Here is a 72,089-nt window from a genome sequence, read left to right as displayed (position 1 = left end):
CCGTCGTCCAAAGTTCATGTTGGCACCATGCCAGTGGCCGGCATACAATGCCAGCTCCAAAAAACATCACACAGTCCATGTCGGCGCACTTGCCAGCGGCCGGCACACATGCCAGCACACAAAAAGGGGAGGGAATTCGACCACGCCATCTCGGCCGTGGTCATGCCAGCACACTTGCCCGGCATACAAAAAAGGGACGGCGGTCGGTCGCCGACATATCACTCGTCGTCAAACTTGAGCATGTCGGCCTGCATCTTCTCGAACCACGGCCTCTTCCTCGGCGACACGGTGCTGAGGTCCACCTTCATGATCTCCACCCCCGACACGCGGGGCGACTCTGGCAGCACCATCTGAGGAAACGCGGACGAGCCAGTCCTGGCCGCGGTCACGGCAGCGTTGACGAGCCCGTGCTGGCCAGGGTTTAACCCTAGGTAGACCAGGGCCTCCCTCGTTGCCGCCGTGACGCGGGCGTTGGTTTCCTCCTGCGCTGCGTGGCGGCAGTGAGGGAGGCGGCAGCCGCTGGTTCGTCCCTTGCCTCCGTCGCGTGCCTTCGGCCCTTCCTCTTCGCCGACTCCGCGGCCCGCTGCTCGGGCGTTAGCTGCTTCTTCTTCTTGGGTGCCGCGGAGGTCTTGCGGGGGCGCGGAGCTTGCATTTGCCGGAGGCGGCGGAGGAAATGTTGGACGAGATGAGGGAGGCAAGGCTGGCGGCGGCATCGATGGCGTCGTCCATGGCGAGCGACAGGGAGCGCGCGGGCGGGAGGGTTTTTGGGAAAGTGGAGGGAAATGGTGGATGCTTTGCCACCGACTGGCGGGCCAGGAGGAGTAGTTGGCGCGTGGCGTTGATTTCTACTACACAACCTTCTTCTTGTAGACGTTGTTGGGCCTCCAAGTGCAGTGGTTTGTAGGACAGTAGCAAATTTCCCTCAAGTGGATGACCTAAGGTTTATCAATTCGTGGGAGGCGTAGGTTGAAGATGGTCTCTCTCAAGCAACCCTGCAACCAAATAACAAAGAGTCTCTTGTGTCCCCAACACACCCAATACAATGATAAATTGTATAGGTGCACTAGTTCGGCGAAGAGATGGTGATACAAGTGCAATATGGATGGTAGATATAGGTTTTTGTAATCTGAAAATATAAAAACAGCAAGGTAGCAAGCGATAAAAGTGAGCGTAAATGGTATTGCAATGCTAGGAAACAAGGCCTAGGGTCCATACTTTCACTAGTGCAAGTTCTCTCAACAATAATAACATAATTGGATCATATAACTATCCCTCAACATGCAACGAAAAGTCACTCCAAACTCACTAATAGCGGAGAACAAACGAAGAGATTATGGTAGGGTACGAAACCACCTCAAAGTTATTCTTTCTGATCGATCTATTCAAGAGTCCGTAGTAAAATAACATGTAGCTATTCTTTCCGTTCGATCTATCATAGAGTTCGTACTAGAATAACACCTTAAGACACAAATCAACCAAAACCCTAATGTCACCTAGATACTCCAATGTCACCTCAAGTATCCGTGGGTATGCGATACATCACACAATCTCAGATTCATCTATTCAAACCAACACAAAGTACTTCAAAGAGTGCCCCAAAGTTTCTACCTGAGAGTCAAGACGAAAACGTGTGCCAACCCCTATGCATAGGTTCATGGGCGGGACCCGCAAGTTGATCACCAAAACATACATCAAGTGAATTAATAGAATACCCCATTGTCACCACGGGTATCCCACGCAAGACATACATCAAGTGTTCTCAAATTCTTAAAGACTCAATCCGATAAGATAACTTCAAAGGGAAAACTCAATCCATTACAAGAGAGTAGAGGGGGAGAAACATCATAAGATCCAACTATAATAGCAAAGCTCGCGATATTCCTTTTCTGCGAAACACTGAAACAAGGAGAAAAACAGAAATTGGCACTGGGCTCTGGGTTAATAGGTTAGTCCCACAAATAATATAAAAGTGCATAATAAAGCCCATTAAACATCCAAGATGGATAATATAATAGCATGAATACTTCATAAATTATAGATACGTTGGAGACGTATCAGCATCCCCAAGCTTAATTCCTGCTCGTCCTCGAGTAGGTAAATGATAAAAGAAAGAATTCATGAAGTGTGAATGCTAGCAGGTGCACAACTTTGATCAATGATAATTTCAATCACCTTTTCTAGCATCACTATATGTCATAACAGTAGCTCATATCATAAAACTTTGCATGATCAAGTAACAAACTATTCACATGTTAAAGTATAGATCATAAACTTTCTTGAAAACTAACAAACCGTGTTATTAGTCATCAAACAATTACAATTCATCTTATTTTCAGGAAGAGTCTATGTCAGAGCTTTGATTCAGCAAACTTCACATACTCAACTATCATTTAGTCTTCCATGATTGCTACCACTCAAAGCATATTTTTAGAACAAATGGTATTCATCGAACATAGAGAAAGATAGGGGCTTAATGTTTCGCCTCCCAACCTTTCACCTCAAGGGTAATGTCAACAGTAATAATTCATGCTCAAATATATTTGAATGGCCATATATGCTTAGATCTTTCCATCACATGATGCTTGCCAACTAAAGAGTAGGTTGGAATGAGAAGGAATACTACTAACTCTTGCATAAAAGTAAAAGATAGGCCCTTCACAGAGGGAAGCAGGGATTTGCAGAGGTGCGAGAGCTCGAAGCAAAAACAGAGATGAAAATAATTTTGAGAGGTATGCTTTCATTGTCAACATAACGACCAAGTGTTCCCAATATCTTCCATACTAGATACATTATAGGCGGTTCCCACGCAGAAAGGTAAAGTTTTTACTCCCCCTCCACCAACATTCACACTCCACGGCTTGTCCGAAACAACGGGTGCTGTCCAACTATCAACATTCCTGGGGGAGTTTTGTTTAAATTATTTGCGAATTTATTTTTGATCTTTTGATCATAGGACTGGGCATCCCAGTTACCAGCCATTTTCTCGTGAATGATGAGCGGAGTCCACTCATCGTGAGAATAACCCACCTAGCATGGAAGATACTGACAACCCCTAGTCACTACATGAGTGATTCGGGCATACAAAACAGATTATTATTTGAAGGTTTAGAGTTTGGCACATGCAAATTTACTTGGAACGGCAGGTAAATACCGCATATAGGTAGATATGGTGGATACCCCTGGAAGAAACTTGGTTCAAGGAATTTGGATGAACAAGCAGTATTCCCGCTTAGTACAGATATTTTGGCTAGCAAAGGATTCTAAATTGCAAGCACCACATGTTAGAGGATCCATAACAATATAACTTCTATACAAATATACCCAAGCATAACTCATTATGTTGTCTTCCTTGTCCAACTTCAACTAATTTGCTCAGGTTTGAAAATAATTAATGGGGCTCACAATCATCGAAGATGTCCAAGGTAGTATATTTATGTGAAATCTCTCTTGCTTCAATATTCTTTCATGAATTGTTCAAGTGACCAATACAATGTTTGCTAACCTTCAAAAAAAATTTACCACCTCTACTTCTTACATGTGAAGTCGTTACTCCTCATGGGAAAGGCATATGAAACATATATAATTTCAGATTTATTACATTCAAATCATTCAACCATTTACTCATAGGATATAAGTGAAGCACACGAGTAAATGACAAACTACTCCAAAGAGATATAAGTGAAGATCAATGAGTAGTTAAATAATTAAGTAGCTATGTGAAGACTCTCTAACATTTAAGAATTTCAGATCTTGGTATTTTATTCAAACAGCAAGCAAGGCTAAAGAAAATAAAATGACGCTCCAAGCAAAACACATATCATGTGGTGAATAAAAATATAGCTCCAAGTAAAGTTGCCGATGAACGAAGACGAAAGAGGGGATGCCATCCGGGGCATCCCCAAGCTTAGGCTCTTGGTTGTCCTTGAATATTACCTTGGGGTGCCTTGGGCATCCCCAATCTTAGGCTCTTGCCACTCCTTATTCCATAGTCCATCGAATCTTTACTCAAAACTTGAAAACTTCACAACACAAAACTTAACAGAAAACTCGTGAGCTCCGTTAGCGAAAGAAAACAAAACACCACTTCAAGGTACTGTAATGAACTCATTCTTTATTTGTATTGGTGTTAAATCTACTGTATTCCAACTTCTCTATGGTTTATAAACTCTTTTACTAGCCATAGATTCATTAAAATAAGCAAACAACACACAAAAACAGAATCTGTCAAAAACAGAACAGTCTGTAGTAATCTGTATCAAACGTATACTTCTGGAACTCCAAAAATTCTAAAATAAATTGGTGGACCTGAGGAATTTGTCTATTAATCATCTGAAAAAATAATCAACTAAATAGCACTCTTCAGTAAAAAGTTTTAGCTAATCTCGTGAGCGCTAAAATTTCTGTTTTTTACAGCATGATCATAAAGACTTCACCCAAGTCTTCCCAAAGGTTCTACTTGGCACAAACACTAATTAAAACACAAAACCACATCTAAACAAAAGCTAGATAGATTATTTATTCCTAAACAGAACCAAAAAGCAAGAAACTAAAATAAAATAGGGTTGCCTCCCAACAAGCGCTAACGTTTAACGCCCCTAGCTAGGCATGATGATTTCAACCATGCTCACATAAAAGATAAGAATTGAAACATAAAGAGAGCATCATAAAGAATATGGCTAGCACATTTAAGTCTAACCCACTTCCTATGCATAGGTATTTTGTGAGCAAACAACTTACGGGAACAATAATCAACTAGCATAGGAAGGCAAAACAAGAATAACTTCAAAACTTTAAGCACATAGAGAGGAAACTTGATATTATTGCAATTTCTACAAGCATATGTTCCTCCCTCATAATAATTTTCAGTAGCATCATGAATAAATTCAACAATATAACCAGCACCTAAAGCATTCTTTTCATGATCTACAAGCATAGAAAATTTACTACTCTCCACATAAGCAAAATTCTTCTCATGAATAGTAGTGGGAGCAAACTCAACAAAATAACTATCATGTGAAGCATAATCCAATTGAAAATTAAAATCATGATGACAAGTTTCATGGTTATGTTTATTCTTTATAGCATACATGTCATCACAATAATCATCATAAATAGGAGGCATGCATTCATCATAATAAATTTGCTCATCAATACTTGGGGGACAAAAAAATATCATCTTCATGAAACGTAGCATCCCCAAGCTTGTGGCTTTGCACATCATTAGCATCATGGATATTCAAGGAATTCATACTAACAACATTGCAATCATGCTCATCATTCAAATATTTAGTGCCAAACATTCTAATGCATTCTTCTTCTAGCACTTGAGAACAATTATCGGAATCCTTATTTTCACGAAAGACATTAAAAAGATGAAGCATACGAGGCACCCTTAATTCCATTTTTTTTGTAGTTTTCTTTTATAAACTAAACTAGTGCTAAAACAAGAAACAAAAAGATTCGATTGCAAGATCTAAAGATATACCTTCAAGCACTCACCTCCCCGGCAACGGCGCCAGAAAAGAGCTTGATGTCTACTACACAACCTTCTTCTTGTAGACGTTGTTGGGCCTCCAAGTGCAGAGGTTTGTAGGACAGTAGCAAATTTCCTTCAAGTGGATGACCTAAGGTTTATCAATCCGTGGGAGGCACAGGTTGAATATGGTCTCTCTCAAGCAACCCTGCAACCAAATAACAAAGAGTCTCTTGTGTCCCCAACACACCCAATACAATGATAAATTGTATAGGTGCACTAGTTCGGCGAAGAGATGGTGATACAAGTGCAATATGGATGGTAGATATAGGTTTTTGTAATCTGAAAATATAAAAACAGCAAGGTAGCAAGCGATAAAAGTGAGCGTAAACGGTATTGCAATGCTAGGAAGCAAGGCCTAGGGTCCATACTTTCACTAGTGCAAGTTCTCTCAACAATAATAACATAATTGGATCATATAACTATCCCTCAACATGCAACAAAAAGTCACTCCAAAGTCACTAATAGCGGAGAACAAACGAAGAGATTATGGTAGGGTACGAAACCACCTCAAAGTTATTCTTTCTGATCGATCTATTCAAGAGTCCGTAGTAAAATAACACGTAGCTATTCTTTCCGTTCGATCTATCATAGAGTTCGTACTAGAATAACACCTTAAGACACAAATCAACCAAAACCCTAATGTCACCTAGATACTCAAATGTCACCTCAAGTATCCGTGGGTATGCGATATGCATCACACAATCTCAGATTCATCTATTCAAACCAACACAAAGTACTTCAAAGAGTGCCCCAAAGTTTCTACCTGAGAGTCAAGACGAAAACGTGTGCCAACCCCTATGCATAGGTTCATGGGCGGAACCCGCAAGTTGATCACCAAAACATACATCAAGTGAATTAATAGAATACCCCATTGTCACCACGGGTATCCCACGCAAGACATACATCAAGTGTTCTCAAATTCTTAAAGACTCAATCCATAAGATAACTTCAAAGGGAAAACTCAATCCATTACAAGAGAGTAGAGGGGGAGAAACATCATAAGATCCAACTATAATAGCAAAGCTCGCGATACATCAAGATCGTATCACCTCAAGAACACGAGAGAGAGAGAGAGATCAAACACATAGCTACTGGTACATACCCTCAGCCCCGAGGGTGAACTACTCCCTCCTCGTCATGGAGAGCGCCGGGATGATGAATATGGCCACCGGTGAGGGATTCCCCCTCCGGCAGGGTGCCGGAACAGGGTCCCGATTGGTTTTTGGTGGCTACAGAGGCTTGCGGCGGCGGAACTCCCGATCTATTCAGTTCCCCGATGTTTTTAGGGTATATGGACATATATAGGCGAAAGAAGTCGGTAAGGGGAGCCACGAGGGGCCCATGAGGGTAGAGGGCGCGCCCCCCTGACTCGTGCCTTCCTCGTTGCTTCCCTTACGTACACTCCAAGTCTTCTGGATTGCTTCCATTCCAAAAATAACTCTCCCGAAGGTTTCATTCCGTTTGGACTCCGTTTGATATTCCTTTTCTACGAAACACTGAAATAAGGAGAAAAACAGAAACTGGCACTGGGCTCTGGGTTAATAGGTTAGTCCCAAAAATATAATAGCATGAATACTTCATAAATTATAGATACGTTGGAGACGTATCAGGCGCGCGCGTCCGTCTGGTGTCTGCGTCGACGCAAATGAAGCTCAAAATTGGGCCGCGAATGGGTCGACAGGCGGACGAAAACGGACGCACGTCCATTTGGGTCGGCGCGTTGGGCCGATTTTTCTGTCCACCGCGACCCAAACTGACGCGCGCGGACGAAATGGGTCGACGTGTTGGAGTTGCTCTGAGTTACCGGATAAGTCCGTCGCTGTCGTCGGTGATGTCTACTATGCAACCTTCTTCTTGTAGACTCGTGTTGGGCCTCCAAGCGCAGAGTTTTGTAGGACAGTAGCAAATCTCCCTCAAGTGGATGACCTAAGGTTTATCAATCCGTGGGAGGCGTAGGATGAAGATGGTCTCTCTCAAACAACCCTACAACCAAATAACAAAGAGTGTCTTGTGTCCCCAACACACCCAATACAATGGTAAATTGTATAGGTGCACTAGTTCGGTGAAGAGATGGTGATACAAGCGTAATATGGATGGTAGATATAGGTTTTTGTAATCTTAAAATATAAAAACAGCAAGGTAGCAAGCGATAAAAGTGAGCGTAAACGGTATTGCAATGCTAGGAAACAAGGCCTAGGGTTCATACTTTCACTAGTGCAAGTTCTCTCAACAATAATAACATAATTGGATCATATAACTATCCCTCAACATGCAACAAAAAGTCACTCCAAAGTCACTAATAGCGGAGAACAAACGAAGAGATTATGGTAGGGTACGAAACCACCTCAAAGTTATTCTTTCTGATCAATCCATTGAGCTATTCCTATAAGTGTCACAAACAGCCTTAGAGTTCGTAGTAAAATAACACCATGTGACACACATCAATCAACCCTAATGCCACCTAGATACTCCAATGTCACCACGGGAATCCGCAAGTTGATAACCAAAACATACATCAAGTGGATCAACAAAACATCCCATTGTCACCACGGATATCCCATCGCAAGACATACATCAAGTGCTCACATCCAAAGATTCAATCCGACATAACAAAACCTCAAAGGAAAAGACTCAAGTGATCACAAGGAGATAGAGGGGGAGAACACCATAAGATCCAACTATAGTAACAAAGCTCGCGGTACATCAAGTCGTGCCAAATCAAGAACACGAGAGAGAGAGAGAGAGAGAGAGAGAGAGAGAGATCAAACACATAGCTACTGGTACATACCCTCAGCCCCAAGGGTGAACTACTCCCTCCTTGTCATGGAGAGAGCCGGGATGATGAAGATGGCCACCGGTGATGGATTCCCCCTCCGACAGGGTGCCGAAACGGGCTCCCGATTGGTTTTTCGTGGCTACAGAGGCTTGCGACGGCGGAACTCCCGATCTAGGTTTCTTTTGGGGGGTTTTTGGATTTATAGGAATTTTTGGCGTCGGTTTCACGTCAGGGGGGTCCACGAGTCAACGACAAGACAGGGGGGCGTGCCCTCCACCCTTGTGGATGACTCGGGACTCTTCTGGCCCAACACTTTTGTTTCGGGGGCTAGCTTCTTCTGGTCCATCAAAAATCACCATAAATTTTCATCTCGTTTGGACTCCGTTTGGTATTCCTTTTCTATAAAACTCAAAAACAAGGAAAAAACAGAAACTGGCACTGGGCTCTAAGTTAATAGGTTAGTCCCAAAAATAATATAAATGCATATAAAACATCCAAGATGGATAATATAATAGCATGGAACAATAAAAAATTATAGATATGTTGGAGACGTATCAAGCATCCCCAAGCTTAATTCCTGCTCGTCCTCGAGTAGGTAAATGATAAAAACAGAATTTTTGATGTGGAATGCTAGCAAGTGCACAAGTTTGATCAATGATAATTTCAATCACTTCTTGTAGCATCATTATATATCATAACAGTAGCTCATCTCATAAAACTTCTCATGATTGATACGTCCATTTTGCATCATGTTTACCTACTGTTATTTATAATGTTTTTATGCATAATAATGTTTTTTGGAGTAATTATAATGCCTTTTCTCTCATTATATGCAAGATTCACTCAAAGAGGGAGAATTCTGGCAGCTGGAAATCTGGACCTGGAAAAGCTACGTCAGGCCACCTATTCTGCACAACTCCAAATGAGCTGAAACTTCACGGGGAATTTTTATGGAATAAATAAGAAATAGTGGAGCAAATAACTACCGGAGGGGGGCCACCTGGTGAGCACAAGACACCAGGGCACGCCAGGCCCCCCAGGCGCGCCCTGGTGGGTTGTGGTCAGCCCAGCCCACCTACGGTGCCCCTCTTCTGGTATATAAGTCATTTTGACCTAGAAAAAAATAAGGAGAGGACTTTAGGGACGAAGCGCCCCGTCTCAAGGTGGAACTTTGGCAGGAGCACTTTTGCCCTCCGGTGAAGCGACTCCGCCGGGGGAACTCCCCCCCCCCCCCCCCCGAGGGGGAAATCATCGTCATCATCATTACCAACAACCCTCTCATCTTGGGGAGGGAAATCTTCATCAACATCTTCAACGGCACCATCTCCTCCCAAACCCTAGTTCATCTCTTATGTTCAATCTTTGTACCGGAACTATAGATTGGTACTTGTGGGTGACTAGTAGTGTTGATTACATCTTGTAGTTTATTACTATATGGTTTATTTGGTGGAAGATTATATGTTCAGATCCATCATGCTATTTAATACTCCTCTGATCTTGAGCATGATTATCATTTGTGAGTAGTTACTTTTGTTCTTGAGGTCATGGGAGAAATTTTGTTGCAAGTAATCATGTGAACTTGATATGTGTTAGATATTTTGATAGTTTGTATGTTGTGATTCCCTTAGTGGTGTCATGTGAACGTCGACTACATGCCACTTCACCATATTTGGGCCTTAGGGAATGCATTTTGGAGTAGTTATTAGATGATGGGTTGCGAGAGTGATAGAAGCTTAAACCCTAGTTTATGCGCTATTCCGTAAGGGACCGATTGGATCCAAAAGTTTAATGCTATGGTTAGAATTTATTCTTAATACTTTTCTTGTAGTTGCGGATGCTTGCGAGGGGGTTAATCATAAGTAGGAGGTTTCTTCAAGTAAGAACAGCACCTAAGCACCGGTCCACCCACATATCAAATTATCAAAGTAGTGAACACGAATCAAACCAACATGATGAAAGTGACTAGATGAAATTCTCGTGTACCCTCAAGAATGCTTTGCTTATCATAAGAGACCGTTTTGGCCTGTCCTTTGCCTCAAAAGTATTGCGCTACCTTCCTACACTTTTGTTACTATTACCGTTACTTGTTCGTTACAAATTATCTTGCTATCAAACTACTCGCTACTTATAATTTCAGTGCTTGCAGAGAATACCTTGCTGAAAACCACTTGTCATTTCCTTCTGCTCCTCGTTGGGTTCGAAACTCTTACTTATCGAAAGGACTACGATTGATCCCCTATACTTGTGGGTCATCAATGATCAAGCAACAAGCTATTCACATGTTAAAGCATAGATCATAAACTTTCTTGAAAACTAACAAACTAGGTTCTCAGTCATCAAACAATTGCAATTCATCTTATTTTCTGGAAGGGTCTATGTAAGAGCTTTGATTTAGCAAATACCACATATGCAACTATCATATAGTCTTCCATGATTGCTTCCACTCAAAGCATATTTTTAGAACAAATAGCATCCATTGAACACAGAGAAAGATAGGGCTTAATGTTTCGCCTCCCAACTTATTTATCATATAGATAATTGTCAACAATAATAATTCATGATCAAATATATTTGAATGGCCATATATGCTTAGATCTTTCTCCATCACATGATGCTTGCCAACTAAAGAGTAGGTTGGAATGAGAAGGAATACTACTGACTCTTGGATAAAAGTAAAAGATAGGCCCTTCGCAGAGGGAAGCATGGATTTGCATAGGTGCCAGAGCTCGAAGCTTTTAAAACAAAGATGAAAATAATTTTGAGAGGTAAGCTTTCATTGTCAACATAACAACCAAGAGTTCCCAATATCTTCCATACTAGATACATTATAGGCGGTTCCCAGACAGAATGGTAAAGTTTTTACTCCCCCACCACTAACAAGCACATTCCACAGCTGGTCCGAAACAACGGGTACCGTCCAACTATCAGCAATCCTGGGGGAGTTTTGTTTAATTATTTGCGATTTCGTGTTTGATCTTTTGATCATAGGACTAGGCATCCCAATTACCAGCCACTCTCTCATGAATGATAAGTGAATAAACACTCATCGTGTGAATAACCCACCTAGCATGGAAGATACTGACAGCCCCTAGTCACTACATGAGCGGTTCAGGCATACAAAACATATTATTATTTGAAAGTTTAGAGTTTGGCACATGCAAATTTACTTGGAACGGCAGGTAAATACCGCATATAGGTAGATATAGTGGACACTCATGGAAGAAATTTGGTTCAAGGAGTTTGGATGTACAAGCAGTATTCCCGCTTAGTACAGAAATTTTGGCTAGCAAAAGATTCTAAATAGCAAGCACCACATGTTGGAGGATCCATAACAATATAACTTCTATACAAATATACCCAAGCATAACTCATTATGTTGTCTTCCTTGTCCAACTTCAACTAATTTGATCAAGTTTGAAAATAATTAATGGGGCTCGCAATCATAGAAGATGTCCAAGATAGTATATTTATATGTGAAATCTCTCTTCCTTCAATATTCTTTCATGAATTGTTCAAGTGACCAATACTATGTTTGCTAACTTTCAATAAATTTACCACCTATACTTCTTATATGTGAAGTCATTACTCCTCATGGGATAAGCATATGAATCATATATAATTTCAGATTTATATATTCAATTCATTCAACCATTTACTCATAGGATATAAGTGAAGCACACGAGTAAATGACAAACTACTCCAAAAAGATATAAGTGAAGATCAATGAGTAGTCAAATAATTATTTAGCTATGTAAAGACTCTCTCTCATTTAAAAATTTCAGATCTAATGTATTTTATTCAAACAGCAAGCAAAACAAAATAAAATGACATTACAAGGATAGCACATATCATGTGAAAAAGCAAAAACTTAGGCTCAACCAAAACTGACCGATAGTTGTTGAAGAAGAAATGTGGGATGCCAACCGGGGCATCCCCAAGCTTAGATGCTTGAGATTTCTTGAAATATTAATTAGGGATGCATTGGGCATCCCCAAGCTTGAGCTTTTGTGTCTCCTTAATTCCTCTCATATCATAGTTTCCCTAAATCTTAAAAACTTCATCCACACAAAACTCAACAAGAACTCGTGAGATAAGTTAGTATAAATCAATGCAAAACCGTATCATTCTCTATTGTAGCAAATCACTAAAATTATTATTTGATATTTCCTACTAAATGCCTCTGCATATTTAATACTCCTATCCTCAAATAGAATCATTAAACAGGCAAACATATGCAAACATAATAGCAATCTGTCTAAATAGAACAGCCTATAAAGAATGCAAGAGGAATCATACTTCCCTAACTCCAAAAATTCTGAAAAATTACCACACTGTATAAAATTTGTTGTACCTTACTGTGTAAAAATTTCAAGATTTTATCATGTTCTGACTATTCACCAATATTCAAAACATAACAGCAAACTTTCTGTTTTCAAACAGCAACATAAAGACTTGTAAAATAAGCATGGTAAAGGCTATACTTGACCTTTTTATATATTGAACTAAAAGATATAAAACATGTCTCTGAATAACAGCAAGCAAATATAAACAAAAGAAAATGGCGCTCCAAGCAAAACACATATCATGTGATGAATAAAAATATAGCCTCAAGTAAGGTTACCGATGAATGAAGACGAAAGAGGGGATGCCATCCAGGGCATCCCCAAGCTTAATTGCTTGGTTTTCCTTGAATATTACCTTGGGGTGCCTTGGGCATCCCCAAGCTTAGGCTCTTGCCACTCCTTGTTCCTTAGTCCATCGAAACTTTACCCAAAACTTGAAAACTTCACAACACAAAACTCAACAGAAAATCTTATGAGATCCGTTAGTATAAGAAAGCAAATCACCACTTAGGTACTGTTGTGAACTCATTCTAAATTCATATTGGTGTTATATCTACTGTATTCCAACTTCTCCATGGTTCATACCCTCCGGTACTACTCATAGATTCATCAAAATAAGCAAACAACACATAGAAAACAGAATCTGTTTAAAACAGAGCAGTCTGTAGCAATCTGGAAACTTCTTATACTTCTGTAACTCCAAAAATTCTGAAAAATTAGGACAACGTAGGAAATTTGTATATCAATCATGTGTGAAAACTTCAGATCAAAAGCACGTTCCACTGAATTTTTGGAATTCCTGGACTGAGAGCAAAAGTTTCTCTTTTTGCACAAAATCAAGTTAACTATCACCATAGACCATCCCAAAGGTCTTACTTGGCACTTTATTGAAACAAAAGCTATAAAACATGATTACTACAGTAGCTTAATCATGTGAACACACGAAAATAGTAGGTAACGGTGTTGGGTTGTCTCCCAACAAGCGCTTTTCTTTAATGCCTTTCTAGCTAGGCATGATGATTTCAATGATGCTCGCATAAAAGGAATTGAAACACAAAGAGAGCATCATGAAACATATGTGGCAAGCACATTTAAGTCTAACCCACTTCCTATGCATAGAGATTTTGTGATCAAACAACTTATGGGAACAAGAATCAACTAGCATAGGAAGGCAAAACAAGCATGACTTCAAAACTTTCAACACATAGAGAGGAAACTTGATATTAATGGAATATGTAAAAGCATATGTTCCCCTCGCATAGTAATTTTCAGTAGCATCATGAATGAATTCAACAATATAACCATCACATAAAGCATTCTTTTCATGAGCCACAAGCGTAGAAATTTTATTACTCTCCACATAAGCAAATTTCTTCTCATGAATAGTAGTGGGAGCAAACTCAACAAAATGACTATCATGTGAGGCATAATACAATTGAAAATTAAAATCATGATGACGAGTTTCATGGTTATCATTATTTTTTATAGCATACATGTAATCGCAATAATCATCATAGATAAAAACTTTATTCTCATAATCAATTGGAACATCTTCCAAAATAGTGGATTCATCACTAAATAAAGTCATGACCTCTCCAAATCCACTTTCATAATTATCACAATAAGATTCAACACCCTCCAAAATAGTGGGATCATTACTTCCTAAAGTTGACACTCCTCCAAATCCACTTTCATCAATATAATCATCATAAATAGGAGGCATGCTATCATCATAATAAATTTGCTCATCAAAACTTGGGGGACTAAAAATATCATATTCATCAAACATAGCATCCCCAAGCTTGTAGCTTTTCATATCATTAGCATCATGGATATTCAAAGAATTCATACTAACAACATTGCAATCATGCTCATCATTCAAAGATTTAGTGCCAAACATTTTATTGACTTCTTCCTCTAACACTTTGGCACAACTTTCCTTTCCATCATTCTCACGGAAGACATTAAAAAGATGAAGCATATGAGGCAACCTCAATTCCATTTTTTGTAGTTTTATTTTATAAACTAAACTATTGATAAAACAAGAAACTAAAAGATTCAATTGCAAGATCTAAAGATATACCTTCAAGCACTAACCTCCCCGGCAACGGCGCCAGAAAAGAGCTTGATGTCTACTACGCAATCTTCTTCTTGTAGACTCGTGTTGGGCCCCAAGCGTAGAGTTTTGTAGGATAGTAGCAAATTTCCCTCAAGTGGATGACCTAAGATTTATCAATCCATGGGAGGCATAGGATGAAGATGGTCTCTCTCAAACAACCCTACAACCAAATAACAAAGAGTCTCTTGTGTCCCCAACACACCCAATACCCAATACAATGGTAAATTGTATAGGTGCACTAGTTCGGCGAAGAGATGGTGATACAAGCGTAATATGGATGGTAGATATAGGTTTTTGTAATCTTAAAATATAAAAATAGCAAGGTAACTAGTAACAAAAGTGATCGAAAACAGTATTGCAATGCTTGGAAACAAGGCCTAGGGTTCATACTTTCACTAGTGCAAGTTCTCTCAACAATGATAACATAATTAGATCATATGGCAATCCCTCGACGTGCGACAAAAGTCACTCCAAAGTTCCTATCGCGGAGAACATAAGATGAAATTGCTTGTAGGGTACGAAACCACCTCAAAGTTATTCTTTCCGATCAATCCATTGAGCTGTTCCTATAAGTGTCACAAACAACCCTAAAGTTCATAGTAAAATAACACCATATGACACACATCAATCAACCCTAATGTCACCTAGATACTCCAATGTCATCACGGGAATCCGCAAGTTGATAACCAAAACATACATCAAGTGGATCAACAGAACATCCCATTGTCACCATGATACGTCTCCGTCATATCTATAATTTTTTATTGTTTGATGCCAATATTATACAACTTTAACATACTTTTGGCAACTTTTTATATGATTTATTTGGACTAACTTACTTATCCAGTGCCCAGTGCCAGTTCCTGTTTGTTGCATGTTTTTGTTTCGTAGAAAATCCATATCAAACGAAGTCCAAACGCGATAAAAATTTACGGAGAATTATTTTGGAATATATGTGATTTTTAGGAGGTGGAATCAACGCAAACGGGGGCCCACAGTGCCCACAACCCACCAGGGCGTGCCAGGCACCCCCTGGCGCGCCCAGGGGTCTTGTGCCCTCCTCGAAGGTCGGTTGGGGCCCTTCTTCTGGTACAAGAAAGATAATTTATGGAAAAAATCGTGTAAAAATTTCAGCACAATCGGACTTACGGATCTTCGGGAATTTAAGAAACCGTGAAGGGCCAGATCTTAGAACGAGAAACAGATCTTAGAACGAGAAACAGAAGAGGACATAGAGGGAGATCCAATCTCGGAGGGGCTCTCGCCCCTCCACGGCCATGGAGGCGATGGAACATAGGGGAACTCTCCTCCCATCTAGGGGGGGGGGCAAGGAAGAAGAAGAAGGAGGGGGGCTCTCTCCCCCTCGCTTCTGGTGGCGCCGGAGTGCCGCCGGGGCTAGGATCGTGACGGCGATCTACATCAACAACCTTGCTACCATCTACACCAACTTTCTCCCCCTCTATGCAGCGGTGTAACACCTCCCCCCCGCCGTAATCTCTACTTAAACATGGTGCTCAACTCCATATATTATTTCCCAATGATTTATGGTTATCCTATGATGTTTGAGTAGATCCGTTTTGTCCTGTGGGTTAATCGTGATCTTGGTTGGTATGATTGTATATTTTATTTATGGTGCTGTCCTACGGTGCCCTCCGTTCTCGCGCAAACGTGAGGGGCCCCCGCTGTAGGGTGTTGCAATATGTTCATGGTTCGCTTACGGTGGGTTGCGAGAGCGACAGAAACTTAAATTCGAGTAGGTGGGGTATGGCGTATGGGAGTAAAGAGGACTTGATACTTAATGCTATGGTTGGGTTTCACGACCTTAATGATCTTTAGTAGTTGCGAATGCTTGCTAGGGGTCCAATCATAAGTGCATATTATCCAAGTAGAGAAAGTATGTTAGCTCATGCCTCTCCCTCATATAAAATTACAAGAATGATTACCGGTACTTGTTATCGATTGCCTAGGGACAAATGACTTTCTTGTTGACAAAAGCTATCCACTTTTATTACCTTGCAATTTATTCGTAGTTTTATTCTCGCAAAGTACTCGCAGCTTTATCTTGCAAAATAGTTTCATACTTGTTTCCGGTAAAACGAACGTCAAGTGTGCGTAGAGTTGTATCGGTGGTCGATAGAACTTGAGAGAATATTTGTTCTGCCTTTAGCTCCTCGTTGGGTTTGACACTCTTATTTATCGAAGAAGGCTACACATGATCCCCTATACTTGTGGGTTATCACACCACGGATATCCCATCGCAAGACATACATCAAGTGCTCTCACATCCAAAGATTCAATCTGACATAACAAAACCTCAAAGGAAAAGACTCAATTCATCACAAGGAGATAGAGGGGGAGAACACCATAAGATCCAACTATAGTAACAAAGCTCGCGGTACATCAAGATCATGCCAAATCAAGAACACGAGAGAAAGAGAGAGAGAGAGAGAGAGAGAGAGAGAGAGAGAGAGAAAGAGAGAGAGAGAGATCAAACACATAGCTACTGGTACATACCCTCAGCCCCGAGGGTGAACTACTCCCTCCTCGTCATGGAGAGCGCCGGAATGATGAAGATGGCCACCGGTGATGGATTCCCCCTCCGGCAGGGTGCCGGAACGGGCTCCCGATTGGTTTTTCGTGGCTACAGAGGCTTGCGACGGCGGAACTCCCGATCTAGGTTTCTTTCTGGGGGTTTCTGGATTTATAGGAATTTTTGGCGTCGGTTTCACGTCAGGGGGGGTCCACGAGTCAACGACAAGACAGGGGGACACACCCTCCACCCTTGTGGGTGACTCGGGACTCTTTTGGCCCAACTCTTTTGCTTCGGGGGCTTCTTCTGGTCCACAAAAAATCACCGTAAATTTTCAGCTCGTTTGGACTCCGTTTGGTATTCCTTTTCTGTAAAACTCAAAAAGCAGGACAAAACAGAAACTGGCACTAGGCTCTAAGTTAATAGGTTAGTCCCAAAAATAATATAAAATAGCATATAAAACATCCAAGATGGATAATATAATAGCATGGAATAATAAAAAATTATAGATACGTTGGAGACATATCAGTCGGCCTCACTGCGCCTCCCGTCGTCGCCCCGTGTCATTCCACGTGTCGGGGGAGCAACTAGTTAACGAGCGCTCCTTCGGGAGCCTCGCAACGATCAGCGCCACGTGTCGCGCTTTGGATGCTCCATTCGAAGTTTGGTTTTATTTTTTTTCCGCACACGTTTTCGGCTTTTTAAACGGTTTTTTTTCGACTTTTTGGTTTTCCAACAGCCTTCCTTAGCTTTTGGACAAAAATTTGGAAAAAAAATTGTGCAAGAAAAACATGTTTTCTTTTGCTTTCGCGAAAGGCATGGTTTTGATTTCGCGAGAGGCATGGCCGTGCCTCTCGGAAACGAATAAAAAAACATGTTTTCTTTTTTTTTCTTCCGCGAGAGGCACGGTTTTGCTTTCGCGAGAGGCATAGCCGTGCCTCTCGAAAACGAAAAGAAAAACACGTTTTCTGTTTTTTCCCGCGAGAGGCACGTTTTGCTTTCGCGAGAGGCACGGCCGGAGACGAAAAAAACTTGTTTTTTTTTTCTTCTGCGATATGCATGATTTCGCTTCCGGGAGAGGCATGGTTGTGTTTTCGCGGGAGGCACGGCCGTGCTTCTTTCGGAAGGGGAAGAAAACCGTGCACCCGATTCAGTTTTTTTTCCAGTTTTTGTCATGAAAAAAAGTTCGTCAAAACCTATCAACATGGAATCTAGTTTTGAATATCTCGACACAAGGAATCTGACGGTAAAAACAGTTCGAGATTCGGACACACGGTTCAAGAGATAAAATATTTTGAATAAACGGATCTACGAAAAAAAATTCTCAGGTTGCGATAAGTGGCACACATAAAGCTGCCACTTGTTCTCAGATGGAAGTAATCTTTGCAAGAAGCACTCTCAATTAGTGATTTCGACGTGTCGGAAACGACCTGTGTGCGCTTCGTGGATCGACGGGAATTCGCCGTCCGGCCTCCCCGACCCAGTCCAGGCCTAGTAGCAGCCCAAGCGAACGAAACAGCCTAATGTGCGGAGGGCATGAGCTTGGGCTCGGCCCAGCACGTCTCACTCCTCGCGCAGTCCCTCCCCTCCCCGCCCCGCCCCGCCCTCTTCGTGGCCGCCGGCAGCGCTCCCTCGTCGCGCTCGCTGCCCCCGTCCACCATTCGCCTCCCGCGCAGGCCCTGTCTCTCCTTTACCCGCCGCCGCCCACTCCCGCCCGCCCCCGTGCACCATCCGCCCCTGAAGCTCGCCCCCGACGTCGTCGGCAGGCTGCCGCTCCGCCGCCAGAGCTCGAGCGCCCCAATCAGCCGCTCCCCCCAGTACGTCCTGATGCCGGACCTCGCCGTCCACATCCTGCTGCCATCGGCGATTGACCTTCCCTTGTCCTGCAACCCGAACGGGAACAAGTGAAGCTCTGTAAGTTGTTCCATTCGATCCTTAGTTATCGAGGCTGCCGGATTCTTAACTAATTCTATGTGTGTTAAATTAGCTACATATAACCTATCTATTTTGTTGTTCTGGAACCTAACCATATTCATGTATGACCGGGGAAAGATTGATGCGAAGATACATTTCTTGCCTGTGCTTCAACTTGATACTGTACTGCTGATGATAATTCTTAATCGGCAAGTTCATGATAATCTCGGATTGAACCGATGCTACTTTAGTGAGCAAGCTATACTTGTTTAACTGTTTCAAGTGTTCCGTGACTGATGCTTTGTACTTCTGATGGAAAGTTGGAATCAATCTGTATGCTCACATTTTCTGAGGGTGTATCTCCATGCGATGCACACGCCTATTTCTATCCAAAGTGTGAAAAAGTTAATGTTCATACAGTTGTTGAACTCGAAAATTCTATAAAAATAAATAAACTTGGTTAGGTGTTAATTAGCTACAATTTGTCATGTATAGCTAAGCCAACTTTTAGTGAGATCCTTATTGGTAAACAGCATGTAAACATCCCCTCCTGTCTTTAGGCGCATTCAGACGTTTACACTCACAGCCACAGTTTAGACAGTTTTTTGCCAAATGGCTTTACAACTTTCTCACAGCACACAGCTCACGGCTTCTCTCCCACAGGTACTTTCCCAAAGCTGTCAAGCCACAGCCTAACCAAACACAGCCTCAATCGACTGGGCTCGTTCGGGAGGTTCGATGACGATGGTTCGGGTGAATCCGGCGACGGCGGTTCTTGATTCATACAAGCACATCAAGCGCTTGGCCGGTGGTCGGCCGGACCAGTTTGACCTCGCGGCGGTCCTGTCAGCGTGCGGGAGGCTAGGCGTCCTCGACTGTGGCACACAGGTGCACTGTGACGCGGTGAAGAGCGGCTTCTTCTCAGGCGCCTTCTGTGCGACGGCGCTGGTGAACATGTACGCCAGGTGCGGCTGTGTGGGGGATGCCCGCAGGGTGTTTGGCGGAATCGCATGCCCGGACACCGTGTGCTGGACGAGCATGATCTCTGGGTACCACCGAGCTGGAAGATATGGGGAAGCATTGTCTTTGTTCTCGGGAATGTTGAAGATGGGATCTTCTCTGGACCAAGTGACTTGTGTCACCGTCATTTCCATTCTCGCGAGCTTGGGTAGGCTGGATGATGCTAGGGCCTTGCTGAAGAGGATGCCGGCGCCGAGCACGATTGCTTGGAATGCTGTCATCTCCAGTTATGCGCAACAGAGTGGGATCGAGAATGAGGTTTTTGGATTGTATAAGGGTATGAAGAGGCAGGGATTATGGCCCAGTAGATCGACTTTCGCCAGCATGCTGAGTGCAGCAGCCAATATGAAGGCATTTGTTGAAGGTCGACAGTTCCATGCGTCCTCGATAAGGCATGGCTTGGATGCAAATGTTTTCGTGGGTAGTTCTCTGATCAACCTTTATGCGAAATGTGGTTGCATTAGTGAGGCGAGGTATGTGTTTGATTTCTCCCGTGAGAGGAACATTGTCATGTGGAATGCGATGCTCAATGGGCTTGTTCGAAATGAGCTACAAGAAGAGGCCATCCAAATGTTCTGGTATATGACGAGGCTTGGTCTTGAGGCAGATGAGTTCACGTTCGTCAGTGTTCTTGGTGCATGTGCCTACTTGGATTCACATTACCTGGGAAGACAAGTGCAGTGTGTGACAATCAAGAATGGCATGGCTGCAAGCTTGCTTGTTGCTAATGCAACATTAGATATGCACTCCAAATTTGGAGCTACAGATGATGCGAAAACATTATTTAATCTGATTCCTTACAAGGATAGTGTATCCTGGAATGCCCTTATAGTTGGACTTGCACATAGTGGAGAAGAGGAAGAAGCAATTGGTATGCTTGGATTGATGAATGCGGATGGTATAACACCAGACGAGGTGTCTTTTGCTACTGTAGTTAATGCATGTTCCAATATTCGAGCTACTGAGACTGGAAAGCAAATCCACTGCCTAGCAATGAAGTATAGTATCTGCTCAAATCATGCTGTTGGTAGCTCTCTGATTGATTTATATTCTAAGCATGGAGATGTGGAATCTTGTAGGAAGGTTTTGGCACAGGTAGATGCAAGTAGTATAGTCCCAATAAATGCTCTGATTGCAGGTCTTGTGCAGAACAATAGAGATGATGAAGCTATACAGTTGTTTCAGCAGGTTCTTAGAGATGGTTTAAAGCCCTCCAGCTTTACATTTTCAAGCATTCTTTCTGGTTGTACTGGACTTCTCAGTTCAATTGTTGGCAAACAAGCTCATTGTTACACAATGAAGTCTGGTCTTCTGAATGATGATTCTTCCCTTGGTGTTTTACTGATCCGGATATATTTGAAGTCCAAAATGCCTGAGGATGCCGACAAACTGTTGACAGAGATGCCAGATCACAAAAACCTGCTTGAGTGGACAGCTATCATTTCAGGGTATGCTCAAAATGGGTACAGTTCTCAATCATTGCTGTCATTTTGGAGAATGCGCAGTTATGATGTTCACTCAGATGAGGCGACATTCGCTAGTATTCTCAAAGCTTGTTCAGAGATTACAGCTCTTAACGATGGGAAAGAGATACATGGGCTCATCATTAAATCTGGATTTAATTCTTATGAAACTTCGACTAGTGCCCTCATAGACATGTACTCCAAGTGTGGGGATATCACCTCATCCTTTGAAGCCTTCAAACAATTGGAAAACAAGCAAGGCATCACGTTATGGAACTCCATGATTGTTGGATTTGCAAAGAATGGTTATGCTGACGAGGCACTTATGCTTTTTCAGAAAATGCAGGAGTCACAACTAAAGCCTGATGAAGTTACATTCCTTGGTGTCCTAATCGCTTGTGCTCATGCTGGCTTAATTTCTGTCGGTCGGCATTACTTTGATTCTATGAACAAAGTCTATGGATTAAAGCCTAGAGTAGATCATTATGCGTGTTTTATTGATCTCCTTGGACGAGGTGGTCATCTTGAAGAGGCTGAAGAAGTTATTAACCAGTTGCCCTTCAGACCTGATGGTGTGATCTGGGCGACATACCTTGCAGCATGCAGAATGCACAATGATGAAGAAAGGGGGAAAGTTGCAGCAAAAGAACTTACTGAGTTGGAACCAGAAAACTCGTCTACATATGTGTTGGTTTCAGGCTTACATGCTGCAGCTGGTAACTGGGGTGAAGCTAAGATAGCCAGAGAAGCAATGCGAGAAAATGGAGTATCAAAATTTCCGGGATGTAGTTGGGTCACAGTAGGGAACAAGACAAGCTTATTTCTTGTACAAGACAAGAAACACCCTGACTCCCTTAGCATCTATGAAAAGCTTGATGATCTTACTGGAATGATGAAGAAAGATGATGACATTGAGGAGTATGATATGCTTATTTCAGCTGAAATGTTTACTTGATGACTCAAAACCCTTTTGAACTAAAATGCTCTGCTTAAGAATGAGGCCCTGATGTCATCTTCTGGCCAATCCAGGACTTGTGTAGAGGCTTGGTTACTGAGGTAAAGAATTTGATATGCTTGGTCATATTTATTTGCGATTTTGATTCTGACCACTTTATTTTCTGCAGTTGTAGCATCACTGCATCAGCACAGCTTTAAAGACTATTGGTTTCACCCTGCATTCCAGCTCAAGGGAGCCTAATTACCTGTGATGAAACCACTTTGTTCAGGTTCGTTTCCAGTTTATTTCTTTCAGAGAAGTAATTTTCACTATGGTTGTAAGCTTCTGAGGGCTCGCAAAATTTCTTATCTAGTAGTGGATACCAAGATGGCTTGTGAAGTTACCACGAGGTCACATTCTTGATGTGGGAAGCGGTACCAGTGAAGATTCAGGGGGCAACTAGAACTCATATATGCTCAGGTGTTTCAGTTTTTGCATTCATTTTAACACATTTGTATATTGTGAGTTTTTAGTTCTGAATATACAAATTTATTTTATCTGTTCTAATCTTGATTTCCTGTCTTAAAATTTGCAGATGTTGCTTATTTGACGAATTTGATGTGGTGGCACAGCTGCAGTTTTCCGATCTCTTATGCATTCAGATGGTCGGGTTTTTTTTTTCTGTTTCCTTTCCATGACATCCATCATAAGCCATATATACACCACCCAAGCAGCAAGTAGACTAGTTGGTATTGCAGTTTTGCAGGATATTGCCAATTCATGAACTTAGTTGATTGCACTGCTGATGTGTTCGCACAAGGTTTGTCCAAGTTTCTGCCAGAACTTGGATCGAGATACAGGATATTGCCAATTCATGAATTTAGTTGATTGCACTGCTGATGTGTTCGCACAAGTTTTGTCCAAGTTTCTGCCAGAACTTGGATCGAGATACTGTCTTTTATTTTTTATTTTTGTATCATACTTGTACTCAAATCATGCTTTCTTTCTGAGTTTTTTTGTACCGTGGTAAAACTGAACGTTCTAGAGGTTCATGCAACGATGGCATAGATCTTTCTTTCAGTTAGTTACGTGTTTCAGTGTTTCACCACATCCACCCTGATATTCCACATCTCTCGGAATTTTTGTATGAAGCTTGATGTTTGTGTTGCTTTGGCAACTTTTGTGCTTTGAAACTTGACGAATGGTATCATCGCACGAGGCACAGTGAGCTACAAACTTGATTGAACTTTATTCATGCAAAGTATTTCACTCATGATTGCAAGTACAGTATGATATTGACATATATATATATGTCATGAGTGAAACACCAAGACAGCAGAGTGCTTAATGTAAATCTGTGTTGTCCTTAGTCCGGTGTCTTCATGTTATTGACAGATATATATTCTTTGTTCTTTTTCAGGTTATTAGTCTTGTGGGAGCACGAAATACAACTTTGTATCCTGATCATATTTTTCTACTTCCGAATTCCACATGGTCCTCTGAACCGTTTAGGTAACCGTGAAGAAAAAAAATAATACTGTTTTGCACATTCATTTTTGTATGCCTCACTATGACCATTTTAAAGTTGTGTTTTCCAGGATAGTGTGATCAGTATGTCTGACTGCCAGGATTCGCCGAAGGTCTGATTTTGTCCAGTATAAATCAATGGACAGTTATATGTTGAATTATATATCTGCCAGTGTTTCAGATGTGATTGTTAATAACTACTCTGCTGTCTTTCTTGTGAACTAACATTTCAGAACTGCCGCATTGGGTTCCATGCCACACCGTATTATTTTGTGTGACATGGATAATGCTACATCTCCCTATTTATTATTTTTACTCAGTTAGATTGCAAAGAAAACTACCTAGCAGCATCCTGCCATGTTTCATTCTTTTTATGCATTGTGGGTTCAGTAGCAGTTACTTTAAAGGGCCTTTGATTTTGCTATTTTGTTGGCTCCAGGAAACAAATGAGCATAGCTGGATGGAGCTCCAGCATCTTGAGTTCTTGGTGTTGCACCTGTGAGACTGCAGGTTTGTTACTTGACCGATCTATCCAATATTTTGTTGGAACTTTCCATTAAATAGGTTCTAGCAAATCTTTCCTACATCTGTTATTACTACAGATATATGTTAAGTTCCACAGTAGGCATAGTACTATAATGCACCAATGGCTTTGTGTTCAGTTGCACTGCTACAAATCATGATTTAGCTATTATTTCCATATAAGCTGTTATGCCCCTCTGTCAATTAGGTTGGAAGCTTAGAGGTTTAGATGATTTCTTAATATTGCAAGGTCCAAAGCTCCGTTTCCATCATTGTTTTTATTCTGATCCCATTCAATGATGGTTCTCTGACATGCTTTAGGCCATTGTAGACATATAATTTTGCAACGTTGCTTAGCTAGATATGTCATGTGCTTTTTTTATAGATTTTGACTGAAATGGGGTATCTTTTCCTAGACAATCATGTATCGTTCACGTCCTATGCCAGCTTAACATTCAGTGATTGTTGTTGTATTAGAAAAAAGGCCATGCAGTTCCTTTGTTGCTGACAGTATCGTTGTGTAAATTCAACATTGATGTTGAATTACATGATTTACAGAAACTGGTATTCTTATCCCTTCAGATGTTGCAGGTGCTGACAGTCTGATGCCTTTAGAATTGGCTCTCAAAATTTCAACCGAGATTAGAGCTGGCGAACGATTTGCAGTTTATATAAAGGAACGGAGGGAGTAATACTCAAGGAATCCCTACCTCGGTCTCTATGCAAGATATTCTTACTTTCAGGTAAGCTCTATTTTGTAAAAGCATTATAGCAGCTATTAGAAACTCCGAATATGAGATTTATTGAGATCGAAATCCCAGTTTGAGATTCATTGAGATATGGAGGTCCTATTTGACCATGTAATTTCAACTTTATCCCCTGTGAATATTTTTGTTTTCCGTTTTTAATACAACATTACTATACTTATGGTCACTTTCCTTTGTTTCGTTCAGCGCCATTATGTTCTTGTATTCGTTTTGCTAAAAGAAAATCTCTCACGATCAAATGTATGATGTAATCCTTTTTGCTCGGCAGTAGTAAATTTCATAGAGCCGATGTAATATATAATGTGATTACTGCTCTAAAAGTTGCAAAAGCGTAATGCTGATTGTATTCGAATGATGACTAATTGACTATCCATACATGCCTACCATATTATAAACAGATCTTCCGACTTGCCCCTTCTATAGGGATGCATGCTGACACATCCTCATCGTTTCGAGCTGCTTTTACTGCATCTTTTTTCCTGCTTCAGCCGGTTACCCTGAATCCTTTTTTCTCCTGTTTCAGCTGATTAGCAGCCACTGTTGTTCAGGAATTTCGAGTGGCACACGTCCTGGCCTGGCAAGCCAATGACCGGGCGGAACCGTAATCACCGTCGCCGCCATACTTCTGTGTACTGCTTGAATCATCTCGCGCTGCCTGTACTAATTGGTTAGTTATTTGCGTGAGCCTACGCGTCAAAAATAAATAAATTGCGTGAGCCTCAGCCTCTTTAGTGTGTCAAGGACAAAGCAAAAGGAGAGTAATGGAAGAAGAGGGCAGTGGCTTTTTTTTCATCAGGTGCATCCATACAATGTCGAGCTGGACATCATTTGTCAAGGTTTGTGCACATTGAAAATTCTTGCTGAGGACAAGAATGATGTTCATCGCAAACTGATGTAGCTTCTTATATATGTACTCCATATTAGATTGATCCTCTTGAATTAAGTTAATCTAAATTTATTTATTCAACCCAAGCTCGGCAATGCTACGAATTTGAATGCTAAAATTACCCAGGTAACTATAGTTAGTGGATAAGCAGGTCCCTTTAAAAAGAAGGTTTGGTTTTCTTATTAGTTTTGGCAGTTTTGCAACAAGAATGGTTTCAGCACGGCAGACTGTTCAGGTCCGTTCAGGTTTATAAGGCCATTGTATTGTACCCATGAGGAAATTTGTCATCTTGTTTTATTTCTGAATACAGCCCTTGCCGTTTTTGTACGTTACAGAGCACCTCATACTGGTGTAACTTGGCTGCATTTTTTAAAGGGAGACACTAGGGATCAGACTACTGATCCTTTGCATTGACCAGACTGGTCATCCACCGTAGGATGAGAACCATGATGACCATCGGATCCAGCACGTACAGCCCCAGTAGTTTGCATGCAGCATGCGTGATCCCGCACTAATATCGATCAATTCACTTCCTAATAACTGCTCAGGCCATGTCAAATTGATTAGGCGCCATGCTTTACATGCATGCGATTTGTTTCCATACAATTTTTTCCCATCCTTATTTTGGATGAAACTTTAATTGCCTTCTACACGTGACCTTTTCTTGGCCAGCCTATGAATTTGTTTCCATGGAAAATACAGGGTGCTTCCATCAGGTTAGAATTTGTTTACTTCAGTGAGCCGAAATTTTTGCGTCCACAACAACTCACGATCGCTTTGCTAATTTGTTTCCAATCAACACTGCTTTCAAAAGATTAGAATTTGCTTCCAAAGCAACTGGAGATTACTTACATCTGGTTGAAATTTGTGCTTCCGTCGTTCGCACTAAGTGCTTCCATGACAACCAGCAATCACTTCGATCTATTTAGAATTTGTGTATTTCAGTCGTCGGTAAAATATTGCTTCCACTGTAAACAGGGATTGCTTGGACCTATTTATAACTTTATAGTTTCAACAGATCATATAAATTGCTTCCATGGCCACAACAACCAGAATTGTTTACAATTGTATTCCCTCCGTTCCTAAATATTTGTCTTTCTAGAGATTTCAAATGGTCACCACATACGGATGTATATAGACATATTTTAGAGTGTAGATTCACTCATTTTGTTCCGTATGTAGTCACCATTTGAAACCTCTAGAAAGACAAATATTTAGGAACGGAGGGAGTAGTTTGACAACAGCAACATAGTTGTGTCGGTTAAATTGGAACTTTGCTTCCGAAGCAGTTGGTATTTGCATCCAATGAAATGATAATTTGCTTGCTTCCAAAGAATTTGGAACTTGCATCTATAAAAATGAATATTTGCTTCCATACAACAAAAATGAGGCATATGATCAGGATTTGGTCAAGGATATACGATTTGTTACTAAATCATTATGATACTATATTTTTATTATATCAGAGAATTTCTTCCATACAAACATATATTTGTTTCCATCAAAAGGGGAGCATAGATAATTTTAAACTTCATGGGAACATGTTGCCACAACGGTCAAACATTTGTCTCGGTTAAGTAGATAATTTGCTGGTGATCATGAAGCACTGCACCATCTGCAGTTACATGAAGTGCAAGCAAAAGTGCGAAGACCTTGTCTCTCGCACCGTGGCCTGTGGAAAGACGTGCTGCATCTTACCACCTTCTTCCATGCTTCCTACAATCCGATACATAATCATGCGACGGTGTGACCAAAAATCAATAAACAAATCCAAGAGTAGGTGACGAGGATGAAGCACATGTGAGCCTCAATTCATGCATTAGCTTGAATCTGGATTGCACGTATCCTTCATTCAACATGAATGAATGGATCGCTAGCCTTGTACCCAAAACGGTGGAGCAGGGTTTGATCTTGGTGGAGTTCGCGGCGACGTGGGAGTTTACGAGCCCGTTCGTAAGCAAGTGGTTGGTCAGTCGCGCAGCTGCTGGATGAGATGACACATCGACGAGGTGGAACAGAGATCGTAGACGGGTGGGTCAGGAACTCGTGTTGGGGGAGAGAGCAAGGGCAGGGGCAGCGCCGGCATGGCGAGCTCGGCGATGTCTACGGGATGGGCAGGAGAGACGTGGAGAGTTAGTTCGGGCAATTAAATCAGGGAGAGATTATAGGGACGGGCCAGAAAATCATACATCTCAGCCGTGAGATACAGAACAAATCAACGGCGTCTGATCAGTCTGACGAATGCTTCTCCCCAGCCGTGAGTATGTAGGGAAGTGTTTCCCTTTTTTAAAATCTTGAATTCTATAACTAAATGCTTCACTTAATTTGGATTTTGACTTTTGCAATGAATGAGATCATTTACCTTTTTTGGCATTTGCTGCATGATGTAAAATCAGGATTTGAATAACCAGTTATAGCTTGGTTTGAGGAACATTGGTAGTTTTGTCGATTAGCACCACCCACACACGCAGAGTACTAATTAAGAAGCCAACTAATGTATATATATATATATATATATATATGGCCCCCTTGCTTCCCCTTCACATCCATGGAGATGGGAGGAGCAGGGGCGGAGATTGAGGTGGGTTGTGATGCCCGTGGCAGGGCGGTGGTGGTGGCGGAGATGGGGAAGAAGGGCTCAGCGTATGAAAATAAGGCCAAATGCGGTTTTTGCCCTTAGTCCGAACCACCTCACCTCAGAGGTTTTGCGCTTACTTTTCGGAATTGCCATTAGATTTGTCTCTAAGGTTGGCCGAGTGCTGTTTGGCCAATATTTTGAAATTTATAACAAATCCGTATGAACTCATAAAATGCAAATAAGATATCAAAATGTTATCTATATGTGCATGTCATTTTGCATTTACGAAAAAAGTATCGTTTAAACAACCCGAGGTTATTAATGTTGTTAACATTATTCAACATAAAAAGGTATAAAGAATATATTTTTCTTGAATAAAAATGATGTCCAAATATAGGTGATGTTTTGATATCTTAGAAATACGGTATTTGAATAGCGGCCTCCCTGGCCCCCAAAACTCCATTAGGCGTTTCCGGAGTAACTTGCCCATACGTACTCTGTTTTGGTAGAACGAGTAGCTTGCTCTGTTGCCAACCCAATCCCTTTGTATCTGTGGTGGCTGGTCCATACATGCCAGAAGCAAGCGTGGCCATGAATTGAGTATCTTTTTCCTTTTCTTCTTCTTCTTCTTCTTTTGTTACTCAATAAATGAAGCAGTGTATTTCTTCTCCGTGTGAGAAGTCCTCGGACCATCTGGGCCAGAAATTTGATGACAAGAAAGCGGTGTGAGATGGAACACGTCTGTGGAGCAGCCGACAGCGACGTGGAGGAGGAAGAAGATGAACAGGACAGCCGTACAAATGACCGCTTCTTTTCTTTTCTTACCACTTCCAGCTGCAGCTCCATCGTTTTACCGCTGGTTACTGCTACCTCCGTTCCGTGGTCATGGCGGCTTGCCTCTCCCCCACGCTCCCTCGCCAGACCATCCACCGCCGCCGCTGCTGGACCCCAAAGCCTCCCTCCTCCCCCTCCACAGCCACCTACAACCAGCGCCACCGCCGCCGAAACATCGGAACTAGCTCCGGCGCCATCTCCGCCCGCGCCTCCTCTGCGGCCGCAGTCGCCCAGGGCCTCGACGCCGACGACTTCCGCCACCCGCTCGACAAGCAGGTCCATCAGTTCCTAGCTTATATCCCTTTTCTTCTTTTCTGCCTGTGTTGTTTGGTTTGGTGTTCTTCTCATACAGATATAGGTATGCAAGCCCCTAATCATGTTCTTGTTTTTGCAGAACACTTTGCTGCTCAAAGCAATTCCAGGGCTCAATGATATAGGCAAGGCTTTGCTAGGTAGTCCAGTTCTCTGTTTTCCACCCATCATTTCATAACCCAAGATGATCTGCTTCCAGAAGCTAACACTATTTTGCTGATGCAGGGCCGGTTTCTGAGCAAGTTATGGTTCTTCAAAACATTGGATCATCGGTTCTCGTCTCTGAAAACCAGGTACCTCTGTCAGAACCGATCATATCTGAATCACCACGTTTTACTTTAATGCACCCGGACTGAACCCATAACCTGTTGTTTGTCTCTCAGTTGCCTGAACTTCACCAGCTCATGACCGAAGCCGCAAAGATCCTCAACACGGAAGCGCCCGACTTGTACATACGGCAGAATCCTGTCCCTAACGCTTACACCTTAGCGATAAATGGGAAAAGGCCGTTCGTCGTCGTCCACACGAGCCTCGTGGAGCTGCTCACTAGAAAGGAATTGCAGGTAAGAAGAACCATCCAAATAGGCTGGTGAAACTAACACATAACTAGTACCGCTGAATGTATGCGAATTACTCATGTGGAGCTGTGTGTTTTGGTTAGGCTGTTTTGGCACATGAGCTGGGTCACCTCAAGTGCGATCATGGCGTCTGGCTTACCTTTGCCAACATACTAACAATGGGAGCACATACTGTCCCTGGTAGGTCCTTATCTTTGTTCCACACAATCTCATGTATTTGTGAGGCTGTATCACTGTGTGTAATGCATCTGATGTAATTACATGTGTGCACTTTCTTCAGGTTTGGGTATGGTTGCTGGGTTCCTTGAAGAACAGCTGTTCAGGTGGCTGCGAGCCGCGGAGCTGACCTGCGACAGGGCGGCTCTTCTCGTAGTGCAAGACCCCAAGGTACCATTTTTTAGCAAACTAGTTCTTTTCTTCTTCTTCTATAAGTTGATAAATAATCACTGATGCATGTAAACTGTTTTAGCAACATCCATCATCTAATGTGAGTCTGAATCTGATACGCCAATGTATACTTTACTGTCAAGAGGTTGTCATCTCGGTCCTGATGAAGCTCGCGGGAGGATGCCCGTCCCTGTCGGACCAGCTGAACGTGGACGCCTTCCTGGAGCAAGCCCGCTCCTACGACAAGGCTTCGTCGAACCCGGTCGGGTGGTACATCCGGTAAGTTTAATTCTGCATGAACCTGTGAACTTGTTAGGCTGCATGTTAACTGACATGGTGAGATTGTTTTGTTTTGCTTGTGTGTTGCAGGAACGCTCAGACGAGGGAGCTGTCGCACCCTTTGCCCGTGATGCGAGCCCGCGAGATGGACGAGTGGTCGCGGAGCCAGGAGTACAGGACCCTGTTGCAAAAAATGTTTCGGTAGCCAGTCAATCTGTATATGAAATGGGTTGAAATAGAAGCTAGCTTTGGAGTGGTGGTGGTGGTACAAAACGAAGGAAGCGGTAGGGTTGAGTAGAGTGTATATATACATCAATACATGCAACTGAAAAGTAGATTGGGTGTAATTAAGTAAATGTTTTAAACCCTTGAATGACCATTCATGCGTTGCAGTCTATCCGCTCTTGTGAGTTGTAATACACAAAAGCCGTGCCTTATCTTATTTTGCAAGTTGTGCATTGTTGAATCCTGGTAGAATGTCAGGACTGAATCTGTGACCGGGTATTATCATTTTTACCATGGCTTGTTTGGGACTGAAAGGCTTTGTTTTTCTTGTCGTTGTTGTGTCTATGCCAAACACTGTGATGGTGCTTAATTAATTGTAGTGTCAAGTTAGTTTGGTTGGTTTAGGCCTTGATACAATCGTGCTAGGATAGCGACAGAGAACATCATAGGTCTAGAAGAAAAGAAAAAGGACTGAAAAAGAAAACAAAAGACAGTGACCAAGAAAAAGAACCCAAAACTATTAGGTTCCCCACATCCATCCATCCAGATCCAAGCTAAGAGTTAGGGGATAACGACGCGGTGCCAAACAGAACCAGGAGGGACTCAGCGGCGGCGGCGGCGAGATGTTTCTTCCTCTTGTTGCCTCCTCCTCTGCATCCACCGCCTCCACCAGCTTCTTCTCCGGCTCCGGCCGCTCCTTCCTCCCAGATGCTTGTGTTCACAGCAAGGCGGGATTGCGGTATGGATCGAGTCCCCTCCTCGTGCGCTCGTCGTCGGCCACTCCTCCGTCGCGTCATTGCTTCCGACGAGCACCCACCGGCGGCAGAACCGTCGTCGTTGCAGCAGCTGCTGCTGCAGCTGCTGACAGCAGCTACTGCCTAACAGCAAAAGATATAGTGCGTGCCCCCTCCCTCCCTACCACTCTCTGTTCCTTCAGGGACGGCCTACCTAAGCTATCACCAAATTAACTGAACCCATTGTACCACGTATATAGCTGAGTTAATGGTGAATGTGTGTATGTTCGTCTGCCTCTGCGTGCAGCGTTGTGTGGTGATGGACATCGAGGGCACCACCACCCCCATCTCCTTCGTCGCCGACGTGCTCTTCCCCTACGCGCGCGCCAACGCCCGCGCCCACCTCGCCGCCACATACCACACCCAGCAGACCCGGGAAGATGTCGCCCTCCTCCGTGCACAAATCAACAAGGACCTCGCCGAGGGGGTCCCCGGCGTCGTCCCACTCCCACCCTCCAACGCCACCGACCAGGACAAGGTCATCGACGCCCTGGTGGCCAACGTGCAGGCCATGATCGACGCGGACCGGAAGCTCACGGCGCTCAAGCAGCTGCAGGGCCGCGTGTGGCGGCGCGGCTTCGAGAGCGGCGAGATGAAGGGGGAAGTCTACGACGACGTCGTCCAAGCTCTCGCGGAGTGGGACACGAAAGGCATCAAGAGCTACATCTACTCCAGCGGAAGCAGGGAGGCGCAGCGGCTCATCTTCGGCAACACCGCCGACCACGGCGACCTCCGGCGGTACCTCTCCGCCTTCTTCGACACCAACGTCGGGTACGCACGCAGTAGCAATGTACTCCCTCCGTCCCATAATGTAAGACGTTTTTTTGACACTGCACTAGTGTCAAAGTGTCAAAAAACGTCTTACATTATGGGACAAAGGGAGTAGATATCATCACTGTACATTCCATTTCATCTGCATTTGAACCCTGATGCCATGGATGCTGAGGTTGCAGAGGCAAGAAAGAGTCTCGCAGTTACTACGAGATCTGGCAGACCCTCGGCGTCGACAGCCCGTCCCAGATACTCTTCCTGACCGATGTCTACCAAGAAGCCACCGCTGCAAGGGATGCAGGTCAGCAGCAATCAAACTATTCACACCATCCCCTCCCTTGTTTAATTTCACTCTTTTATATAACTGACAGAACACAGCATTTTGTTCAAATAACTTCCACACCCAGTCTCAAAAGTAGCCAGTAATATATGTTTCAGACTAAGGATAAACAAGCAGCGCTTCATAAAATAAGCTGCGTCGTAGATCCGTAGTGCTTGTCTTTCGCATACTCACAGCTAAGAGGTGGCTTGATTCATCCACTGGTTTTGCAGGCCTCGAGGTGCTGATATCGATCAGGCCTGGAAATGCGCCGCTCCCTGAGGATCACGGCTTTCAGACCATCACGTCGTTTGCTCAGATCTCCATCTGAATGCCACGGCGAGCTTACCCCTGTCATATGCGCACAAGAATGTGTTATCTACAAAGGGAACCATCTGATTTCAAAGCTCTCTTTTTATCGTGTATATACACCTGTCATATGCGCACAAGAATGTGTTATCTACAAAGGGAACCATCTGATTTCAAAGCTTTCTTTTTATCGAGTACATATATGCTAGAGCAGCTAACACCGCATTAAGTTACAACCACAAGAGTCGGTTCAATTGTTTCAAACGCTTGCGTAAAACCATGACTCGTTATCAGCAGGTTTTCTAAAAGCAGACGCATGTGGGTATTTTATCAAAAATCCTGGTACTGAAATTCGTCCACAAAACATAAGGTATTGAGTGATTTTACAAGTGTCTAGTTCAACACCACACATTAATGAGAGAGTGAGACGAACCTTGGTCTCGTTCTGCATCTACTTCAACCTAACATGGTATCCAGTCAAACGCCAAAAGTGGCACATGTATTCCCTCAGCCGTGAATGACTGCCATTACAAATGTTCGAAAAGGTGAAAAATAAACACACAGAAACTGCAGCAGGACAAGAATTCACTATGTGGCAAAAACATGAGACCGAAATCGGCGCTCCCTCACCTCAACCTTGCATTTCGACATCTGTGGATTCAATCTCCATACTGTTTGATTGAACAGCGGCTACCAGATCCTCAATTCTCAGAGGAGCATGCCTGGCAGCATACTGGAACAAAACCTGAACACACAAAATCGACAAGTTAGCTACATATGGTGGATACAAGAACATTGGTGGAATCAGTGCATGGTCATGTCGTCACTTACTTTGGAGTGGCTGTCAGCAAAAGTACGAGAACGGTTCAGCTTTCCCGCAAGTTGCAGCTGACCAATCTCCATCTTCCCATCCACAAGTTTCACACTTTCATCTCTTACACTGAAGCGGAGAAGGTTCCCTGGCCGCAGGTTTGACTGCACAAAAAGCACGATCACATGAGTATGTTTATGCTTAAAACATATTCAGAAGTGGGATACAGACAGGCGATCACTGTACAGGAAGGCATGTAAATGAGAGAGAGCATGTGACATCCAAAAATTCGATTTGTCAAACCTAAGTGCATCAGCACAGAATTAAGGAATGAGCATGGACATGAACCAGATATTACAATCATATAATCAGCTATAAGATGATGCTCTAAGCCTCTAAATGGTAGGCGATGTGGCGACACATTTGAAGAATTGAGGTTTATTTGCACCTAACAGGGAGGGAAACACCACGACTCAGATCCTGCATGCTAATTTACTTATATTTTGTGGAAATAAGCTGCATTTTAAAATCGACAAATCGTACCTTCTGGATAAATTCGTTGTCCAAGCTACCAAATGCAATTGGAGGATCATCAGAAGTAACTAGCTTTCCATCCTCTTGCAGCTCCAACACAACCTGATAGCACAGGACAAAGCAAGGTTGGTAAAACTATTAAGGGATGAAGTAAAGCGGTAGCAGGCACAAAACATACCAAAAAGTTTCATATTTTTAAGAAAAGAGTACTCTATAGTCGCTACAACATGAACAGAATAGTAGAGAGAAAAAAAACTTACATGTTGCTCAGTTGGAACTTGTCCCTCGCTATCCGTATCAATAAGGTATTGGCTGCAGGTATTGTCTTTCCATACTAATGTAAGGGGTGTGATTCCAGCTTGAAAATGTGCATGCCTGATAACAGAACAAAATCACCTAGATCGGTCAATTCAATGATGTAAATTGTAAAACGGAGTGAACATATTAATAAAGGTATGGAAACATAAGTTACTTGTTATAGAACAGCAAGCCATCTTTGACATAAGGTGTGCTTCCCGAATATGCTGCTTGAAGGCCTTCAAGCGTGGATTCATACATAGGGACAACACTGAATCTATAACGATGGTATGTCGATGGAGGATCACCAGCAGAAGTCTCTGTAAGCTTGGAGTTCACCCAAAAAAACCTGAACTCGGCAGTGCAATCATACAGCGAATAGCCTCGCCAACAAATCATATCAACGATGTAGTAGGTCTCATCAGGCTGCAGCACAGCACCACAAGATTAGAAACGGGCCGGAAAGCAAGCAAGTAAATTAATCCAGCAGCAAGTGACATCACATAAAAATTGTTTGCTTGGGTACCTCATGGAATATGCAGTCGAGGATAGAGTAGGAGCTTGCAGGGCCAGAGAGTCCTTTCTTGGACCCGTTGGGCAAGGCGGAGGGGAAGCGGTGAAGAATGGTTCCGTTACGGAGCCTGCTAATCGTGATGCCGTTCGACGACACGACCATGCATCGTTTGCCAGCAGGTCTGGCAGAAACATGCCTGCATATACAGAAAAAATGTTGAAAAATGTCAAATCCTTCTTCATCTGTAATTACTTGACTCGTCAGTGTAATGCCACTAGTGCTGTTTTGCAACAGTAGGCTAAAGTAAGGTGTAGTCAATTGTAAACTAGCTAGAAGAGCACAAAAATTGCTACAGTACGGTGAGGATGAACTAGCAAGGGCATGCGTATTGCTATCCATAATCAAAGAGTCATCTTTGGAGGGGACTAGAGCCGAATCGAATAAGTAGAATCGAGATGAGGGGGGAGATGGGGGATTACCAGTCGCGGGCGAGGTGGGGAGGGGCGTCGACCATCCACTCGGGGAGCATGATCTGGCGGGCGAACCAGCGGCGCTGGTCGGGGCCGCGGAGCTTGGCTGCGGCCGAGGCGACGTCGGCGACGGTGGGATCATGGCCGCGTTCGCCGCGGGCGTCGGGGGAGGGCGGGGGTTGGTCGGCGGCGGCGGGGGAGGAGGGTTGGGGAGACAGGAGGGAGTTGGCGAGGCTGCGCGCGCGCGCTTGGGCGTCGGCGCGGCGGGCGGACTGGGTCTGGAGGGCGGAGTCGCGGCGGCGCTGCTGGTCGGAGATGGCGGGGCGCTTGTAGGGGCGGCGGGGGTCGTGCTGCGGCGGCGCCATGGCTGACTTCGACGGAGGAGGCCGTCTTCGGGTTAAAGGGGCTTTTTATGACGATGGTTTTTGATTGGGGGCCAGAGCCAGACCGAGGCGGGCTGGGTCATCCAATTTCACCTCTTTCTTTTCCCCCGAATTTGGAACCGGGACCGACACGGTCGGACACGGATTCCGACATCGAATCACTCCCTCCCTTTCACTTTACTCCGCGTATTAGGTTTGTCTTGGGTCATAAAAAGTTTGGCAAAAATATATTTAGAAATATGGATATTTACAACGCCAACTTATTATAACGAGTTTATTGATATTGATTTGGTATTATGAATATTGATATTTTTTTAAATTCTGGTCGAAGTGGGAAACTTTGACGTGAGACAAACTTGATATGCGAACTACTCCCTCCGTTCCAAATTACTCGTCGTAGTTTTAGTCCCTCCGTTTCAAATTACTCGTCGTGACCGCGGCGAGTAATTTGGAACGAAGGGAGTATGGATGCGTTTGGTTTGAGGGCCATCCTCTCAGAGATAGCCCTTTTTTACAGCGGCCGCGACCCGTTTAGATCTGGGACGAGGAGGGATGGAGGGTCAGCTAGATGCTCTGAATATTTATCAAAAACAAGGATGTGGTGAGCCAGAAAAAATGGCATGTGATAATCCCTAAGTGCAGGGAATCATCGTAGCAATTTCCAATGGTGGAAGTGATAAGTATGGAGTGTCGAACCCACAAGGAGCTAAAGGTAAGATCAATATTCTCTCAAGTCCTATCTGCCACTGATACGACTCTACGTACACCGAGCGTTTGCTTCCAACTAGAAACGAGAAATAAAACTACGTTGTGGGTATGAAGAGGATAACTTTGCATGGTATCGGAGAGCTAAAACATAAAAGTAGTTGCTGTTATTATAAAGTTATAATATATTACTAAATATTATAAATAGCGAGTGTGGAATAATGATGGGTCGGTGTGCGGAATTATCCTAGGCAATTGTTAACAAGACCGGTAGTCGTCATTGCAATTTCATATGAGGGAGAGGCATAAGCTAGCATACTTTCTCTTCTTGGATCATATGCACTTATGATTGGAACTCTAGCAAGCATCCGCAACTACTAAAGATCATTAAGGTAAAACCCAACCATGGCATTAAAGCATCAAGACCCCTTTATCCCATACGCAACAACCCCCTTACTCGGGTTTATGCTTCTGTCACTCAAGCAACCCACTATAAGCGAATCATGAACATATTGCAACACCCTACAACGGGAATCCCTCACTCTTGCGCAACACGGAGGGCACAATAGGACAACACCAAAATAAAACATACAACTCGTACTAATCTAGATCATCAATCAACCCAAAGACAAAGGATATATACTCAAAACATCATAGGATGGCAACACATCATTGGATCATAATACGTGGCATAAAGCACCATGTTCAAGTAGGGATTACAGCGGGTTGCGGGAGAGTGGACCGCGTAAAAGAGATGAGGATGGTGATGTTGATGAAGACGATCACTGCGGCGATGATTCCCCTCCCGATGGCACTCCGGCGCCACCGAGAGAGAGAGGAGGAGAGGTTCTCCCCCTTGTGCTTCCTCCTCCATGGCCTCCCCCTAGATGGGGAGAGGTTCTCCCTCTAGTCATTGGCCTTCATGGCGATGATGGCCCCTCCGGGATCCTCCTCCATGGCCTCCGGTGATGATGGCCCCCTCCGGCAGGGTGCTAGAGAGGGCCTAGATTGATTTCTTGTGGCTACAGAGGCTTGCGGCGACGGAACTTCCGATCTAGGTTAATTTCTGGAGGTTTGGGTATTTATTGGAGAGGTTGGCGTCGAGAAAAAGTCAGGGGGGCCACGGGTAGTCCACGAGGCACAGGGGCGCGCCCAGGGGGGTGGGCATGCCCCCACCCTCATGGGGCCCACGGGACACCCCTCCGGTAGATTTTTGTTCCAGTATTTTTTATATTTTCCATAAAAATTCTCCGTTGATTTTTAGCGCATCCCGAGAACTTTTATTTCTGCACAAAAACAACACCACGGTAGTTCTGCTGAAAACAGCGTCAGTCCGGGTTAGTTCTAATCAAATCATACCAAAATCATATAAAACAATAGTAAACATGGCATGAATACTTCATAAATTATCGATATGTTGGAGACCTGGCATGAATACTTCATAAACAATAGTCAGAGGAGTCGATGACCAGGGCCGGCCCTAAGCTAGGGTAATAAGGGAACCTGCTCAGGACCCCTTATCTATAGGGACCAAATCTATGAGTCACTTCTTTTGATCTTAATCTTACTAAGAAGCTAGTTAGCAACAAGCTAGAGGCCGAGGTCAACCTAAGCAAAGGCGATCTAGAGCATCCAAATGAGCTAACCAATTACAAAGGTAGGAGGCAGAGGAGTGGTGGGGAGCAATGCCGCAGTGTGTTGAGAAGCAACGATATGGACTGGAGACAACACAGCCGAGAGGTGGGAGGCGACAATTTTGACCGCCGATGCGTGTGTTGATACCAACAAGTGTAGGGGTTGTTTTTAGTCTTTTAAATAAGTAATACTCCCTTCATTCCCTTATACAAGGCCACTATGAAAAATACATTTCACATCTATACAATACAAGGTCACCAACAGTAATCGAGGGAAAATTTAATGATGTTTCCTCGTACTAGCAACTTGCACTACAAAAAAAGACACATCCGTGACATTTTGGGCCGAACGAAAAAAATTTCTGTCATACTTATGACACTTCCATGGCGATAATTGTGACAAAACCCGGTATCATCATAGATGTGGTGGGGTCCTACTTTATGACAAAAAATCATGACAGAAAATGGGCTTTTCGTCCTGGGCGGGCCGGAGACGCAGCTGCATGACATTCTTTGGGCCGTCCATGACGGAAAAAACTATGGTAGAAGCGAGGGCGAGGAAAACATCGGGGTGTTCCCGGTTACGGTGGGTGGTCGGGGCCGAGCGATGCGCGTTTCTCTCGTACATGCATGCGCGTGGGGTGCGAGATGTTGGGCTCTAACTGAACCCGAGCGAGGCGTTGGGCTCTAACTGAACCCGAGCGATTGCACTGTAGGCTACGCGTTACTGAACCCGAGCGATCGATCAATGGCTGTTAACTGAACCCGATCGAGCGATTCCTTCGCTACTGCTGCTAACTGAAGCCGATCGATGCTGCCTCTGGATGAACAGTGAGCGTTGCTGGGGGGTTTGGATGAACAGTTCCCGGTGGGGGTGGATGAACAGGACCCCGTGGTGTTGCCTCTGGATGAACAGGACCCCGATCGATCGAGCCGGTTGGGGCTGGATGAACAGGACCCCGTGGAGGGCAGGATGAACAGGACCACCCCGTGGAGGGCAGGATGAACAGGACCACCCCGTGGAGGGCAGGATGAACAGTAGACGGTGGAGGGCTGGATGAACAGTAGCCCATGGAGGGGTGGTTGAACAGGAGCCCGTGGAGAGGGGTGGTTGAATAGTAGCCGGTGGAGTAGCGCGCGGTGGAGGCTGGATGAAGATGAGCCCGTGGATGAACAGTCGCAGGTGGAGGTTGGAGGAGGTCGACGGTGGATGAACAGTAGCCCTTGGAGGCTGGAGGGGGTCGACGGTGAAGATGAACAATATCCCATGGAGTCCCGTTTTGCGGTACGCCACACCCCTCCCGATGAACAGGACCCCCGTTTTGACCGTAGCGCTCCAACACAAGTCCGTTTCCTCCATTTTGCGGTACGCCACACCCCTCCTGATCAACAGGACCCCCGTTTCGACCGTAGGAGGTCCGTTTCCTCCGTTTTGCGGTACGCCAGACCCCTCCCGATGAACAGGATCCCGTTCCGAACGTGGCCGGTTGAACACAAGGCCGTTTCCTGCGTTCTGCGGTACGCCAGGCCTCGTTTCCATCGGCTGTTCCGTCCAAGCCCTCCCGATGAACACGACGACGCATTCCGTTCCGACCCAGCCGGTTGGCTCCCCATGAACACGACGGCGACGCAGTTTCTCCGTTCCGACCCAGCCATGTACACGAGCCCTGGCTGTACGTATGCGCGAGTAGGCGTTCGAGACCCTGCCGGTATGTACGTACGTGGCCGTATTTTCTTTCTTGCACACTGGCCGATGTACGTACGTGTACATGCTACGTGCGCGCCTCTACTACGACACGTGCGCGCCTCTACATCGACCAGTATGTACGTACACGTTCGCGACCAGAATGACAACGCTACGTACGCTTTGACCAGGTGGGTCACGACTGTCAGGCACTTCCTTGCGTGCGAAGATGTAGCTGGTGGGTCCCAGCAGTCAGGGGGCGAATCGTTTTTTTTGCCCGGATGCACTTCCTTGCGTGCGAAGATGTAGCTGGTGGGTCCCAGCAGTCAGGGGGACATGTTTTTTTTCACGAGATACGGTGGCCCGTCCGGTGGGTCCCCGCTGTCAGGTGGAGGAATAATTATTTTGCGCGTAATAAGGAGGCACTTCCTTGCTGCGGCCGTGGACCCAGCTGTCAGCCTCTCCACGTACAGTCCACGTTCGATGGAAGCCGTTCCTTGACCACGTTGACCACGCCGCGTCGAGAGCACCAGGGCGGTGGACGACGGCGATGCCTAGGAAGGGGACGACGCGGAGTCGGGGAAGACGCGGCAGTGGATGCCCACGCGTAGAGGAGTACGAGGGTTCACTGGTTCGCTGTGGTGTGAGGCTGCCGTCGCCGCAGAATAACAGGGGGTGTGGGTGAGTAGAGGGATGGCCTGGCCAGCGGTGGGAATAGTAGGGGCGGTGAGGCCTCCGCGGCAGCACAGCCGGCCACGGGAGGCAGGAGCATGCGGCACGACCGACGCTGGTTTGGGCGGCTGGAGCAACAAGACCAGAGGTTGAAGAAGCACTACGGCCGTTGGATGGACATCGTACGATCACTGGAGCTAGAATCGTTCATATTGACTAAGTTGATAAAGCACTCCGTCCCTGTCAACTTAGTAGGCCCACAAGTCAGCCTCCCACCAAGGTGGGTCCCAACTAGCAGGGGGAGTATTCATTTTTTTGTGCGTAATAAGAAGGCACTTCCTTGCGTGTGAAGATATAGCTGGTGGGTCCGACCTGTCAGTGGTGGGAACATTTTTTTCATGAAATACAGAGGCCCTTCCGGTGGGTCCCACCTGTCAGGTGGAGGAATCATTATTTTGCGCGTAATAAGGAGGCATTTCCTTGCGTGCGGCCGTGGACCCAGCTGTCAGCCTCTCCACGCACAGTCTACTTCCGATGGTGTCATTCGTTGACCACGTTGACCACTCCGTGCCGAGCGCATCCAAGGTGGTGGACGACGGCGAGGCCCCGGACAGCAACGAGCCGGAGATGGGAAGACGCGGGAGTAGAGTCGCAGACGGAGAGGTGTACGAGGGTTAACTGGTTCTGGTGCGGTGTGGTTTGGCAGTCGGTGGAGAAGAACAGGAGGTGTGGAGGGGTGGAGGGATGACCTGGCCAACGGTGGAGTAGCGCTTCACATCGAAGCATGCTAAGCATAACTGCTAGCAGCAGGAGGCGGGAGCAGGTGGTCCCGACGGCGCTGGAGGAAGAAGACGAGAGATTGAATATGGATGCCGGTCGTTGGATGTAAATCCAACGGCTAACGATGTCAGAATCATTTGTTGACTAAGTTGACAACGACTTGCATTGGCTTCGGCCTATTGGCCCACATTCCAGCCTCCAAAAATGTGGCACGTATTCAACCCATTTTTTCAGAATTTACAGTCTTTTTTTTGCGGGGTAGAATTTACAGTCCATTTGATCTTTTTTATTACAGTCCATTAGCTGGGCTGGGTGAACAAATAATATAGCGTCCATGTGGCCCATTTATGTTTTTCCTAAAAAATTACAGGCCATTTGCACTTTCTCGAAATACACGATTTTGCTGGGCTGTTTCTAATTATAATGTTGGGGTGGGCACAAATGTTATCAAAAAAATAAACAGGGGCTGAGCATTTTGTTATATATATATATATATTTAAATAATAAGTGATTTATTATTACATTGGTCCTTAAATCTTACCAAGCTTTTGTACACAATCATCAGGATTTTCGTTGCCAAAAAAATCCAGGATTTTATTGTTAAGAAATTATTTTTATAAGTTAACAAGACGTGGGATATTGTTTTCTTACATATGTAAGTATCTGTTAAATATATGATGACAATAACAATAATATATAATAACATATAAACTAATTTAAATATATATAATATAGTTAGAAGGGAAACATAAGTTGGACCAGGCGTTCCTATTCTTATATAGAAAAATAGAACAGACCTCTGCGTTTTCTTCAAAAAAAATACATAAATTGGGCTGCCGATGTTTCAGGAAAAATAAAACCTCGGATGGGAGGTGCCCTCAAGAAAATACAAACAGCCTTATGGACCTCCCAGGTCGTGGGCTGCGCATGTTAAAAAAGAAAGCCTAGACGGGGCAGCCCAAAACCCAGCTGATATTTGTTGCCCCAGTGATAATAAATGATACTTGCCAGCTCCCCGGCTTTGTTGTGAATTTATCTCCTATAGTAACTACGTTGAAGCACCTAAAAATGTAACTATGTTGACAAACCCGTGGGCCCCAACGTCAGTATAGCATTAGGAGGAAGTATTTTTGCCTCTGCCTTTATTGACACGTGGGTCCCAATTGTCATCTACGCACACCACGTCCTACACTTGCCAAAACTTCGTCCCTTGTTTTCTCTGTTTTTCGCACACTCGACATTGTGTGGGCATTTTGAAAACAACATATCTTTTTGACTGTGCATCGTATGAAGATGTGCTATGCATGAATGTTGATCAGCATGATGTTAACTGCCTGGTAGTTCCAGTTTCGACCATGAATAAAACTTCTAGCATGATGTTAACACTGTTTGAAAATGCCGTGTTAATATAAATGCTCTGCCTCTTAAAGTTGCAGTTTCTTATCTGAAACTGAACTTGGAGTTTCTTATCTGAAACTGAAACTTGCAGTTTCTTCTCTGAGAATCACATTGTCTGCACTTTTATACTCCTATGAAACTACATTTTTTAAGTGCTAAAAATAGATCTCTAGAATTCATAAAATACTTCATATGCTCAATACTGCAAATCTGAAATTCAAAAGACATTCATATCTGAAAGTACTCTAAAAATACACAACACAAAACACAATTCACAACCTACAAATACTAACAACCCTAAGCTCCTCCTGACAATTCACAACCTGCCCGACTATTGGTCTGGGGGGGGGGGCAAATCCCTCCTATTCCTCGGCGGCAGACAGCCGCCCCGTGAGACGATGTGAACGGCGAGGGAGAGGATGGCGGGGAAGCGTCGTCGGGCCAACTGTTTTTATCCTCTTGCAGTTGGGTTCGGTCGACGAAGACTCCACCGGCTCGCTCTGCCTTATCATGGCAGTGCCAAAATAGTAGCACAAGAGCTTTATCATGGCAGTGCCAAAACAGTAGCACAAGAGCAGGATCAACATGCAGGATCTTTGGCAAACGGTCAGACCAAAAAGGAACATACCTCGTGATGAGAACCATATCTGCAGTCAACGCTATCGTAGAAGGGATGACACCAACCACCAACATGGATGATCAATTCATGGGACCTTTTGGTGCAGTTCACCTAAAATGAAGCAATGTCCCATGAGCTAGCAGCTTCTTCTTCTTCTTCTTTTAAGAAAAGGGCTCCAGCCCCAGTTCCATTTCCATCAGAAAACGAAACCCACAGAGCTTCTTCATTAGTTGCAATAAAATTGAGCAACATCAAGGTTGGTCGTGAAGCTCCTGGAGAGTAGGCGGACCAGGACAGTTGCATCTCTAACGAAAAGAAGCAACTTATCTTAATGGGAAATTTAGCAGGACATGAAAAAAGTGCCATTGATTCATATTACTGGAGGCATTACATTGAAAACAACATTGGTTTAACGTGTCCTTACTTTTAACAGTGCGACTACTACATTTTACCAGTGGCATTACATGAGAGCGGCTTGGGGCAACAAACATTAGAAGAGGATATCTGGGTTGGTCCCATTTTTGTTCGGTATATAGCCACCTTATACTGTGTGAGGCTAGCAAATCTAGTGCTGGACTTACTCTGTTGACTTGTCCCCCAGTCCCCACTTTCTTTCCTTTTTCAACCAATAGATCGGGTTTATATTGAGTTTGTACTGCGTTCCCTTTATTTCCCTATTAGACCTAGAGACCAGTTGGATAGCCAGTCTCTGCTACTTTTCGCCCCCATTATTTCCTCTTTCGACCAAGTCCTAGATTCAGGTAACAAATCTCCCCCACCCCCTCTCTTCCTTGTTTGAACCAAGTACTACTAGATTCGAGTGCATGAACTAGTTTTAACTCTTAACAGTAAAAAATTAGGTGGTTTTCGAACATCCGATCGATCCTATCTACACGAGGGGGCCTGAGAAATAGTAAAAGATACAAATGCAGTGACGTCAGGAGCTCGGGAAGTAGAGCAAGGCCGGTTTCGAAGGAAGTTATACCTAAGGGTCGCTGGGATGTCGCTAGGTGGGCGGCGGGAGGCTGGATCTGCCCACACTACGGCAGCAAGGAAGAAGGGGTGGGAGGCCCTCCCTCGCCAGCGATGCTTGGGAGAGAACGGCAAGGCACGCTGATCGGGACGCGCCGGCAGTGGGTAAGAGCCGTCGCCGAGGACGACCGCGTGAACGGTGCACCTTCTCACCTTCCCCGACGGAGAGGATCCGGCTGGATCTATGACCAGCGGTGAGTAGAGAGAGAGAGAGTGTGGCCACCGCTGTCGTGTTTAGATCTGGAGAGGACGAGACAGTGTGAAGAGAGCAACACTAGCAAGCAAGCGCGGAGGCTCCTGCCTATATAGTAGAGTACTAGTTTTCTTTTGTCTACCGGCCGGAGCCGGCTTGACCTCGGCACTGACTGTCGAGAAGTCTTCATGCACGTGCCCCGGAGGCGCAGTTGTCGTCATTTTTTGATCTGAAGCACCGGATTATAACATATAACACGAAAAAATGCCACATGACAAGAAATCATAACCTCACTACCCAAAGGAGACAAGATGAATCCCGACGGACAAACTAGACGAGGATCAAAGCTCAAATTAAAGATAAACTCTAGAAAAGGGGTCCGTCGATAGATGTCCTAATTAACATAGCCGGCTTGACCTAGATGCCAGCCGAGTAGTCTTCGTGCATGTGCCCCCAATGACTAGCCCAACTCAGTCGTCGCTGTTTAACCCTCGCAGCGATCCGAAGCACATGACACCTAATTTTGCGAGATGACAAGAAACCTTTTTCTAGATTTCTCACCAGAACTACAGCCCTGTACAACACAGCCTGCACGATATGTAGATGATAGCCAATCGAGGCATGTCTGCTGGAGTCTGGTCACATGCATGGATGAACTGATTTTCCGTGTCTTGCAGGGACCATCCAGGTACCAAGGTGGAGTATGTACTTCTATTAACTCACTCGACTTGCGGGGCCGGGGAGTGTGCCTATGGTCGGTTCTCAATTGCGGTCCCACATGTGTGTGCAAACGCAATATGACGCACGTTCCATTCGGAGAGCGGCGTGCCAGACCGACCGACCGTCTGGGGTGCGACGCGAACGCGACGGGCGTGCTGTATACTCCGTACATGTGTGCCGCCGTTTTCTTGAGGCTTTGCTCCATGGCGCAGTCCATGGATACAAAATTAGTATACTGTACTATTTAAAAGTCGAGGGCGGGGCTTTTCCCGCGCGGTAGGCGGGGCAGTTCCGCCTAGTCGGTTCGACAGAGACGCGAGAAGATGAGGGAATAGGCTGCTGCAAACGTAGGGATGTGTGATTTGACAGTGAGTTACTGCTGGACAGGTGGGGCCCGGTGATTTGACTTGCCATTATCATTTTAACTGCGGCGCTACGACCGGCTTGAGTCTCTCGATTCCTGACCACCTCCATACAGGTGCCTCTCCCGATGCTCCACCATGTAGAGGCTGATTCTTGCTTGAGAGCCCACTCCACTTTTTCCTTGCCTCTTTCCCCCACATATGCAAAAATTCCATGTAAAGCGGGCTTATAGCCCACTATTGTACTTGATCCTACAGGTGCTAAGCCTGCCACATAGGCATAAAGTCTGATGTGGCAAGTTAATTAAGAAGAGAGAGACTAGTTTGGTGACCCCAGGAAGAAACGGTGCTAAGCGCGTGTACCTAGATGAAGCAAACTTAGCAACAAAAAACTAAGCATCTATGCATTGGGAACTTGAGTTGCTAAGCCATTTAATGCCCATAGCACCTCATCTAAGCACCATTTCATTGAAAGAGGTCACTCCTTGGCAAATGCAATAAATACTACGAAGAAAGAGATAGAGAGAAGTAAACAAAAAATACTCTTATAGCCAACCTTATAGCTAACCTTGTTGTATGAGTGACTAAGTGATGACTATGTATGACATGCCAACATCAGATAGCCTAACGCACCGTGTTAAATCTCCAAGGGCGCGACCGCGCGAGCGAGGCGACGGTCGTGGTAGGCGCGACCATGATACGGGCTGCTGGCAGCCCTTGGATCTGAGATCGAACGGTCGCATGCTAAGTTGCTGAAAATTTGCAGAATAACCCTCCAGGATAGGATATTCACCCATAGGTCTAGAATCACGCCATGCAACCGTTCGATCTCAGATCCAAGGGCTCTCAGAAGCCTGTATCATGGGAGAATGGAAAGCTTCGTATCACCTGTAATTTTCCCGACGCTTGACATGACATCGAAAGCCATTTAATTGGGCGTCGAGTAGACATGACATCTAATTGGCCCCCCATAGTACTGTGCATGAATCCATTTATCCACCAGGCAAGCCACTACCCTGCCATTCGCATGTGCCCCCCCCCGTTCGACATTTTTACAATCGATAAACCGCTCCTAGTCGTCCCGTCCTTTCACATTACGGCAGTTCCACTAATCCTAACCCTCCTCCCAAATCCATGGCGTCCCAAATCTCCATGATCGGTGGTGAGTACAAGGTTAGAACCATCACCGGCGATGAGTTCGACATCATCTACACCTGTTCTTCCGCAACGGTGAAAGAATGCCTTGCTCGCTTCAAACGCATGTTCGAAAACTCAAATGATGAGTGGGTCGCTGGGCTAGATGTTGAGTACACCATAGTCCTGGGAAGCGAGAAGAAACTAAAGGAGGCAGAGAAGAAGAAGCCCGCCGTGATCCAGGTTTGCGTGCATGACTTATGCTTGGTCTACCACATATGTCGTGCCGACGTTGAGTGCGAGGAATTTAAGAACTTCCTCAAGGGCTGCCGAGTCAAATTCGTTACTGTAGACTTTAGGAACGACAAGGAAATCCTGGGTCGAATAGGCCTTGTTGTAGGCGACCCCTTCGACCTCCAGAAGGAAGGGCTGTTGCCCTCCCTTGATCAGCCTTCAATGCTGACCCTGGCAGGAGCCATGGTTCATCCTTCGTACGGTAAACTAGAGAAACCTCTGTACACGTTTCATCGTCATGCATGGCAGTGGAATGTACTAGATATAGACCACATCCACTACGCTGCAATGGATGGCTACCTTTTTTTCAATATCTACAAGGGTTGGATGAAGAGCAAGAGGCAAGTGTGCGGTTCAAGCAAAGAAGTATCGCCCAAGAGGAAGAGGGACAAGGACAAAGTCGAGGACGTGGACGAGGACTCCGAGTAAGGTGGCAGTGTCGTTGCTCATGGTGGTTCTAATGCAGTGTCTACCGGATTAGTTGCTTAGTTTAATTTCTGGTGTGCTTAGTTTTATTTGAGGGGTGTGTTGTGTTGAGCCCCTAGCAGAACTATGTTATGTTTCTTCTCGTTATATTTCGTACATTTCATCTTTTAGTTGGTATAGTACTACCACTCATTTCTTGACATTATATACGTACAATATATATGGCCAACATCATATAGCCAGCAGTTTAGTTGTCAAAGAATTTCAGGGTGCTTAGTTTGTCAAATAATTCCAGGGTGCTTAGTTTTATTTGAGGGGTGTGTTGTGCTGGACACCATTAACTTATCATTGTGAGAATCGGCTTATTTTTGTCATGTAACATGGTCAACGGGGTTTGAGGTGAAAATAACAATGTCTAATGGCATTTCTAAGCAAACATCTAACTTAACGATGGCATTTTTTAGATATCTAATTGCAAATTTGAGCAGGCATCTCACGGATCGATGACATTTTTTGAGTAGTTGTAACTTCTAATGGCAAAACTGAGTAGTGATACACAACTAGTGGCATAAATAATAAGAACCCAAGAATTAAATAGGGCTAATTTCTTTATTTCTTTATTTCTTTATACCTTTGTGTGCGAAACAATATATGCTGCCTCCTGCCAGATTTTCTTTACAGAGGCAACATAGAACTATATGAGTGCCCTGTTAAATTTTGGAATTATTCCGGGTTCGTTTGGCCTTTTTTATACATTAATTGAGTTTCTGGTCATTTAATGTGCATAATTCAAATTTGAACTAAAAGCACATGCTCCCGTGCACCAAAGTTGACTGAAAAATCACATGTGTGTCCTCGGGTGAATTTCTAGGTCGCATGCAAGAAATGGGAATGAAATTCAAACATCTGGGCATCGTGGTTCGGCCGAGAACATTGAGAATCTTGGTTTTAAAATTCTTGTAAATCCAAAACACGCCTGAAAATCATGAAACTTGGCATGGTGTCATGTCATGGTACTACCATGCTGTGGTAAAAAAATTGCAGAATAGGAACAAGTTTTGGTATAAGTTTCTTGCAAACCGGAGCTTCTCTCAAGAAGGCTCGTGGTTCTGAGAGGGAACGTGTCACCTTTGTGTGCATAATTCAAATTTTAAATACAAGCACATGCTCCAGTGCACCAAAGCTGGTTGAAAAATCACATGTGTGTCCTCGGGTAAATTTCTAGGTCCCATGCCAGAAATGTGAATGAAATTCAAACATCTAAGCTTCATGGCTCGGCTGGAAACATTGAGAAACTTGGTTTTTTAATTCCTGTAAATCCGAAACACGCATGAAAATCATGAAACTTGGCTTGGTGCCATGACATGGCACCAACATGCTGTGGTAATTTTGCTGTCCGATTTGCGAAGGCGCACACATTAACAATCAACAAAGTCATTTTGGAACAAGTGTTGTCACGTTACAATCGGAAACACAAGTATTATTGAAACCGTGGGTGTTCTATTTACCATTTACGTGCCGCCACGCGTCCCCTTTTTTTATTAGCTAGGAGGCGCCGTGCAGGGTAGCTATTTGAGTACGGGAGGCGTGCGATCAGACCCCTGCGCGTGCTTATCAGGAGGAGAGCCCTTTGACCTCCATCTGCCGTCCACCTCTCTCCCAAGGTCTCCATTAATGGCGCCCGAGCCTCTGTTTAATGGCATGGCAATGTCTCACTCGACTGAGATTTAAGAGAGAGAAAAAGAAAATCTGAAAAGTAAATTTTAAATGGATCTTGATATAAGATCCGACAGACCTATATAGCATCTACTGCGACTTATAGCAAGACTGATGAATATATATAAGGACGACGAGAGTGGATAATAATTGTCTTACATAATTAGGAAGATAATTAAAAAAGCCACATGCGACTACGCCCGAAATACACAAGGGCAAAAGAAGAAGGAAGACGCATACAACGATCTGGCTCGCTGATCTCTACTTTCTTTATGCGCTGCAGGTCGTGGAGACTAGTTCTTGTGGCGGGCGATGATCTCTTTCATCAGTTTCATGTCCTTAATACGCTGCTTGGCAGCATCCATGGATTCCTCCACCAGCCTGTTGCGCTCGATGCGGAGCATGGCATTCTCGTCCATAAGTTTCTTGATGATGACGCCCGTCCTCTGCAACACGGCAGCGGTCTCCTCCTCCTGCTTCGCCCTTCCGGCGATCTTCGCCCTCAGCAGGCCGCGCTCGTCCCAGAGCTTCGCATTGCCCTCCCCCAGTTGTCGGATGACGCCGGTAGCCTCGTCCTGCATCCTCGCCCAGCCGGAGATCTGATCCATCTAGCTACAGACTATCGCATGCATGCGCCTGTAAGAGTCCTCGCCTGCCCGCGAGAAATTTTCCCAGGCTGCCGCGGCGCAGCGGGACCTCCCTGCTGCTTCGGCGGCGCGGCGGGACATCTCTGCTGCTTCCGCGGCATGGCCGAACCAGTCTGCTACATCAACGGCGCGGCGGGACCTCTGTGCTGCTTCAGCGGGGCGGCGGGACCTCTGTGCTGCTACTACTGTGTGGCTGGACATGTCGGCTGCTTTCGCGGCGAGGCGGGACATCTCTCGTGCTTCCTCTTCCATGCTCACCTCTCCCTGGTGGAAATCTCTCGACCCAGAACTCACGCTGGTTATGGCTTGATTGTTTTTTGTGGACGAGGAGTTGAGGAGGAATGTGCAGTCATCTTAGCATAGTAGTATTTATAACCGAGTACTACTAATACGCTCCTAAGTGGGAAACCGTTTAGGTTGTGATCGGTGTGAACATGTTTGCAATTAAATATAGCGTGGTAGTAGTAGTAATTTGGAATGTGACAAGACGCGTTCAAAATTTATTGACGGTTCTAGTTTCGAAGTGCGGCACTATTCCCGGATGGCGTAACGTCGGCACGTTTTCTCGGCAGTGGTGTAGCATATGCCATGGTAGTAGTTCTTTTTTTACTGCTGTGTACGTGCAAAAACTGGCATCGTCGGATACATATCTTACGCTTGGCGTTCGACAGGAATAGCCTCGTGGCGAGCTATAGACTAGTCTTTTTTCAGACGCATTACACCTATCTCTCGGGACTTCTCGCACGCACCATCACTGCTCCCTAGGTCGATGCCACCCACATACAGTTGTACTCTGAGAAGAGGTGCACACACGCACTCGTCCTCTCTCACACACGCATCTGTAGCTACGAATTGTAGTGTTCTCAACCATCCGATTGGCTCTATCATAGGTTTTACGTTGCTCCTTGGCCTTGAGATTGAGATGTTTTAAATGCGGAGGCTAAGATGGAGGCGCAAGGTTTTGGTTAATGTGCGGGCCGCACACGGCACCAACACGACACGAGCTTCGTCTGCCTGGTGCGCATGCAGTCGGGTGAGTTGTCCTAGTATAGACACAACCAGGCCCTCGTTGGTATCCGCGCCTCGACTTTGGCTGGTGATAGTGGAGAGTAACATAGACCAGTTACTAGTCTATGTTACTAGTACCTTCATAGTGCATAGTTTTGCTCCATGGCGCAATCCATCGATACTACTACTGTAAAAATGTATACATTTTTTAAAAGGCTAGGGGGCGGGGCAGTCTAGCTTAGTCCTTTTCACGAGAGGCAAGGGCCTTTGTGATTTGACGGCTCATTACTGCTGGAAGGCGGGGCCTTGTGATTTGACTGCTCGTATAAATGTGCCGACGACCTGAGGAGGAGCAAAGAACCGTGCGGTATACTCAAGTTTTCCACTAGAGTACGACGGAGGAGCATGAAACACGGTAGCCCAGTGCCATATCCTCTACTCTCTACTCTTATTATATATTACTAGCAAGAGGCATTGTTCTATTGGCGATAAAGAATGATCTAATTTGCTAGTCATCTCATTTTTAGCATTGTTCTATTCATGCCTCGCAGAGAAGGTGACACGTGCGGCGAAACACCCGAAGCAAAATAAGAAACACAAGAGCACAAGAAGAAGGAGGATTATCACCCCCAAAAAAGAAGGAAGACGCACACACAAGTCTGGGGCGCTGCTCTCACTACATGAAGGGTTGCTGGCCGCGGAGTCGTAACTGCTTCTTCATCGCCTCCACGACCTCCATCTCCTTGCGCGTCTCCTCCGCCATCTTCATCATTGTGTCCATGACGCGGGATTTCTCGAGGCGAGCCTTCATCATCTGTTCCACGGCCGCATTACGTACCTTGACAGCAGCCGGGTGCTCGATGCGGAGCTTCGCCAACTCCTCCTTCTGTTCCATGACGAGGGCCTGCAACATCTTCATCGAGGAACTACTATTCTCATGCAACTTCTTCCAGCCAGCGTTCCCCTCCTTCAGCAGGTCGAGCTCGTGGCAGAGCTTCGCCTTGTCCTCCTGAAGTTGCAGGATTTCGCCGGTCGCCTTCTTCTCCGAGGCAATGCTCTTCTTCAGTAGCATCACCAAGCCGGCAGTCAACTCCCCCTGCTCATTGAGCTCAGCGGGCATGTCGTCGAGGCTCTCCTTCAGCAGCTCCACCAAGCCGTGGATGAACTCCTTTTGCTTATTGAGGTGCTTATTGAGCTGATCGGGCATGCCGTCGAGGGATAACGACTCCAGCGCCGCCAGCTCGGCATGTTTGCCTCCGCGTCTAGGGCGCTCCTGGGAGCCATCGCCTGCCCGTGAGAGATCTTTCGAGGTCTCTGCATGGCGGCGAGCCCTCTTTTTTTTCTTGCAGCCTTGGTTGCCGCTCCCTTGTTACGAGTAGTTCTCGACCTAGAGCTCTGCACACCGGCCATGGCAAGGATGGACGAAGAAGGAGGTCTTATGAGGAGGAAGGTAGAGTAATTTTCGGTTAGGTAGTTCCCCTTTTTATAACCTAAGTACTAGCACTAGTACTAAAACCTGCATAGTGGGAACACGTTCAGGTTTGGTACGTACTGGTAGGTGTGAGCAGGCTTGCACTTAACTGTAGCACTAGTACTTTCGAATGTGATGGGAACAAGGTAAAGATCAATTGATGGTTTTTGGTTTCGAGGCCCGAAACGGCTCCCGATGAGTTTAGTGGCACATAAATTTCAAGTAGACTACACTGCTCAGATGCGTAAATATTGTGTTACTGTCAAAAATTGGCACAAAATACGAAGGAGACCAATGGAAGTACTACAAGCAACCCATGATTTAACTACTCGCATGCGCGCAGTGGAGTAGTAATGTCTTTCTTCCGCCCTCACGTCCACTCAATTTGCATGCGCTGTATTAATTGACCATCAATGAAGTGAAGGACTTTACACGCGTCAAATTATCACATGGGGTGGATCTTGGTACAAAATTGCGTCCGCCCGTGTACCCGCGTATGCGTGCGAGGGAATGAGTGCGTGCGTGGCGTGCGTGCACATCTTCGCTTCGTGCATGTACCGCCAGTGCGGCTCAGGGAGGACGAGTACATTCTTCTGGAACCAGCAGCATGTCACTGTGATCAATCCACACAAGGATGTCGCGACAACGCCTCCACATGTGCCACGTGGCTTCATGAACTGTAATAGAGACACTGTGTAGCGTGCCATTGTGTTTTGCACATACTCGAAGTACTAGTAAGGTACACGTGCATTGCACGCATCAGATTTTGCAACCAAATTACGAATAAATACCACACTGTAGCATGTAAGCTCTGAGTCATATATGCCTGATGTAGACCTTCGTTTAATTCTTATAGTTCATCTCATTCAAAATCAATTAGTTTTTATAAAAAACCTAGGGCCTCTTTAATTTGTAGGATTTCCAAATCGCGGGAATAGGAAGAACATGGGATTGAGTGGAATGTCGTCTTGAATCCTACAGGATGGTACGAGTGTTTGATTGTGCATAGAAAAAACGCAGAATTCTTTCAAAGAGGTTTGAGTGGATGGGATGTTTCCTATGAAATCTAGTGCAAATGAATCATATGGAAAAATTCCTATGGTTTACAATCCTACGAATCAAACAACCAAGATAGGAAAAATTCCTAAGGATTAGAATCCTCCAAAATTCCTTCGAGAATCCTTTGAATCAAAGAAGCCCTTAATCTATTTTATGATTCATGGAATTGTGCGTTGTAAAGCATAAAGTAAAAACAAATAATGGCAATTCAACTAGAAAAAAGGTTTGGGCAGTTATGATACGGAAGATTCTAGAACAAAGGAGAACCACTGTTGTTTTGAGATTTGTGCATTATGCTTAAGTTCAACCATGGAGTTTGCTAGATTGTACATGTGGCAAAATCCGGTGGGGGGCTAGAAGATGGTGCGAGGGGCCGAGTGGAGGGAGACTATGAAGGAGTGCACAACTGCGAGATCGATATTTAGAGAGAGGGGGCGAGAACGTGCGCTGTTGCGCGCAGTGGCGGAGCCATGAAAAATGTCCCATGAGCTAGGGGGCCAAGCATTGCTAATCCTTTACGAGGAGGGCCAATTCATCAACTTAAACCATTTTTACCAGCAATTGTCTAATGATCACATTCATATTAGCCTCGATATATAGTGATGTTAGGGGGGGGGGCAGGGCCTTGCTGCCCCCTGTCTTCGCCATTGTGCGCGCATCTGAGAGATGAAGCGGAAGGCATGGATGATGAGAGGGGGGCGTTGGATATATAATTATGTGGGTGTATTAGCTATATATGTAATACTGTATAGAGAGGTATAGATTGATCGATGTGGACGTGGGAAAGAGGGTGAGACCTCACTAGATATATAGATTGATCGGTTTATGTGGAAAACTATGAAAGACCTAGCTATACACACACACACACACACATAGAGGAACATCGATCGTTGCGCATGCATGTGAGAGATAAAGAATGCCTAATATGATGGAGAGGAGGATGTGTGTATGTGTGTGCCTTCATGGGAGACCGACCTGAAGAAAAAGATTGCATGTGTGCGATGGATAATGCCGACTGGTAGTGTGTGTGCATGCATGTACGAGAGAAAGTTAGTGGTACAGTTATAAAGAGAAGACCAATGTGTGGGTGTAAAAGACTAGGTGAGGTCATAATCAATGTAAAGTTGAATTCAAATATTTGAATAAGAGATCATGATGTTTGAAACCCATGCATGCATGAATATAACGGAGATCTGCGCGGTGTGGTTTGGAAACGAGCATGTTGCAATGTATACACAATTGAACAAGGTCAGATTGGTTTGAATTTGAGATACCGATGGCAGACATCGTTTGGCCACATTGCATCCGTGCATGGACACACTATTCTAATTGGAGATGATGGGTGGCTTTCGCATCACATATCTATATCTATACCCCTATATATACATTATATTTTATATTTTTATATAGTGTGCGGATAACTTTAACTTTGAAAGATGGTCGTTGGATGAGGCCAATCTGATGGTGCAGAGCTGGCAAATTTGAGCACTACTAGCCGTTGGATATCATCTAGATTCCACCAGATTTTGCCACATGTACAATCTAGAAGACTCTATGGTTGAACTTAAGCATAATGCACAAACCTCAAAACACAAGCACTTCTTCTTTGTTCTAGAATCTTCCGTATCAGAATAGCCCAAATGTTTTTCTACATGATTTGTTTTTACTTTATGCCTTACAACGCACAATTCCATGAATCTTAAAATAGATTAGCTTTCTTATAAAAACTAGATGATTTTAAATGAAATGAACTATAAGAATTAAACGAACATCTACATCATGCATATATGACTCAAAGCTTACATGCTATAATGTGGTATTTATACATAATTTGGTTGCCAAATCTCATGCGTGCAATGCACGTGTACCTTACTAGTCTAAATGGTGTCTGTGTGTGTTGTGTGTGTTAAACACATTGTACGTAGTATATCATACTAGTCTAAATTGTCTTTTTTTGGGTACACGTTAAGCTTGTTCTCCCGAAATTTCAAGCCGCGCCTTGTTATGCCGGAATTTCAAGCTAGCGTCTCTGTCTATCGTGCTGCGAAACTCCCGCCTCTTCAACTCGTGCCTTATTAGCCCGAAATATTTAAGATATATCTTTGTCTCGTTGTGCTCCGACAACTCCCTCCATCTCAACCCGCGCCTTGCTATTCCAAAATTACAACGCGCGCGAAAACTCGCACCTCCTGTGAAATCCCGACACGTGAAATGCCCGTGATACCCCTGAACCGAAAGAATCGCCTCAAATCGGTGGGGGTACTTTTGTAACTTACCCCACATTTCGGACAAGCGCGTCCCTAAGCCATGGTTCCCCACTCCCATCCCATCCGCCCACCCATTAGTACACCGAGGCCGGCAAAACCCGCGAAGCCCCACACCCTCCTCCGTCCGCCACCCAGCCGGAGCCTCTTCCCCGACGACGTCGTCCACAGCAACACCTCGACGTCCCTCATCCACTGTACCGGATGAGGATCCGTCGTCGATCTGGTCGTCCCGCCGGTTCAGCCACCCCGTCCTCCACCTCCAAGGAGCTGCCCGACGTTCCCCTCGTCTTTCGCGCCACCTCCATTTCTACACCGCCGTCTTCACCTGCACCACTGGAAGAGCATCATCATCATCGTTTCCTCGGTGAAGCTACAGCCTAATCGGCGCCACCAAAGAGGTTGTACACTAATCGCCGCATTTTCTTCTTGATTCGATCTCACGGTGCTGCCGGCGCTTGGTCCCGAGCCGACACGGCGCGGCTCCATCCACGGCGGCGTCGCCGGCCACTTCCTCCACGATGTCGCTCCCTCGGCGGCGACGTCCACATCAGTAGGAGCTGCTGCTACTTTAGCTCTCGCTCGCGCTGCTGCTCTGCTCTTGCTCCCCCTGCCTGGTCTGCTCTTGCTCTTGCTCGCGCTGCTGCTCTCGCTCTTGCTCTTGCTCGCGCGCCTGCTCTCGCTCTTGCTCTTGCTTGCGATACTGCTCCGATTTAGCTACACTTCAGTCGAATGAATCGACTTTTGGGTCAGTCGATTTTCAGGAGGTGGGGGGGGGGGCTCGCCGGAGTTAAGGAAGAACCAGCCGCAACGGGGAGGGGGGCTTGCTGGAGAGGTACCCCACTATCTATCTTAGGGTTCAGGGTGGGGGCGGTGGTCGCCGACGGTGGTGGGGCGGTGGCGTGGGGATCGCGGAGAAAAAGCTCAGCGCAGGGGGGCCTACAGGGATGGCCGGGGCGGCGGCGGACCGGCGGTGGGGAGTGTTTTCGGGGCGGGCGGGGCGGCGCACCGCCGGCCGCGGGCGGCGGGGGGCGGTTGTTTGGCCGGTGGTGGCTGGCGGCTCAGGGGGGTGGAGGTTGAAGATGAACTGCAAGCCCTTGATTTCGTATCCAACGGCTGCAAAATCGACTGATCAGATTTGAAAAAGTCAGTCGACTGACTTGTAGCCCCACCTCTAGTGCGTTCAGTTTCGACAGTAAAATTCAGTTTCGACAGCAAAATTCAGTTTCGATAGTTAAGTTCAGTTTCAACAGTTAAATTCAGTTTCGACAGTTAAGTTCAGAGATGAGCGGCTGATGTATACATCTAGCACTTTGTGGTTATGTATTTTACGGGAGATGCTATTAGAATTCCACTCAGGTTAACATTGTCTCTCTTGTCCTGCTTCAGCCTCGGCGTCGTACAACTCACCGGAGCTGCTCCAACGATGAAACCCTCCATCACAGCGGAGCAGTACCTCGGGCTCCATCTCCAGATGCCTAAGATCTTCTTCCCCTCCTCCGACAGCCAAGTCAGCCGGAGCATCCTCACCGGCCAACCCAATCACGCTGAGATTGACATGGCTTCGCCAAAGAGGTTGTACACTTCTTGTGGTTTAACTTAATCTCACCATGCTTCTTTGCATCCTGTGATCTTCCAATTCTTGTGAACCAAACACCCAGATTGGCAGAAATCCTGTGTTTTTAAATTCTCTGTTTTGCACGTGCATTCCTATCCTATTCCTGTCTATTTCCTATCCCTGCATTGTTAGAATCCTCAAATTCAAACAAGCACTTACACAATTACTTCTGTTACAGATATGTGTCAAAGAAAACCTTGTGTGGTTTGTCCTGCTCCTGCGGTGTTGTGTTCCACCCCAGCTCAGCTGCTGCCATGACGGAAGGGTTCACCACAGCAGGGATCCGCTCTCCAGACTGTCTTTCGCCGCCTCAGATCTTCTTCCCCGCCGCCGGCAGCCACGACAACTGTATTACCATCATCAACTGAGCAGATGACCTTGAGGACTACACGGGTCCGCAAGAGAGGTCGCACTCTTCCGTGTCTGCTTACGTTATGCATCGGTTAATATGATGACATGCTACTTTATCATCGTGTTCACCTATTAGACTCCGACTCAGGTCCAAACTTATGCTGAAACTTGAGTTTTTAAATGGTTGTGGGGTACATATTGGGGCAGCAATCAGCACTATCTGGTTAATCTCGGGTGTCTACTATGAGTTTCATGTTGGGTGCAAACAAACATTAAAGGAGCCATTATCTGTATTTTTAACTAAAGCTATTATCTGCCTGCTATCATTTGTTTTGGGTCTATCCACAGTTTGCTACCATCACTCTGGATTTGTGCATGCACTCCTTACATAATCTCACTATGTTTTATTCCTATGCATGTCAATTATTGTACACAATGGAACTGAACATGTAGAGCAAAAGAGACGAGCCTTGCGTGGCAATAAAATTTCATGCAGACGTCGCTCCATGGTGGGCGCAAAGGCAGCCCCCCTCCACCCATTTTGGATCGTAATCAAGAGGAAGATAACTGTTCTGAGGGGGATTCAGAAGCAGAAGACCACTCCTATTTACCCCATGAGGTCTTCGCTCTAACTTGGCATGCTGATGTTGGTAATATCATGCATATGGTGCCTTGCATTGCTTACTGTATACATCAAAGATGTCACCTGCTTAGTTTAGACATGCTTTGTGTCAATGCCATCTGTTTAGTTTCTTTATCGTACATGTGAATCATGCAATGCCATCTTGTTTAGCCAGGCATCATATATGTGAATTTTGCAATGCCACCCTGGTTAGCCAGTCATCTTATATGTGAATTATATCATGACATCATTTTTTATTACGTGTTAAATTTGTCAAGAATTTTAGTACATTCAATTACTCTTCTTGTGCATCAGCCATTCGGCACGGTCATGGAAAAATCTGGAGTGGAAACAAGGTCTTCAGAGCAGACAATGCTATCTGACGAAGCGCATGTCTTGCTGGTTACAGATAGCTCCTCAGAGGAGGATTCAGAGACAGATGACCAGTCCTATTTCCCCCCAGAGGTGCATGCTCTAACTTGGCATGGTTATGATGCTCATATCATGCATATGGTATCTTGCATTGCTATGTCATTTGCTTAGTTTAGACATGCATTGTGTGAATGCCACCTGTTTAGTGTCTAATTACCATATATGTGAATTATGCAATGCCATCTTGTTGCGAGACATTATATATGTGAATTATACAATGCTATCTTCTTGCAAGGCATTATATATGTGAATTATGCAATGCCATGCTGTTTAGCCAAGCATCATATATGTGAATTATATCATGCCGTCCTTTTTTGTATTTCTCATTGCTTTTGTCGACAATGTTTGTATATTCAACTGCTCTTCCTGTGCATCAGCCATTTGAATTGGTGATGGAGAAATCTGGAGTGAAAACAAGGTCTTCAGAGCAGACAATGTTACCTGGTGAAGCAGATATCTTGCTGGTTACAGATAGCTCTTCGGAGGAGGATTCAGAGGCAAATGACCAGTCCTATTATCCTCCTGAGGTGTATGCTCAAACTTGGCAGGGTTATATTACTCATATCATGCATATGTTGTATTGCAATGCTTAGTTTTTACATCATATACACGATATTGAATGCCATCTCCTTAGTTGACACATCATATATGCGATTGCCCTCTGCTCACTTCCTTAGTATATAAATCATATATTTGAATTATATCATGCCATGATGTTTACATAGACATCATGTATCTGAATTATGGCATGCCAACCCATTTTCTGAAGACATAATATAGTTATATCATCTCATCCTGTTCACATAGTCATCATATTTTTAATTATGTCATTCTATCCATGAATTATATCATGCCATCATGTTTCCATTGACGGCATGTTTGTGATTTATGGCATGCCAACCACTTTAATAGACACATTGTATAGTTATATCATGTCATCCTGTTTACATAGTCATCATATTTTGAAGTATATCATTCTATCCTGTTTAGTTAGCCATCATACATGTGAAATTGTGTCATGCTATCCTGTTTAATTAGCCATCATATATGTGAAATTATGTCCTGCTATTCTGTTTGGTTAGACAACATAAATGTGAATTATTTCATGCCCTGTTTTCTTCCCTACTATCCATTGCACCAGTCTATCTTACAATGTCTGTACATTCAATTACTTTTCTTGTTTATCAGCCATTTCAATTGGAGGGGGTGATGGCAGTATCTGTGGGAGTAAAAACACGGTCTTCAGAAAAGATCGTCCTACCTGTCGATGGAGATAGAACCACGGTTGTACTTGCCCAAGAACCAGCCCCACCACACATAACCTAGACTCACGCAGATTGTACCCCTACCCAGTTGGACAGAGAACCAGCTACACCCCTTCTAACCCCAACCACAGCAGATAGTAACCCAGTTCCTGTTGACACAGCACCGTCTCCACCACAGAGCACCCAAACACGAGCAGTTAGTAAGGCAACTGCAGTGCCCAAAGCACGAGGACCACCACTCTGAACCCCAAGTCAACGCTTAAAGCAGAAGAAGAATTGTTCTCAGGTCAGGTTCCGTAGCTATGGTTCATACTACTTTACTCTTGCATCACTGTATTTAGTCATACCAACTAATTTCAAATTTGAAGGATGCAATTGAAACTCCAATGGCGCAATAGGTATGTTTTAAATTTGTTTCTTTAACGTGTTTGCTGTTGTAACTTGCTCTATGTTGATTTCAGTTTCAATTGAATAAACAGTTATATTTGTTGGGGATCGTAGCAGAATTTTAAAAAATTTCCTACGCATCACCAAGATCCATCTATGGAGTATACTAGCAATGAGGGGAAAGGAGTGCATCTACATACCCTTGTAGATCGCGAGTGGAAGCATTCCAATGAACGAGGTTGATGGAGTCGTACTCGCCGTGATCCAAATCACCGATGACCGAGTGCTGAACGGACGGCACCTCCGCGTTCAACACACGTACGGAGCAGCGACGTCTCCTCCTTCTTGATCCATCAAGGGGGAAGGAGAGGTTGATGGAGATCCAGCAGCACGACGGCGTGGTGGTGGATGTAGCGGGATCTCGGCAGGGCTTCGCCGAGCTTCTACGAGAGGGAGAGGTGTAGCAGGGGAGGAGGGAGGCGCCCAAGGCTGTAATACTACTGCCCTCCCTCCCCCTTTATATAGGCCCCTTGGGGGGGGGGGCGCCAGCCAGGAACCCATCTACATGGGGGGCGGCGGCCAGGGGGGAGACTTGCCCCCCAAGGCAAGTGGGGCGCCCCCACCCTAGGGTTTCCAACCCTAGGCGCAGGGGGGAGGCCCATGGGGGGCGCCCCAGCCCACTAAGGGCTGGTTCCCTTCCCACTTCAGCCCATGGGGCCCTCCGGGATAGGTGGCCCCACCCGATGGACCCCCGGGACCCTTCCGGTGGTCCCGGTACAATACCGATAACCCCCGAAACTTTCCCGGTGGCCAAAACTGGACTTCCTATATATAATTCTTCACCTTCGGACCATTCCGGAACTCCTCGTGATGTCCGGGATCTCATCCGGGACTCCGAACAACTTTCGGGTTTCCGCATACTCATATCTCTACAACCCTAGCGTCACCGAACCTTAAGTGTGTAGACCCTACGGGTTCGGGAGACATGCAGACATGACCGAGACGCCTCTCCGGTCAATAACCAACAGCGGGATCTGGATACCCATGTTGGCTCCCACATGTTCCACGATGATCTCATCGGATGAACCATGATCTCGAGGATTCAATCAATCCCGTATGCAATTCCCTTTGTCAATCGGTATGTTACTTGCCCGAGATTCGATCGTCGGTATCCCAATACCTTGTTCAATCTCGTTACCGGCAAGTCTCTTTACTCGTACCGTAACGCATGATCCCGTGGCTAACTCCTTAGTCACATTGAGCTCATTATGATGATGCATTACCGAGTGGGCCCAGAGATACCTCTCCGTCATACGGAGTGACAAATCCCAGTCTCGATCCGTGTCAACTCAACAGACACTTTCAGAGATACCCGTAGTGTACCTTTATAGTCACCCAGTTACGTTGTGACGTTTGGCACACCCAAAGCACTCCTACGGCATCCGGGAGTTACACGATCTCATGGTCTAAGGAAACGATACTTGACATTGGAAAAGCTCTAGCAAACGAACTACACGATCTTTGAGCTATGCTTAGGATTGGGTCTTGTCCATCATATCATTCTCCCAATGATGTGATCCCGTTATCAATGACATCCAATGTCCATAGTCAGGAAACCATGACTATCTGTTGATCAACGAGCTAGTCAACTAGAGGCTTACTAGGGACACGTTGTGGTCTATGTATTTACACGTGTATTACGATTTCTGGATAACACAGTTATAGCATGAACAATAGACAATTATCATGAACAAAGAAATATAATAATAACCATTTATTATTGCCTCTAGGGCATATTTCCAACAGTCTCCCACTTGCACTAGAGTCAATAATCTAGTTACATTGTGATGAATCGAACACCCATTGCGTCCTGGTGTTGATCATGTTTTGCTCTAGGGAGAGGTTTAGTCAACGGATCTGCTACATTCAGGTCCGTATGTACTTTACAAATATCTATGTCTCCATTTTGAACTCTTTCACGAATGGAGTTGAAGCGACGCTTGATATGCCTGGTCTTCCTGTGAAATCTGGGCTCCTTGGCAAGGGCAATAGCTCCAGTGTTGTCACAGAAGAGAGTCATCGGGCCCGACGCATTGGGAATCACCCCTAGGTCGGTAATGAACTCCTTCATCGAGACTGCTTCCTGTGCTGCCTCTGAGGCCGCCATGTACTCCGCTTCACATGTAGATCCCGCCACGACGCTTTGCTTGCAACTGCACCAGCTTACTGCTCCTCCATTCAAAATATACACGTATCCGGTTTGTGACTTCGAGTCATCCAGATCTGTGTCGAAGCTAGCATCGACGTAACCCTTTACGACGAGCTCTTCGTCACCTCCATAAACGAGAAACATATCCTTAGTCCTCTTCAGGTACTTCAGGATATTCTTGACCGCTGTCCAGTGTTCCATGCCGGGGTTACTTTGGTACCTTCCTACCAAACTTGCGGCAAGGTTTACATCAGGTCTGGTACACAGCATGGCATACATTATAGACCCTATGGCCGAGGCATAGGGGATGACACTCATCTTTTCTCTATCTTCTGCCGTGGTCGGGCATTGAGCCGTGCTCAATTGCACACCTTGCAATACAGGCAAGAACCCCTTCTTGGACTGATCCATATTGAACTTCTTCAATATCTTGTCAAGGTATGTACTCTGTGAAAGACCAATGAGGCGTCTTGATCTATCTCTATAAATCTTGATGCCTAATATATAAGCAGCTTCTCCAAGGTCCTTCATTGAAAAACACTTATTCAAATAGGCCTTAATACTTTCCAAGAATTCTATATCATTTCCCATCAATAGTATGTCATCCACATATAATATGAGAGATGCTACAGAGCTCCCACTCACTTTCTTGTAAACACAGGCTTCTCCATAAGTCTGTGTGAACCCAAACGCTTTGATCATCTCATCAAAGCGAATGTTCCAACTCCGAGATGCTTGCACCAGCCCATAGATTGAGCGTTGGAGCTTGCATACTTTGTTAGCATTCTTAGGATCGACAAAACCTTCCGGCTGCATCATATACAACTCTTCCTTAAGGAAGCCGTTAAGGAATGCCGTTTTGACGTCCATCTGCCATATCTCATAATCATAGTATGCGGCAATTGCTAACATGATTCGGACGGACTTCAGCTTCGCTACGGGTGAGAAAGTCTCATCGTAGTTAACCCCTTGAACTTGTCGATAACCCTTAGCGACAAGTCGAGCCTTATAGATGGTCACGTTACCATCCGCGTCCGTCTTCTTCTTAAAGATCCATTTGTTTTCTATGGCTCGCCGATCATCGGGCAAGTCAGTCAAAGTCCATACTTCGTTTTCATACATGGATCCTATCTCGGATTTCATGGCTTCTAGCCATTTGTCGGAATCCGGGCCCGCCATCGCTTCTTCATAGTTCGAAGGTTCACCGTTGTCTAACAACATGATTTCCAGGACAGGGTTGCCGTACCACTCTGGTGCGGAACGTGTCCTTGTGGACCTACGAAGTTCAGCAGTAGCTTGATCCGAAGCTTCATGATCATCATCATTAACTTCCTCCCCAGTCGGTGTAGGCACCACAGGAACATCTTCCCGCGCTGCGCTACTTTCCGGTACGGAAGGGGTGACTATCACCTCATCAAGTTCCACTTTCCTCCCACTTAATTCTTTCGAGAGAAACTCTTTCTCCAGAAAGGACCTGTTCTTGGCAACAAAGATCTTGCCTTCGGATCTGAGGTAGAAGGTATACCCAATGGTTTCCTTAGGGTATCCTATGAAGACGCATTTTTCCGACTTGGGTTCGAGCTTTTCAGGTTGAAGTTTCTTGACATAAGCATCGCATCCCCAAACTTTTAGAAACGACAGCTTAGGTTTCTTCCCAAACCATAATTCATACGGTGTCGTTTCAACGGATTTCGACGGAGCCCTATTTAAAGTGAATGCGGCAGTCTCTAAAGCATAGCCCCAAAATGAGAGCGGTAAATCGGTAAGAGACATCATAGATCGCACCATATCCAATAGAGTGCGATTACGACGTTCGGACACACCATTTCGCTGAGGTGTTCCAGGCGGCGTGAGTTGTGAAACGATTCCACATTTCCTTAAGTGCGTACCAAATTCGTGACTTAAATATTCTCCACCACGATCTGATCGTAAGAACTTTATTTCCCCATCACGTTGATTCTCAACCTCACTCTGAAATTCCTTGAACTTTTCAAAGGTTTCAGACTTGTGTTTCATTAGGTAGACATACCCATATCTACTTAAGTCATCAGTGAGAGTGAGAACATAACGATATCCTCTGCGAGCCTCAACACTCATTGGACCGCACACATCGGTATGTATGATTTCCAATAAGTTGGTTGCTCGCTCCATTGTTCCGGAGAACGGAGTCTTGGTCATCTTACCCATGAGGCATGGTTCGCACATGTCAAATGATTCGTAATCAAGAGACTCCAAAAGTCCATATGCATGGAGCTTCTTCATGCGCTTGATACCAATGTGACCAAGGCGGCAGTGCCACAAGTATGTGGGACTATCGTTATCAACTTTACATCTTTTGGTATTCACACTATGAATATGTGTAACATCACGTTCGAGATTCATCAAGAATAAACCATTGACCAGCGGGGCATGACCATAAAACATATCTCTCATATAAATAGAACAACCATTATTCTTGGATTTAAATGAGTAGCCATCTCGAATTAAATGAGATCCAGATACAATGTTCATGCTCAAAGCTGGCACTAAATAACAATTATTGAGGTTTAAAACTAATCCGGTAGGTAGATGCAGAGGTAGCGTGCCGACGGTGATCACATCGACCTTGGAACCATTCCCGACGCGCATCGTCACCTCGTCCTTTGCCAGTCTCCGTTTATTCCGCAGTTCCTGTTTTGAGTTACAAATATGAGCAACCGCACCGGTATCAAATACCCAGGAGCTACTACGAGTACTGGTAAGGTACACATCAATTACATGTATATCACATATACCTTTGGTGTTGTCGGCCTTCTTGTCCGCTAAGTATTTGGGGCAGTTCCGCTTCCAGTGACCACTTCCCTTGCAATAAAAGCACTCAGTCTCAGGCTTGGGTCCATTCCTTGGCATCTTCCCGGCAACTGGCTTACCGGGCGCGGCAACTCCCTTGCCATCCTTCTTGAAGTTCTTCTTACCCTTGCCCTTCTTGAACTTAGTGATTTTATTCACCATCAACACTTGATGTTCCTTTCTGATCTCCACCTCCGCTGATTTCAGCATCGAATATACCTCAGGAATGGTCTTTTCCATCCCCTGCATATTGAAGTTCATCACAAAGCTCTTGTAGCTTGGTGGAAGCGACTGAAGGATTCTGTCAATGACCGCGTCATCTGGGAGATTAACTCCCAGCTGAGACAAGCGGTTGTGTAACCCAGACATTCTGAGTATGTGCTCACTAACAGAACTATTTTCCTCCATTTTACAGCTGAAGAACTTGTCGGAGACTTCTTATCTCTCGACCCGGGCATGAGCTTGGAAAACCATTTTCAGCTCTTCGAACATCTCATATGCTCCATGTTTCTCAAAACGCTTTTGGAGACCCGGTTCTAAGCTGTAAAGCATGCCGCACTGAACGAGGGAGTAATCATCAGCACGTGATTGCCAAGTGTTCATAACGTCTTGGTTCTCTGGGATGGGTGGTTCACCTAGCGGTGCTTCTAGGACATAATCTTTCTTGGCAGCTATGAGGATGATCCTCAGGTTCCGGACCCAGTCCGTATAATTACTGCCATAATCTTTCAGCTTGGTTTTCTCTAGGAACGCGTTGAAGTTGAGGACAACATGGGCCATTTGATCTACAAGACATATTGTAAAGATTTTAGACTAAGTTCATGATAATTAAGTTCATATAATCAAATTATTCAATGAACTCCCACTCAGATAGACATCCCTCTAGTCATCCAAGTGAAACATGATCCGAGTTAACTAGGCCGTGTCCGATCATCACGTGAGACGGACTAGTCAAGATCGGTGAACATCTCCATGTTGATCGTATCTTCTATACGACTCATGCTCGACCTTTCGGTCCTCCGTGTTCCGAGGCCATGTCTGTACATGCTAGGCTCGTCAAGTCAACCTAAGTGTATTGCGTGTGTTCCGAGGCCATGTCTGTACATGCTAGGCTCGTCAACACCCGTTGTATGCGAACGTTAGAATCTATCACACCCGATCATCACGTGGTGCTTCGAAACAACGAACCTTCGCAACGGTGCACAGTTAGGGTGAACACTTTCTTGAAATTATTATAAGGGATCATCTTACTTACTACCGTCGTTCTAAGCAAATAAGATGCAAAACATGATAAACATCACATGCAATCAAATAGTGACATGATATGGCAAATATCATTTTGCTCCTTTGATCTCCATCTTCGGGGCACCATGATCATCTTCGTCACCGGCATGACACCATGATCTCCATCATCATGATCTCCATCATTGTGTCTTCATGAAGTTGTCACGCCAACGATTACTTCTACTTACATGGCTAACGCGTTTAGCAATAAAGTAAAGTATTTTACATGGCGTTATTCAATGACACGCAGGTCATACAAAATAATAAAGACAACTCCTATGGCTCCTGCCGGTTGTCATACTCATCGACATGCAAGTCGTGATTCCTATTACAAGAATATGATCAATCTCATACATCACATATATCATTCATCACATCTTCTGGCCATATCACATCACATAGCACATGCTGCAAAAACAAGTTAGACGTCCTCTAATTGTTGTTGCAAGTTTTTACGTGGCTTGTATAGGTTTCTAGCAAGAACGTTTCTTACCTACGTAAAACCACAACGTGATATGCCAATTTCTATTTACCCTTCATAAGGACCCTTTTCATCAAATCTGTTCCGACTAAAGTAGGAGAGACAGACACCCGCTAGCCACCTTATGCAACTAGTGCATGTCAGTCGGTGGAACCTGTCTCACGTAAGCGTACGTGTAAGGTCGGTCCGGGCCGCTTCATCCCACAATACCGCCGAAACAAGATAAGACTAGTAGCGGCAAGAAGAATTGGCAACATCTACGCCCACAACTGCTTTGTGTTCTACTCGTGCATAGTAACTACGCATAGGCCTGGCCCATGATGCCGCTGTTGGGGATCGTAGCAGAATTTTAAAAAATTTCTTACGCATCACCAAGATCCATCTATGGAGTATACTAGCAACGAGGGGAAAGGAGTGCATCTACATACCCTTGTAGATCGCGAGCGGAAGCATTCCAATGAACGAGGTTGATGGAGTCGTACTCGCCGTGATCCAAATCACCGATGACCGAGCGCCGAACGGACGGCACCTCCGCGTTCAACACACGTACGGAGCAGCGACGTCTCCTCCTTCTTGATCCAGCAAGGGGGAAGGAGAGGTTGATGGAGATCCAGCAGCACGACGGCGTGGTGGTGGATGTAGCGGGATCTCGGCAGGGCTTCGCCGAGCTTCTGCGAGAGGGAGAGGTGTAGCAGGGGAGGAGGGAGGCGCCCAAGGCTGTAATACTACTGCCCTCCCTCCGCCCCTTTATATAGGCCCCCTGGGAGGAGGGGGGCGCCGGCCAGGAACCCATCTACATGGGGGGCGGTGGCCAGGGGGGAGACTTGCCCCCCAAGGCAAGTGGGGCGCCCCCCCACCCTAGGGTTTCCAACCCTAGGCGCAGGGGGGAGGCCCATGGGGGGCGCCCCAGCCCACTAAGGGCTGGTTCCCTTCCCACTTCAGCCCATGGGGCCCTCCGGGATAGGTGGCCCCACCCGATGGACACCCGGGACCCTTCCGGTGGTCCCGGTACAATACCGATAACCCCCGAAACTTTCCCGGTGGCCAAAACTGGACTTCCTATATATAATTCTTCACCTCCGGACCATTTCGGAACTCCTCGTGACGTCCGGGATCTCATCCGGGACTCCAAACAACTTTCGGGTTTCCGCATACTCATATCTCTACAACCCTAGCGTCACCGAACCTTAAGTGTGTAGACCCTACGGGTTCGGGAGACATGCAGACATGACCGAGACGACTCTCCGGTCAATAACCAACAGCGGGATCTGGATACCCATGTTGGCTCCCACATGTTCCACGATGATCTCATCGGATGAACCACGATTTCGAGGATTCAATCAATCCCGTATGCAATTCCCTTTGTCAATCGGTATGTTACTTGCCCGAGATTCGATCGTCGGTATCCCAATACCTTGTTCAATCTCGTTACCGGCAAGTCTCTTTACTCGTACCGTAACACATGATCCCGTGGCTAACTCCTTAGTCACATTGAGCTCATTATGATGATGCATTACCGAGTGGGCCCAGAGATACCTCTCCGTCATACGGAGTGACAAATCCCAGTCTCGATCCGTGTCAACTCAACAGACACTTTCAGAGATACCCGTAGTGTACCTTTATAGTCACCCAGTTACGTTGTGACATTTGGCACACCCAAAGCACTCCTACGGCATCCGGGAGTTACACGATCTCATGGTCTAAGGAAAAGATACTTGACATTGGAAAAGCTCTAGCAAACGAACTACACGATCTTTGAGCTATGCTTAGGATTGGGTCTTGTCCATCATATCATTCTCCCAATGATGTGATCCCGTTATCAATGACATCCAATATTCTCATGAACAATAGACAATTATCATGAACAAAGAAATATAATAATAACCATTTATTATTGCCTCTAGGGCATATTTCCAACAATATTCTCATGCCATGCACCTTACAAGTGTTGTTATTGTTGTGTAGTTTCCCACACTTATATTATGTCTAAGCTGCTTTGTCTTAAATAGATATGATTCGAACTGTATCTATCTTGATTTGGCAACATAAACTAGAATGATATAGACCATACAGTGACCATACTACATAGATATATGTTTGTTTCATGTTGTTATCCTGTCCACCTTACTACTGAACTGGTTTACCAAAATGAGTTTCATATACTACATTGTAAACCTGTGATGTGTTTGTTTGTTTCTCTTTTAGAATGCGGATAAAATATTGGAGAAGAGTACCCCGTTATGCAATGGTACAAGAAGTAATCCAGAAAGGTTCAAGATAGTGACATATCCCTGTTGGTCTCCAAGAAAGCTGATAAAAACTATATTGAAGACACTGAGACAACCTCAAAGTCCCGTCTTGATGTAGTGTTCGAGTTACTGGCTACTACTGCTGGCACCAGCTCTTCGAACTCGTTGTCTGAATCAGTTCGGCTTCTTGAGTCTCAACTTCAAGTTGAAAGACATCGATCAGATGTTATGCGACAGGAAGCCGAAGGACTGAGGAAGACCCTGCAGAATTCAGATGCATACTTTCTGGTGCAACAGCAAGTGCTGGAGGATTTAAGCGCCAAACAAGAGAAAGTTAATAAGCTTGCTAAGCATCTTGCCAGCATTATGGGTACCCAGGATATTGTTTCTTGAGCTCTTCTGAAGTGGTTTCAGTTCTGGACTTGTTTTGCTACGGCGTTTATATGCTGCTTTGTTCCCTATATTTGCACTGGTGGCGAACTTTGATGCCCAGTGGATGTAATATGTGTAATAGCCGTGATAGCCTAGCGTAAGTTGCTTGCCTATTTATTTCCTTATTGTCTTATTTATTTGTTTTCTTATAGTCAGTGCAGTTCTTTTTCCGCGGTTTGCTAGTGGCCGCAATAGCCTATTTTTTAAAACTAGGCCACATTAACCATGGGCTACATATTTACTGTAGTTAACATGGGCCTCCTACAGGCCGTAGAAACAATGGGCCTTCTAAGGGCCGTAGAAACAATGGGCCTTCTACGGGGCGTAGAAACAATGGGCCTTATACGGGCCGTAGACACAATGGGCCTTCTACGGTCCGTATCATCAATGGGCCTTCTACGGGCCGTATGATCGGTTGGCCAAACATGGGCCAATAACAGACCACATTATGGCCGTAAATGGGCTAGAGTTGAAATCGTCCGTTCATGGGCCGACCATAACGGGCCGACCATAATGGGCCGTCGTTAATCGGCCGTATTTGATGACGCTATGAAAACGGCCCAACGTATTAACGGGCCACAAACGGGCCGACTGTAACCACGGGCTGAATTTGGCCCACAAGCAGAAAAATGACAGTAACGGGCCGAAAGTAAACGAATGCTGGAAATGAGCCCAAGAATAAATGGGCCCTGAGAAGGCCGAAATATAATATGGGATGGAAACGGCCCAATGGTATAATGGGCCATTAATGGGTATAAAGTGATACACTGTTCATTACGGGCCAGTTTTACCACGGGCCGTTAATGGGCCGAGGGTTACTAAGGGCCTCATATGGGCCGAAAGACGTCATGGGCCATACATGGGCCGGAAGTTAAAACGGGCTGGAATTATATTGGACGGCCCAGATGACGCTACTGGGCCTAATTCGGATAGGCCGTAAACGGGCCCTGGGTTAGCGGGCTGTAAATGGGCTATATGCGAACAGGCCGTTAACAGGCTTGCTGTGGGCCGGCCCTCCACATTTTTACCAAGTCAAACGGGCCGGCCTTTTCATAGGAATGGGCCTCTGTTGGGTCGTGCCATGTGTCGACGTATCATAGGCGCTTTGGGTCCAATGAGTGGATGACATCTGTCCCAACGGCGAGCCGACACGTGTTCCCTCCAGCCAATGATGATTTTACACGTGGAAAATCCCCATTGGTCGGGGCTGTTAACGGGTTATCGGATCCAAAACCGGACCCGATAGCTTAACGACATTCCGTTACGGTGGATGCCATGTGTCGGTCACCCTTGACGAAAGCACTTCTGTGACGCGCGATTTGTCGTCATGGAAGTGGACACTTCCGTTATGATAATTTTGGTAATGTCATGGAACAC

At 45.1% G+C, this 72,089-nt stretch overlaps 3 protein-coding genes across 8 annotated transcripts; 2 read left to right on the top strand and 1 right to left on the bottom strand.

The window, feature by feature from the left end:
- The first annotated feature begins 18,854 nt into the window (after positions 1 to 18,854).
- LOC109775890 (pentatricopeptide repeat-containing protein At3g09040, mitochondrial) lies at positions 18,855 to 26,426 on the top strand. Of its 6 annotated transcripts, none has more exons than XM_073509963.1 (10): positions 18,855 to 19,218; positions 19,882 to 22,757; positions 22,826 to 22,927; positions 23,015 to 23,118; positions 23,234 to 23,303; positions 24,059 to 24,150; positions 24,224 to 24,278; positions 24,605 to 24,675; positions 25,279 to 25,430; positions 25,978 to 26,426. In XM_073509963.1, the coding sequence occupies exon 2, from the start codon at positions 19,957 to 19,959 to the stop codon at positions 22,654 to 22,656; it is 2,700 nt and encodes an 899-aa protein (XP_073366064.1). In that variant the 5' UTR covers positions 18,855 to 19,218; positions 19,882 to 19,956; the 3' UTR covers positions 22,657 to 22,757; positions 22,826 to 22,927; positions 23,015 to 23,118; positions 23,234 to 23,303; positions 24,059 to 24,150; positions 24,224 to 24,278; positions 24,605 to 24,675; positions 25,279 to 25,430; positions 25,978 to 26,426. The 6 variants fall into 6 exon arrangements, with proteins under 6 accessions (XP_073366064.1, XP_045090557.1, XP_073366063.1 ...); XM_073509962.1 differs by having other exon boundaries at positions 18,865 to 19,218; positions 23,012 to 23,118; positions 24,237 to 24,278; XM_073509961.1 differs by having other exon boundaries at positions 18,877 to 19,218; positions 24,237 to 24,278.
- Positions 26,427 to 29,724: 3,298 nt separating this feature from the next.
- Positions 29,725 to 33,904, top strand: LOC109775879 (uncharacterized). Its single transcript, XM_073509959.1, has 12 exons — positions 29,725 to 30,028; positions 30,147 to 30,204; positions 30,290 to 30,357; positions 30,448 to 30,627; positions 30,726 to 30,822; positions 30,923 to 31,029; positions 31,175 to 31,308; positions 31,399 to 31,509; positions 31,702 to 31,714; positions 32,575 to 33,098; positions 33,281 to 33,399; positions 33,651 to 33,904. The coding sequence occupies exons 1-12, from the start codon at positions 29,804 to 29,806 to the stop codon at positions 33,746 to 33,748; spliced, it is 1,734 nt and encodes a 577-aa protein (XP_073366060.1). The 5' UTR covers positions 29,725 to 29,803; the 3' UTR covers positions 33,749 to 33,904.
- On the bottom strand, positions 33,433 to 36,801 carry LOC109775869 (uncharacterized). The gene is made up of 9 exons (XM_020334564.4): positions 36,362 to 36,801; positions 35,895 to 36,078; positions 35,544 to 35,794; positions 35,332 to 35,446; positions 35,081 to 35,173; positions 34,558 to 34,701; positions 34,357 to 34,471; positions 34,160 to 34,247; positions 33,433 to 33,768 (listed from the first exon to the last, which is right to left on the bottom strand). The coding sequence occupies exons 1-7, from the start codon at positions 36,715 to 36,717 to the stop codon at positions 34,358 to 34,360; spliced, it is 1,257 nt and encodes a 418-aa protein (XP_020190153.1). The 5' UTR covers positions 36,718 to 36,801; the 3' UTR covers positions 33,433 to 33,768; positions 34,160 to 34,247; position 34,357.
- Positions 36,802 to 72,089: the final 35,288 nt, after the last annotated feature.

Source organism: Aegilops tauschii, chromosome 3, assembly GCF_002575655.3.
Source record: "Aegilops tauschii subsp. strangulata cultivar AL8/78 chromosome 3, Aet v6.0, whole genome shotgun sequence".
NCBI lineage: Eukaryota > Viridiplantae > Streptophyta > Magnoliopsida > Poales > Poaceae > Aegilops > Aegilops tauschii.
This window is presented reverse-complemented; position numbering and strand designations above follow the sequence as displayed.

Coding starts and splice junctions, on each gene's coding strand:
- LOC109775890 (XM_073509963.1), top strand. CDS start 19,957: ATGACGATGGTTCGGGTGAATCCGGCGACGGCGGTTCTTGATTCATAC.
- LOC109775879 (XM_073509959.1), top strand. CDS start 29,804: ATGGCGGCTTGCCTCTCCCCCACGCTCCCTCGCCAGACCATCCACCGC. Junction 31,030..31,174: donor TCGTAGTGCAAGACCCCAAG/GTACCATTTTTT, acceptor TACTGTCAAGAG/GTTGTCATCTCGGTCCTGAT. Junction 31,309..31,398: donor CCGGTCGGGTGGTACATCCG/GTAAGTTTAATT, acceptor TGTGTGTTGCAG/GAACGCTCAGACGAGGGAGC.
- LOC109775869 (XM_020334564.4), bottom strand. CDS start 36,717: ATGGCGCCGCCGCAGCACGACCCCCGCCGCCCCTACAAGCGCCCCGCC. Junction 35,447..35,543: donor GGCTTGCTGTTCTATAACAA/GTAACTTATGTT, acceptor TTCTGTTATCAG/GCATGCACATTTTCAAGCTG. Junction 35,174..35,331: donor AAGTTCCAACTGAGCAACAT/GTAAGTTTTTTT, acceptor CTGTGCTATCAG/GTTGTGTTGGAGCTGCAAGA.